Source organism: Camponotus floridanus, unplaced genomic scaffold (genome assembly GCF_003227725.1).
Source record: "Camponotus floridanus strain SB8 unplaced genomic scaffold, Cflo_v7.5 scaffold93, whole genome shotgun sequence".
Lineage (NCBI taxonomy): Eukaryota > Metazoa > Arthropoda > Insecta > Hymenoptera > Formicidae > Camponotus > Camponotus floridanus.
In genome coordinates, this window is record NW_020229864.1 from 461,394 (window position 1) to 533,482 (window position 72,089).

Consider the following 72,089-nt stretch of genomic DNA (forward strand, 5'->3'; position numbering starts at 1 on the left):
AGTCGGAATTAAAACCATTAAAATATGTATAAAGACGAAAAGAAATATATTTTTATTAATTGTTAGAAATTTGAGACCAATTTGAAACATTTTAAAGAGCTGTTCCAATACAGACACCATAAAAAAGAAATAAATGTATACAAATATGAAAAAAATAAGATTTCTAAAATTCCGTAAACATCTACTACGTTTTTGAAAACTCAATTGTTACATAGTCAAAGATCTTTCGCGATCGAGTGATTGATTGATCGCGGATAACTTATGTAACATAGAAGAAGAAAGTTTTACAATAAACAGGTAGTTCACAGTAAACAAGTAATTTGTTTATGAGAAAAAAATCTAGCCTGCGGAGAATTATACTTTGTTATACATATACATATAGAGTGATAATATTATATAATATATTATCATTTTATACGTATAACAAAGTTAACGTATTGTCAGATCAAATATCTAAATACACTCTGCAGTATGTCTATGCGTCATTAAATTTCAGGCAAGTTCCACGAGCGTCACTTCTTGCTCTCTCCGAAATTCTCTCTGAAATAATAATAATAATATGTTACCACATTGATAAATACTTGTTGATAAATTTTATTCTAACAGAGATATTCTGCTGGCGACTGGTAAACTAGCAACGGAATGTTCTTTCATCGTTAGGGCTGACTACAGAAGACTATGTATTAGAATTTGAGTTCTCCGGGAGAGACACAAACGGCTGTAGAGTAATGGGTTTATTAGACAAATCTAGAGGTTTGGCGATCACAGTGTTTCCGTGTGTTACAAAAAATTGTACATTTACATAAAATCCAAAAATTACACTTTTAATCTTGTAATTTCTCATCAAATATAAACGAATATTTACACAATAAAAAGTAAAAAAACTAATTTTTAAAAGTACATGAATTTATATATTTCCGTTAAAAAGCGTAATTGTTACACTGATTATATATGTGTAATTTTACATACTTTTTTACAGTGTAGACAAATGTTTGGGAGCCTGCTTAAAGCCGATATATACCTATAATGTAGACATTCGATGTCAGTCTGCAAATTCAAACCATTACTTTGTCGTTTAATAAAAAGCATTTCCGAAATCAAACGTTTATGAAACTTCGGTTCACTTTCCAGGATTCTGACATTCTCTCATTTAAAATCGTGACCGAAAACCTTATGATCAGTAATAACTGAGCGACTCGAAGAGTTTCTATTGATATGTTTACGGTGCTCTTCGATTCTAGTTTGAAACCGTTTACCCGTTTGGCCTACATAGGACGCATTGCAATCATTACAATCTATCTTATAAACGATATTCATTGACAACGCTTTAGGTAGAGGATCCTTATGACCTTTAATTAGCTTATCTAATTTATTCAAGCTGAAGTAAGACTTTCTGACATTATCAATATCTTTCATAATATGATAAAATTTTTCCGAGACCGAAGGTAGAAAAGGCACCGTAAAATATCTAACCGCTCTGTCACTCATGTTATCCTCGATCTTGTCTTTATTGTTTGACTTATGAATTAAAAACTTTAAATGTTCGCGTATGATCTGAAATATAAAATTTAAGGGATAGTTATTATTTATAAGAATCTGAACAATAAGCTTAAAATTTTTTTGATAGCAATTAGGATGAGACAGAGAAAAGATCCTATCCGTTAAATCAATTATCGTGCCTTTCTTTTGGCAAAGAGAATGCTGTGATAAAAAATTGAGATATCTACCAGAAAATGTTGGCTTGTGGCAGTCAAAAATTAACGAATTGTTCTGTAAAACCATAGTGACGTCTAAAAACTTGAGTCTTTTATTCTCACCCACTTCTAAGGTGAATTGGATTCTAAGGTGAAATGAGTTAAATATATTTAATGTATCTTCGACAGACGAAGACGGGATACATAAAGCCACATCATCAACATATCTAACGTAGAATGAAGGAGTAAATTGCAAGTTTGCTAGAGTTTTATCCTCCAAATCCTGAAAAACAATATTAGCAATAATAGGAGACAAAAGAGAACCCATAAGAGTGCCATAAGTTTGTTGATAAATGACACCATTAAAAACGAAAAACGTTGAATTCAATACGAATCTAATTGCTGAGATGAATTCAAGCTAAGGAATAGTACAATTATTAGTAATAAATGTCCATCTTTTTCTAACGCTGTCAATTGCTGCATCAGTTAATGATATTGTATTAGAAAATACTCATAAGGAAAGGGCTGGACTCCACCGATTTTGATGAGCTTCGGATATATTGTAGTTTAGACTAAAATAACAGACACGTATTTCTTTATACGTGCTATAAGCCCATTACGGCCATAAGGGAAACGTCCTTTTGAAAAAAATTAGTTTTTGTATTTCGCGAATACCATCCAAACGATAAAAGATACAAAAATGTTTCAAATAAAAGTTTTATAGTTTCGATTTATAACAGTGTAATCAAATTTCTCGAAAATGTCATTTTTCGAAGTCTTTCTCCCCCTCTCAATTTTAAATTTTTTATACCAAAACTTAAAGTATATCTAGTGCAAAACTCAGCTATAAAGTTGTATTCAGAAATACTTCTATATCGTTATATGCGCGCGTCATCCGTATTTGTTAATATAGTGCTCACTTCTCATGGCGGCACTATTTTCATCAGAATCTTGCAGAGATAGCCATGACTTATCAATAAATATATGTTAATGATAATTGTATATTATAATTTTTCATATCTATATATTATAACAATTTACAATTATATTATAACAATATTAACAATTATATTATCATATATTATGGCAATAATTAATTTACTCCTTTGATTGATGCAATTCTTTTTGTTTTGGCAGTGGATTTTTGTGAGTTGTACTTTTTGTTTTTCGGATCGCTTCGGATTACAAATCTGAAGACAAATTTCAAAAATTCATAATGATGGATCCAATATGATAGTCAGAATTAAAACCATCAAAATATGTATAAATATGAAAAAAAACATATTTTTCATTAGTTATTAGAAAGCTGATGCCAATTTGAAAAATTTCAAAGAGCTAAACCAATACAGACTTTATAAAAAAGTAAATTTATGGAAGTATAAAGATAAAAAGGATACAAATTATAAAATTAAATGTTGAAGAACGATAATTTATTGCAACTAACCAAAATTGTTATGCTTATACATAAAAAACATAACATTAATATAAAATTTTAGAAATATGTGTCCAACGGAACACATGCGCTACTATACTGAAAAATTTGTATTCTTAACTTAAAAATATACCACTTATCTTTATATTCTAAAAATAAGTAGCATATTCTTCTTAACTTAAGAATATACCACTTATTTGTAGTATATTCTAAAGTCCCCCTCCGATTTTGATGAGCTATGATATGGGATATATTGTCTAGAATGTCTAGATTAATAGACAAGAGAGATTACTTGAATATTTCATTACATATTTCTTATTAAAAATAAAAAAAATGTATAGTTATATATTTATAGTTATATTAGAAATAGTACATTTCATTTAAGTCCTTTTCTTAATAAGTTTTTAATAAACAATGAGCGACGACTGAAACTTTTTACATGTTTACATTCGAGGACATAAAATGGGAATAACTAAAGAAGTATAAAATAAATAAATATTTATTTTTACTTATACTAATTACTTTAATCTTGACATATATTATCAAGATCATATTTCTGAATAACATGCAAAAAATTTCAGCAACTAATTCCTCTCTCTTATTAAACAAATTATTAACAGAAGAAGGTAAATATTCATATAATGTTAAAGTTCCGCAAACGTTAATAATCTTGATATATATTATAGAATATATAATTGAGAAGGGAGAGAGAATATATATTATAGAGAATCATCCTTTTATAAATAACTTTCAGTATATCTTAATCATAGACATCTATGGTTTTAACCATCGATCACCGTTTATCAAAAATTTATCAACAAAAAATTTATCATATAAATAGTATATAGATTTTTTTGATATTATAGTTACTTAAATACGCAACCTTCTAAAAAACTCAATAATATTGTATTAGAAAATATTCATAAGGAAAGGGCTACTGGCATAAGAGAAAGCTGGATTACAAATTTGAAGATAAATTTCAAAAATTCAAAATGACGGATTTAATATGGCAGTCAGAATTAAAACCATCAAAATATATATAAATATGAAAAGAAACATATTTTTCATAAGTTATTAGAAATCTGGTGTCAATTCGAAAAATTTCAGAGCTAATTCAATACAGATCTCATAAAAAAGGAAATTTATGGAAATTTCCAGATATGAAAAATACAAATTATAAAATTAAATATTAATAGGCGACAATTTATTGCAATGAATAAAAATAGATGCGCTTAAAATAGATGCAAAAGCATGATATTAATATAAGATAATTTTACAAATGCATCTAACATACAGGTCCAACGGAACATATACGCATTATTATAAAAACATCTATCTTGAATCAAACTAAGAGTTTAGAACAATACATCAGCGATTTCGTTCTACTACTGAATAAAAATAAGTATGCATATATTACATTATTATCTTCCATATTAATTTAAAAATTTTTATTATTATTCATGCTTTTATATACTTATATTTTTTTTTTATTTAAGTGTCTTTTAAAAGTACTTTTAAAAATAAATAACTAATCCGTTATCGTTACTTCAAAAGTAATGATTCGTTACTTTTAATGCTAAAAACAGATAAAGCTAAATAAAAAAAATTTAATTTGGTAATATTTTTTATTAAAATATTAATAAAAGCAATAAATTTTTTATTTTAAATTTACAAAACCGTAAAAAATTTAAAGAGATATAAATTTTAAAGCGCTTAACATGTAACTTTATATGTAAATAAAAAAATTTTAATTTCCATTAAATTTATAAATTCAGTTTATAAATTCAGTTAAATTTATATTCTTTTTGTGCTCTCGCGCGATATTACGTCAAATTTAAGGGAGATAAATATTGCGATGGCCGAAAAAAATAGCTCTTTTTAGCGAATTTTTTGTGATGCCCATAAAGCAGATAGATCAATAAATGTTTTTATTGAATTAGAATTTTTGAATTTGAATTAGAACATTTTTAGAACTGTTAAAAAATATTTTTTTATTTGACGAAATACATTTTTATCTTAGTATAAAATGTGTCTCTGCACGCCACGCAAACTCCATCGGTCCTGCACCTGGAATCCTTAAAAGTCATCTGAAATTAAAAAACCCAAGATTTTCTTAAAGTATATGAGTTTCAGTTAAGCATACGGATTTTTTTTTACAATTAAAATTTCCCAAAAAAATGTCAAAAAAACGGTATTTTTTTTGGACAATTTCCGAACTTTTTTTTTGAACGTGCATTATTTTGCGAATAATTAAAATATTAAAATTTTCATACGCTTAACTACACTCATATACTTTAAGGAAATCTTGGGTTTTTTTATTTCAAATGACTTTTAAGGACTCCAGGTGCAGGGCCGATGGAACTTGCATGGCGTGCTGAGTCTACTATAGACACATTTTATACCAAGATAAAAATGTATTTCATCAAATAAAAAATATTTTTCAAGAGTTCTAAAGATGACTAATTCAATACAAAAACATTTATTGATCTACCTGCTTTATGGACATCACAAAAAAATCGCTAAAAAGAGCTATTTTTTCGGCCGTCACAGTGTTTATCCCCCTTAAAAGCTGACTAATCACATCCATTTCGAAAGAATGAAGTAACTGTGATTGACTAATGATGTCATTAATCTCTCTCAGAGCAATAAATTTCATCCGAAGTATTATCATTCATTATGTATGTCGCTCGATAACTAAAGATTATGACGGAAATACGATGTTATAAATATTTTCAAAAAAAAACGATAAGAGTAAAGTATCGATAAAAGTAACTGTTAAATTCGTTATCATTGCTAAAAAAATATAACTACATTATCGTTACAGTTACAGAAAAAAAATGTAACACCGCATAGTGGGGAAAAAAGCCTTTTGTGGATAAAATTCAGCCGACAATTGAATTCTTAACGGATTAAAATTTTTTTTTAATTTGTTGGAAATTGTATAGGCTTTAAATACTATATGCGTAAATTTTAATTACGGTCCAAATTAAAAATAGCGGATAATAAAGTGAGCATAAATCTCAAAACTATACGATTACGAATAAATTCGTAACAAAATGTGTATGTATTTATGCAAAAATATTATTATGTGTTTGTAGTCGATAATTATGAATTTGTAGTTAAAAAAATGGCGGATCCAAGATGACGGAAAACTTTAATTTGAAAATTGGTTCCCGCCCATCGAGGCGGGAAATAAAATTACCAATAAGATACTAGCAAAAGAGACAGACATAGGCCGGTATTCATAGTCCGATCTTATATTTAAGATCATCTTAAGTCTGCTTGGAGGTTGACTTAAGACCTCATTCAACCAATCAAATAGCTGCGTAGCATTTCAAGCTCGAACTTAAGACGATCTCAAATATAAGATCGGACTATGAATACCGGCCATAGGCCTCCCATGTAGTACTTTTCTCTCTACAGCGGGCACTCGCCTGTCTATCGTAATGCTCAATCCAGTATATGTCGATGATTTTACCCAATTAGCGAAGCGATATCAGCAGTGGCGTAGAAAATACCGCTTCGTTGATTGGTTGCTGCCATCGACATATACACTAGACTGAGCATTGCGCATGAACGTAAGAAATAACAGGATAGAGCATAAAGTACTTTTTAGACGAGGGGAGTAAAGCTTGAGGGGTAAGGGGTTTACAGTCGCGGCCATCTTAGATGGCTCAGATTTAGCGTTTATTTTCACGTCGCATGAACGTGAATCGAGTAATATATGAGAGATTCCGTGAAATCAACATCTATCATCTGAAATCGCTGTGTCAGAGCGAATCATTTCTAAATATATTCATAAAAAAATAACGCGTGTGATTAATAATAACGCGAGTGTGTGTTGTTAATAATAATGCCGGATTGTTGGGCAAAAGGCTGTAAAAGCCGAAATAATAATAGTCGGAAGAATAAAGCTCAACTGCAATGGGAACAATCTCATAACAAAAAAATTACATTTCATAAGTAAGTGCTTTATTGCAATCAAATTACATATGTTATAACTGTTTTATACGTTATAATTTTTAATATTAATTATTGTATAATTATAGAATACCTAAGAACCCAGAAAAACGAAAAAAATGGCTAGAAAGTATGAATTTAAATATCGATATACCAGAAAATGCAAAATTGTGCTCGCTACATTTTGAAGAAAGCGCTTTTGACAGAAGAGATGATTATTATATTAGAATCCGGCCTGGTGTCATCCCATTTGTATATAAAGTATAAAGGATTAATTTAAATTATAAATATAAGGTTAAATATGTAACATTTAAGAAAATATATATTTTTTACAGGGCAATGCAAATTTAAGTAACATAGAAGCTCCTCAAAAAAAAAACAAATTACTAAACACAACAAATCAAGAAAATATTGACACCAAGACATATGAAAAAATACTTAATGCAGAACAAAGTATGTTTATAAGACTCAATAATAAGAATAGATTGTTTATAAGACTCAATAATAAGAATAGATTGTTTATAAGACTCAATAATAAGAATAGATTGTTATAAAATTGATAACATAACAGAAAATAATTTAAATAATGATTCTTTACAGAAACTATAGAAGATAATTTTGATTTTTCTGGAACAGTGATTGATAGTACCATTAGTATTCCTAGCACTTCTAAAAGTAATTAATCTTTCTTATTAAAATAATTAGTCTATCTTCTTGAGCCTTGAAACAAATAATTATAGATATTTAATTAATTTCATTAAATTATTGTATATTTTTATACAGCGATTGATATAGACCAACTAAGGACACCACGCAAAGTTAAACACCAGGAAACGATTGTTTCACCGCGTTTGTTGAAAAATACACCAAGGAAACAAATACTTGAAACTGCATTGATTAATGTAAGAAAAAATTTTATCAAGAAGATAAGATCTTTGCAGCAAAAACAGAGAAGATCCGCGAAATGTATTGCAAATTTGAAAAATGTATTGACATCTTTGAAGAAGAAAAATTTTCGTGATTCGCAACAGTTGGATATTTTAAATAATATAGGTACGTTCAATAAACAATTATTACTGCGTCAAAATAATAAAATTAAGAAAACATTAATGCGTAAACAATACGAGCCCAAGTTAAGATCGTTTGCTCTAACGTTACATGTTTACTCGCCACGAGCGTACGCATTTGTTAGAAAAAAATTTGATACATATTTGCCTCATCCTAAGACAATTTGTAAATGGTACAAATCAGTTAACGATGAGCCGAGTTTTAATGCGGAAGCATTAAAGTCAATTAAATAACGCGAACTAATTAATTATCCGATGTTTTTATATGTGACGAAATGGCCATAAGACGACATGTCGAATATGATGGTCAAAAATTTATAGGATATGTCGATTTAGGACCTGATATTGATTGTGGTAACGCTATAATTAAAGAAGCATTAGTGTTTTTAGTAAATGTAATAAATCAGTCCTTGAAAATTCCCATAGGATATTTTTTGATAAACGGTTTGAATGCCGAACAGAAATCTAATTTAGTTATTAAAGCATTAAAAACTTTGTATGAGCATCATATAATAGCACTAACTTTTGATGGAGTCCTGTTAATTTAACAATGTGCAATATTTTAGGATGCAATTTAACGTCTACTACATCTTTTCAGACTTATTTCTTTCATCCAACAATACAACAAAAAGTAGTGGTATTTCTTGATCCTTGCCATGCTCTTAAATTATTACGTAATTATCTTGGAAATTATAAATCAATAATTGATGACGAGGGTAATATCATCCGATGGAAATATTTCATGAAGTTTCATGAAATCCAAATAAAGGATTACATTTAGCCAATAAGTTAAGAACACAGCATGTAAATTATCAAACACAAAAAATGAAAATAAAACTTGCAGCGCAAATCTTCAGTGCCTCTGTAGCTGATGCAATAGATTTTTGTAAAAATGATTTAAAATATTCCGAATTTGCAAATTCAACACCAACAACATAATTCATACGATTAATAAATGATTTTTTTGATATTTTTAATTCGATAAACATGAAACAAAGATGATTTAAACAACCATTGCGTAAAAATATTAGCTCCATTATTATTAACAAATTAAATGAAGGTTATAATTATCTTGCATAATTGCGAACAACAAAAAATAATTCATTGTTAATTCAGTTGAAAAGCAAATGTGGAGTGATTGATTTTATGATGTGTATCAAAAGTTTATTAGAAATTTACAATAACTTAGTTGTTAGTCAAGACATTTTACAGTACATACCATGCTACAAATTTAGTCAAGATCACATTGAATTATTTTTTGGTTGCATAAGAGCTAAAGGAGGTTGCAACAATAATCCAAGAGTTCGACAATTTAAAGCCGCTTACAAAAAACTTCTTATTCATACTGAGATTGCAGATATAAAAACCGGTAATTGCATCCCTTTGCAATTTTACATATTTCTTTGAATCCTGAAAATATTATTAATCAATCGATTTCAACATCACGTTTATTCGAGGATAGCAGTTGTGAAGATAATAACAATAATTTCCCAGGTAGCACACGGTCGTTTTAAATACATTTCTTAAACATATCCAATATTTTTTAACCGTAAAGCATTAATAAGAAACGTTCTTATAGAAACGCTTTTAAAATCATAGTTAAGGAAATGTATTTTTTACGTTTCTATAGACAAAATAAAAACTAATTTTTATTAATTTCAAATTAATTTTAACCTATATATACATATGTACATACATATACATATACATACATACATACATACATACATATATATACATACAATATATATATATATATATATATATATACACATATATAATTAGTATGAAAATATACTATATTAATTTCTATTTACAAATATATGGATAAGATCACTAATTGTAAGAATCATTATTTCATTGATCTCTAGTAGAAACATTTCTTTTTTGTTACTTTATCTTATATCTTATTAATTATAGTCAGTGGGAGTAAAATTTTACCGCAAAATCAGTAATCGCTAGTTCGTTTGTTTACCGCTATGGCGCGCTATTTTTCTCGTACTTACGTTTTAATCATGAGGATTATATAAAACTTGCAAAAGGCGACAGATAAAATTAAAAGTATCACTTCGATTTAATTTCTGATACAATATCAATAGAGGAATTTCAGATATTAAATCGATTTTATAAGTTGGACATGTCTGGCGAATAAACATAATCTGTTCATTATATATTAGAGATGTAAAATAAATCATCATCTATTTAACATTTATATTTTAATATGCATGTAAATATAAATAAAATTTTTAATTTTATACGAAGTAGATAGATTAATATTACTAAGTAAAACAGTCAATGTTACTAATTCTTTTACTGAAATATTATTGATTTACAGTGCTATAATAACTTATAACTGCATATCAACTGTATATCAGTAACAGTCTGTTTACTGTTTTCAGTACACTGATTCATTTTTAGAGTGTGTATAAATGTATTCTTTATTAATTCCATAAAAACCAAACGTTTTACGAATAAAAGAAAAAAAATATATTTTAAACATATTTTTAACATTTTTTAAACGTTTTTTTATTAGAAAAGAAACGTATCTTTTAACGTTCTTCAAGTGGACATTTTAACCAATCAGAAACGTTTTCAAGAGTTGGTTATAAAACGTTTTGAAGAAACATTTGTAAAACGTTTTTAAAACGAATATGTGCTACCTTTAGATTTAGGGTTAGATTTACCATTGCTGCCAGATACAGTTCAACTTTCTCAATATTCTACTCGAATAATTGTTTACCTTGCTGGTTTTGTTGTTGCAATTTGAAAAATGTGATACATTGTGATATTTGTGTCAGAGCTCTCTAAGGAAATGAAATACATCAGGAATACTCTTTTATTAATATTAAAAATCGTGGAGAATTGACACTCCCTTCGTATGATGTAATTGTTATTTGTAAAACAGCAGAAACTGTTATTCGTTTTGTTCTTCGCAAAAGTGGCGGCAAGCGTTTATTAAAACAAATGTCAGAAGCTTTTTTTTACATCATTGTTGCATCGTTTTATTGAGAACAATAATGTATTTCATAGTTTGGAACAGCATTCCTGCGATCAAATTCCGTTACAAAATCATGTGGTTCATTTAATAAGAGCAGTTGCTTTTAAATACATTTAAATTAGACTTTATTTTATAAGGCGCAATATAGAGTGAGGCCCAGTTGCGCACAGAATAAATCGGACACAGAACTCTTTCGGACTCTTTATTGGTCAACCGTGCTAAGCCTCTAAGCATCGGTCGATATGATTGGTTATGTCCGTTTCTTTCTGCGCGCAACTGGGATCCTCCCGCAATATAACTGATAACGAAAACAATATAAATATAAGGCAACAATTTAACAAAATAGTATTATTTAAAGAGCAATAATAGAAGATAAATATTTAACTTTTTAATTTTTTTATTTAATTTTTTTTTTTAACATGTTTGATTAATCACATATTATATGCGCAAATGCAGTTTTTACGAAGCCAAGCTGCATTTTGCATATGCGCGTAATTGATTAGACAATTAAAAAATTTATTTAAAGATATTAACAAAATTGTACAAAAGTTTATTATTATATTTTATCATATTTTAAATAAGTTAAGAGAGTATGTAATAAATTTTATTCAAAAAATGTAACAAATTTGATAACATTTTATTCTACTCAATTATAAATAAAAAATAGTGTATTAAAATATATATGTATATGATATATAAAATATATATATATATATATATATATATATATATATACAAACATATAATATGTATTTTATTCTTTTTCTTTTACATGAGAATTTCTTCGTTTTAAGGAATTCAAAAATATCACACTCCGTAAAATTAATACCCACAGGGCACAAAGACGACTAAAACTGGACATATTTTCGTCAAAGACGTCTTTTAGTTAGAAACAATAACCGACGAAAAGTCGACTAAAAATCGACTCATGATCCGAATTTAGTCACTAATCTGTCAAGCCAATAAATGACTAAAAGATGACTAAAAGACGACTAAATCATATCATAATTTTTAAACGAAACATATATATTTCAATCCCTAAATAATAATATAATTTATCTATTTCATATAAAATTTTACATAAAAATTTTGTATAAAAATTTTATTTATAATTTATACTTGCATATTGCACTTTACATCTTAAATAGATAATGGAAAATTATTTTCGTTTATTCGCCGGACATTTACTTGTCCGACTTATAAAATCAATTTAATATCTGAAACCCGTGCTTTAGATCAGAAATTAAATTGAACAATACATTTTTAATCTTATTTGTTATCTTTTGCAAACTTTATATAATTCTCATAACTGAAACTTAAATACGAGAAAGATAGCGCATCGCACGTCGCGTAGCGGTAAATGAACGAACTAATACATGCTTGCGTGCTTGCGAGAAACTTTGACCTCCGGATTGTCATCCAAATTGTGGACGTCCAAATATTGACTGTTAACGGATGTTTTAAATCGGATGTGACGATGGACGTTTATTTTATGTCCATGGACGTGCGGACGTAAAATGGACATAAAATGAATGTCCATAGAATGTCTTGTGTTGTCTGGGTTTGGACGTACAAATTCTAGACTTTAAAAAGTCTACGAAAGGACGTCTCGTTTTAGTCGTCTTTTCGACATGACGAAAATACATCTATAAGACGTCTTTTTCGCCATGTCCAAAAGTCGACTTAGAAAAGACATCTTTTCGTTGTCTTTTAGTATTTTGTGCCGTGTGGGTATCCATTGCTATCTTACATGCCTCATTCCGTTGTAATAGATATTTCTTTCCCCTCACCCTTTGAGCTTCACCCCCGCAGCAATACACTCTGCCCTGAGGTGTTTACGACAATTAATCGGATCTTTGATCGGATTGAGCAGTGGTACTCAGCGATAGACTTTCTAAATTTCCCTAGATTAATCCGAATCAATAATGTGTCTCTGAAGTAATCGAATTAGATTAACAATTTATTCTTATTTTATAGAAAACATTTTATTCTAGTAAAATACATTTGTTTATTAATATATATTTGATAAATAAAGATATATTAATTAAAAGAATAATAAAGTATCTTTTATAATTTCTTATAATGTTTTTCACAATTTTTTTGATCAGCTCGATCGCAATTTCTTTCGATAACTGTTAATCTAATTCGATTACTTCAAAGACACATCATTGATCCGGATTAGTCTAGGGAAATTTAGGAAGTCTATCGCTGAGTACCACTGCTCAGTCCGATCAGAGATCCGATTAATTGTCGTAAACACCCCTGTATTTCTTACGTCCATGGCATTGCGATAGACAGGCGAGCGCCCGCTGTAGAGAGAGAGATACTACATGGGAGGCCTCTGTCTATCTCTTTTGCTAGTATCTCATTGGTAATTTTGTTTCTCGCCTCGATGAGCGGGAACCAAAGTTACTAATGAGATACTAGCAAAAGAGATAGACATAGGCCTCCCATGTAGTACTTCTCTCTCTACAGCGGGCGCTCGCCTGTCTATCGCGATGTTCAGTCCAGTGTATGGGTGACGTCCCATGGGCGCGTATTACGGGCGTATCTCATGCGCGCGTATCGGGCGTATCGACCTCCGATCCGCCGTTTTTGGTACGCTGATGATCCGCTGAATTCATTATTCGAGCGGATCGCTGTGCGATACACTACACGTATTATACACGTGATTTGCTCAATTCAGTTATTGCAATATATAATATTTTAAAAGGACGGAGGACAAAGAAAATATAACACCTATAATAATGCGATGTGTAGTAATATAGGTCGACAAACGCGTTTTTTTATTTTGTTTTTAATTTTTCATATAAAATGTATATAATGCATACATTCGGAATATTTTGCATCGTAATTCTTTTTGATAAAAAATATTATAACTTCGTTTAAATCATTTTACCAAATAGAAAATGGCTAGTTTCGGAATTCATTTTTGATAGAAAAAAGCAATCTTATTTGAAAAAAAACTTTTGAAGAGATTTCACTTTATAGATGCATGCTTGTGTGGGTGTGTCAGTACGCCGGAGTTTGATCTTTTTATGTCCCATGGAGCGGATTACGTGAAAGCGAAATCACTGGATCACCAATCACGAGACTGTTTCAACATAATCTTTATCAGAATAATCCCGTGGATTGTCGATCCGCTGAATCCGCTACCGCATAATTCGCTCCATGAGACATAAGAAAATCAACTCCCGCATATCAAAAACGGCGGATCGTTTGTCATTGGTCGACTCGATACGTCCGATACGCGCGTATCGCAATAGGCCATGGACCTATTGCAGCTGAATCGCGACACGATTATTCATGTTTACAACATGGTATTCTCTATTTTAATCATGAGCGTACGCATATATGGACGCTACAGTAATTGTTTACTTGTAAATTGTTCGCCTTGAAATAAAAATGTACATTCAATATTGTTTATCTTGAACGTACCAGTATTCTTGACATATGTCAACTGTGCTTCGGACGTCCAATTCGAAAAAAGTTGTCACCATTAGAAGTTATTCACTACCGAAATTACACATATCTACTTCGACAGTTACAATGAACAGTAAGGTATATATCTGTTTTGATATAAAAAATGTTTTAATTATATATAAAGTGGAATATTTATGAAATCTAACTCGTTTTTTGCTACTAGGAAATATTAAAAGATGAATTTGCATTTCTAAATTTTTTTAATATAATATTAATTATAAATCTATTTTTACAAATATTTAATTTAATAATTAGTTTTATAAATTATTATTTTATAATAGTAAATATAATTAATATAAATATTTTTTTAATATTTAAATATTTTATATTTAAAATTATAATTTTTTAATTTTAATAATTTATGATTATTAATATTTATAGTAAATTGATTTAATATAAAATTTTTATTGATATTTAATAATTTTATATTAGATAATAATTATATTATGATATATTGTAAAAATAAATTTATTTATGTAATTTAATAATTTTATTTTAATAATATTAAAATTAAATTTTTTAAATAATTATTAAATAACTTATATGTAATTATATTTATTATATTAAAATATAAATTAACAATAAATAAAAATATGAAAATAATTCTGATGCTTTATCTATTTATGCTATATATTATTATATATTTAGGAACAGGAACATGGAGATTACAGACTAGAAAGAGATACATTTGGAGAATTAAAAGTTCCAAAGGACAAGTACTATGGCGCACAAACTCTTCGGGCATTAATGAATTTTCCAATTGGTGATACATTTGAACGTATGCCTGTAAGAGTAATACTGTAAATAATTCATCAAATTTATCTTTCAGTTTCCTTTTTATTAAATAAATTGCTTTTGTGCAGTATGGAGTAATAGTTGCTCTAGGTATATTAAAGAAAGCTGCTGCAGAAGTGAATAAAGAATGTGGTTTCTTGGATCCTAAAGTTGCTGATGCTATCAGTAAAGCTGCAGATGACGTAATAAGTGGAAAATTATATAATGATCATTTCCCATTAGTTATATGGCAAACTGGATCTGGAACACAAACCCACATGAATGTCAATGAGGTTAAATTACAAATATATATATATATATACAGGGTGGGGCATTTATCTTGAGACAAGATAATATCTCGATTGGAGTCGATTATTTTGAAAAAAGTTTTAGACAAAAGTTGTATGGTTTCAAGAGGGACATAAGATGGTGTTATTAGTTTGATCTTGAAGAGCCACCTGAAGGACACGCGAAGGTCAGCTCCAACTTTTTAAATGGGACACCCTATATGCTCTTGCATATTCTTGTAGCTCATCTCAAGAGCTTTCCAAAACACTATAATTAAGTTAGTTTTCATTAAGTACTTTCCAAGTTATGAGGCTTGAAATCATTTTTTAATTTTACATAAACCGTAAAATATCTTGTAAAATATTCATTTTTCGATTATTTTACCTTAATACTTTTATGTACAAAATAATGAGAGGAATCAATTGGTGTAAAGAAAAGACATAGTTATTTTTAAGAAAAAATATGTAATTGTTAATTGCAAATTACATTTTTTTTTTCGAAACAACTATGAGTTTTCTTTACACCAATTGATTTTTCTCATTATTTTGTACATAAAAGTATTAAGGTAAAATAATCGAAAAATGAATATTTTACAAGATATTTTACGGTTTATGTAAAATTAAAAAATGATTTCAAGCCTCATAACTTGGAAAGTACTTAATGAAAACTAACTTAATTATAGTGTTTTGGAAAGCTCTTGAGATGAGCTACAAGAATATGCAAAAGCATATAGGGTGTCCCATTTAAAAAGTTGGAGCTGACCTTCGCGTGTCCTTCAGGTGGCTCTTCAAGATCAAACTAATGACACCATTTTATGTCCCCCTTGAAACCATACAACTTTTATCTAAAACTTTTTTCAAAATAATCGACTCCAATCGAGATATTATCTTGTCTCAAGATAAATGCCCCATCCTGTATATATATATATATATATATATATATATATATATATATATAAAATAAAAAATGTGTGTGTGTGTGTACACACACATACACACACACACATACATATATACATACACAATAAGTTTCAACATTATATCAAATTATGTTTATGATATTTCTTTGATTAATAGAAATGATTGAAAATACTTAGGTTATTGCCAATCGTGCAATTGAAATACTTGGTGGAGAACTTGGTTCAAAAAAACCTGTGCATCCAAATGATCATGTTAATATGTCACAAAGTAGCAATGATACATTTCCATCAGCTATGCATGTAGCTGTCGCTTTAGAAATTCATAAAGTATTAATCCCTGGTTTGGAAAGATTGCACAAAGCATTAAATGAAAAGGCAGAAGAATGGAAAGATATTATAAAAATTGGTAGAACGCATACCCAAGATGCAGTTCCATTAACATTGGGCCAAGAATTTTCAGGCATATATCTTTTTTTAATTATTTATAAAATAGCTTATTACAAAAAAAAATATTAAAATATTTTATATTTGTTTCTCATACAGGATATACTACACAGATTAAATATGGTATTGAAAGAGTGAAGGATACACTTCCAAGATTATATCAATTGGCTCTTGGTGGTACAGCAGTCGGAACCGGTTTAAATGCGCGAAAAGGCGCTGTAGAAAAGATAATTGCAAAAGTCGCGCAACTCACTGGTTTACCATTTGTCCCTGCTCCAAATAAATTTGAAGCTCTGGCTGCACATGATGCGATTGTTGAAGTACATGGTGCTTTTAATACAGTGGCTGTTTCTCTGATGAAGGTATATACACGCACACACACACATTAATATTATAAAAATATGTTTCTTAATTTATATTCTATTAATATTTTTTTGTATGTAATTTGCATAGATTGCAAATGATATTAGATTTCTCGGAAGTGGGCCTAGATGTGGTTTAGGAGAATTATCTCTTCCAGAAAATGAACCTGGAAGTTCTATTATGCCTGGAAAAGTAAATCCTACACAGGCTGAATCAATGACTATGGTATGCAGTCAAGTAATGGGTAATCATGTGACAATAACTATCAGTGGTAGCAATGGTCATTTTGAACTTAATGTTTTTAAACCTATTATGGTTGCCAATGCTCTGAGATCTGCAAGACTATTAGGTGATGCCTGTTCATCATTTGCAAAGAACTGTATTGTAGGCATTACTCCCAATATTGAGAAATTACAAAAGAATGTAAATGAAAGTTTGATGCTTGTCACAGCATTGAATCCACATATTGGTTATGATAAGGTATCCATATATTTATATTCCTTGTAAAATAAAATGAAAAAATTTGTTTTAAATTCCAAGTTTATTGATATTTACTAGAAATTTTTATAACTTTTTTATAGGCTGCTGCAATTGCTAAGCATGCACACAAAGAAAAACTCACGCTAAAAGAATCTGCATTGAAACATGGAATAACGACGGAACAGTTTGATCAATGGGTCAAACCTGAACAAATGCTTGGCCCGAAATAATTTTCATGTTAAGAAATATTTAATAGAAATATGCACTTCAGTGCTTATGTTAATCAATATAACTTGATATAAGAAAGTGTTAATAAATATTTATTACATAACAAATTACAAAATATTTACATTTTTTAAATATAATAAATTTAAAAATATAACATTATCCATATTCAAAATGGATATTATCAATATATACGCATACGTTATTTATAATGTATAATATACATTATATTTACTTAAAATTAAATTTAATATAGATTATTATGATTTTAATTAATATTTATACAGTTCAAAAATTTCTATTTGATTATTATACATTTTTAAACTAATTTAATTAGTGTAATTAGTTTATGTACAAATTGTATATAATATGGAATTATATATGTATATATATACACACACACATACAGGGTATCTATATATTTATCACTACTATCACACTTATTATCTACATATATGATTGAGATAAGACATAGTTTTGTATGTCTTTTTTGTCTGTTATCAACAAATACATGTTTCAATGATATACTAAATCAAATCTGCAGGTCAAAGAGCACATAGTTCATTTCTTCTTATACACTTATAAGTGAAATAACTGTGTTCATTTCTTCTTATACACTTATAAGTTAAATGACTGTGTCACAAGGAAAGACGAAATGAATATATTAATTAAAGCATGCAAAATTTATAATAAATTAAGTATTCGTTATTATGGTGGAAAAGTTGGTATAATAGGAGTACCATTCGATAAAGGGCAGGTAAATAATAATAAAGAAATAGTATAAAACTTGCAGTCCTCATTTACTATATTATCTATATATATATATATATATATATATATATATATATATGTATATGTATGTATGTATGTATGTGTGTATTATATTCAGGGTTGAGTAAGTTTATATTTTTTTAAAACTAAATAAAGTTAAAGTTAATGGGTTAAAAAATTAATTTAGTTATGTTAAAAGTTATACAAATAAAAAATTAACTCAATAAAAGTTACGTTAAGATTAAATTAACGTTAGTTAAGATAAAAGTTAAAATTTTGAAAAGCATTATTTCACTTTATATTAAATTAGATTGTAATTTTAAAATTAGACTATTCTAAATAATAATAATATGAATCATCAAATAAATTTGGGGGGAAAGTTAATAAGTTTAAGTTTATGTGTTTTAAAAATAATTAGTTAAAGTTAAAAGTTAACTCTTTTTAAAATAACTAAGTTGAGTTAAAAATTATTAACTTTTTAACTTTTTTTTTTAACTTTTAACTAATCAACTAGTTATTACCCAACTCTAATTATATTATATACATACACACACAATATAAGTTATCTATATATCTAGATTATATATACATATATACATATATATATATATATATTCGTTCAATGTATATATATATATATATACATGTATATATATATATATATATATATATATATATATATATATATATACATTGAACGAAAATATCAATGAAAACTAGCATAAAACTAGCATAAAAAATTGATAAAATCAATTAAAATGAAGACAATAAGTCTAACAGGAAAAAGAAGGCGTAGCCCATGGACCAAATGCAATTAGAGCCGCAAATTTAATATATGAATTAAAAACATTAGGTATAAAAATCATCAATACATATTATTTATCCTTCATATACACACTTATATGTGTACAATATTATATAATTTATATTCATTTCTTAAAAGAGTTGGATGTACAAGACTATGGTGATATATTATATGATACAAATAATATAAGTGATGTAAATAATATGTCACATTTGGGTTGCATAGCAAGTTGTACAAGTCGTTTATCTGAACAAGTCCGACAAGTATTACGAGATGGTAGGCAAGCACTAACAATCGGTGGTGATCACAGTTTGAGTATTGGCACTATCGATGGACATGTGAAGGTATTTAATAGTAAATATGTTTGTATATAGGAAAAATTAATAAAACTATTAAATCTGGATATTTATATATTTTTTACAGGAAAAACAGGATATAGGAGTGTTATGGGTAGATGCTCATGCAGATTTAAATACTAACAAAACGAGTGAGAGTGGTAATGTACATGGAATGCCTGTAGCATTGTTAACTTCTGAATTAGCTGATTATTGGCCATATTTACCAAACATGGATTGGCAAATGCCAATGTAAGAATAATGTGTTTGAACATTTAGACTTTATTCTATTATTTAAATCGATGACTATTATTTATATCAATGAATTAAAGAGAATAAACTTAGTATATATAAAAAGTGTAGTCGACCAAACTAGCCAGAAATTTGTTTATTAATACGAAGTTTCGACCATATGGTTGTGGTGGTCCTTATCAAGTATATACTGGAAAAGATTTATAAATAAATTAATTAATTAATTAACGGTTTGAATAATATAACACGCATAACGAATTAAAGTGTAAACAATTTTACCGATGTAATAATAATCAGGGGGCAGGCATAGACGATAATCTTGCAAAACTGCACAAGTCACATTAACAAAATTGTTTCTTGACGAAGTCTCACACGGATGCATCAGTTTCTCTCAAATTCGAATCTAGTTAAATAACGCTTTTGTTCGACTATATGGTTGTGGTCCTTATCAAGTATATACTGGAAAAGATTTATAAATAAATAAATTAATTAATTAACGGTTTGAATAATATAACACGCATAACGAATTAAAGTGTAAACAATTTGGTCGACTACACTTTTTTTCAATGATCCTTTGATTATGATCGACTAGCGACATTAAGTTATTTTATAATTTTTAGTATATATAATTTTTTACAGGTTGTCCATCAGAAATGTAGCTTATATTGGTTTGAGATCGGTGGACCGCTATGAAAGATTAGTAATTGAAAAATTTGGTATTACTGCTTTTGGCATGGAAGATATAGAACGTTATGGTTTGTATATAAAATAATTATATGCATCAATTATGCTTAAAATACATATGCTCTAAGATTAACGTTTTCAGGTATTCACGATGTAATACATATGGCACTAAATAAGATAGATCCTCATAACTCAAGATCTTTACATGTTAGTTTTGATATAGATGCATTAGATCCTCTCGAAGCACCTAGTACTGGAACTCCAGGTAGTTGATTATATTAATGTATCATTTTTATTAACAAATTCTTATTCCAATTATTCTATCTATGAATGTTTACAAACTGCAGTCCGTGGAGGATTGTCTCTCAGAGAAGCAATCAATCTTATGGAAGAAATATACAGAACGCGCCGATTGAGTGCTATAGACTTAGTAGAAGTTAATCCACAAATTGGCAGTGCACAAGATGTAAAGATTACTATAGAAGCAGCCATACATATTATTCAAGCAGCTTTAGGATATACCAGACGTGGTTTGAGAGTGCCTAAGGGTGTAACTGATATACCACTACAAACATCTTAATGATATATATCTTGCTTCCATTTCATAATTCTTATGTGACTTTATATTTTAATTCAATTGTTCTCAAAAAAATTACTTAATATAATAATGAATATTAATTATAATTTTCACATCTATGTAATTAATTAAATAACTTATATTGTCTTACAATCATATTTTAACATACTTTATATATTTTATATATATTTTTAATAGAATTTTTTGTTATTACTCATTTATCTCACAATCTTTTATTACGAATGTTTTTCCAGGTATATTATCAAAAGTAATTTCAATTTTAGATATCTCATATTTATCTTCAATTTTATGTTCTAATAATATCTCATAATATAACTTTGCTTTAGTTTTACTGCCTTTAAGTGGAACTTCAAACCATTTATACTTTGTTTTTTGTCCAAGAATTTGTTGTCCATTGCCATAAGTGATGCGACCTGATGTTACTGGTTCTCCAAGATATGATATAGCTTTCTTATGCGCATGAAAGATATTCATTACATCTTTGTGAGATTCGCTCTTTCTAATATCATATTGTATACGATAATGAAAGGCATAACCCACACTTGCTGTTATAAATCCTCCCAAACTTGCTATTTTTACAAGTGTTCCATTTGATATCATCTATAACAAAAAAATTATATTTTGATTTTGAAAGAGTATCTCCTTTTTTTTAATATTTTTGTCTGTTATACTTTAAAATCTCCATATATTATTATATATAGTCTTCTTTTTCCTTCTGTTTCTTTATTCTCTTTGTTGGATTTCTATCTCATAAGGGGTCTATTCGTTTTAGCTGCACTGCTGCACTAGTGCAATAAGTTAGAAAGAGACAAACATACTTTCCTTCACTCTAAAGGTGCAATTTTATTGACGCTAAAAAGTAGCGTCAATGAAATTGCACCTTAACCAATTGCACTAATGCAGCAGTGCAGCTAAAACGAACAGACCCAAGGATGCAATATTGGGGGGTGCGTTTCCACCATAGACCTTATAAGTATGGATTGGCAATACGTATCAGACTGTGTCCGGAGGAGGTTAGAGAGAGAAACATACTTTTTGGTACTTCTCTTTCTACAAGTGCAATGCATACTTTCGGACACTTGTAGAAAGAGAAGTACTAAAAAGTATGTTTCTCTCTCTAACCTCCTCCGGACACTGCTTCTCTACAGAAACTATAGGCAATTGCCAGTCCATATCTGTAAGGTCTATGGTTTCCACCATCGACATATACACTGGACTGAGCATCGCGATAGATAGGCGAGCGCCCGCTGTAGAGAGAGAGGTACTACATGGGACGCCTATGTCTGTCTCTTTTGCTAGTATCTCATTGGTAATTTTGTTTCCCGCCTTGGGCGGGAACCAAAATTACCACAGCCATTGTCTTATTGCTCGACTATGATTGGTCGATTCGTTTAAGTCTTAAGTTTACTGTCTAAGTTTTTTTTATGTGCTCCAGGCTTTACACGTCGTCTACAATGGCAGTAGAATTAAGGCCCGGTTCCACAACTCGAGTTAATCCGAGTTTAATACGTTAAACTGGGTCCTAATTGGTCCATTCACTACTTAAACTCGGATTAACTGGATTGTGGAACTGGGCCTAATGGATTAAAGCTGTAACTTAAGGAATTGACCAATCATAGTCAAGCATTAAGAGAATACTTGACTGTGATTGGTCAATTTATTGAGTTACAGCTTTAATTCATTAATCCTACTGCCATTGTAGACGACGCTTTACTGACTACGTTTCGCTGCTTACATTTTTTCGTGTGTCCCACGGGCTTTACACCTTAAGATCATTCTATAATGGCCGTAGCATAAGATTGTAAGGCGTAAGGGCCTATCCAGACAAACTTGCATAGGTGCATATGCATAACATAAGACCACATGGACCAATGAGCATCGAGTATTATGTTATATAAGTCAATATGGCGACTTAATACTCGATGCTCATTGGTCCATATGATCTTATGTTATGCATATGCACTTATGCAAGTTTGTCTGGATAGGCCCTAAAGGCCGCAGCACACACTTTGGGATAAGCGCATAACCATAAGCATAAGGAAATTGATTGGTCCCCAAGTATATGCATAAGAAAATGAACCAATCAATTTTCTTATGCTTATGGTTATGCACTTATGCAAAAGTGTGTGCTGCGACCTTTAGACTCAAGAAATTGACCAATCACAGTCAAGTATTAAGAGAATACTCGACTGTGAATTTTTTGAGTCTTACGCCTTACAACCTTACACGTCATCTACAATGGCAATAGGATTAATGGATTAAAACTGTAACTTAAGGAATTGACCAATCACAGTCAAGTATTAAGAGAATACTCGACTATGATTGGTCAATTTATTGAGTTACAGCTTTAATGCATTAATCCCATCCTAGAAGACGATAGAAATGATGATAAAGTTAGCCGTAAGCAGAAATAACTAGGATTTTAACCAATTTACATCATTTCTATCGTCTTCTAGGATACATAAAGCAATATAATTTCTGATTGGTTCTTCAGCTTACGTTTACGTTTTATGTTTATGATTACGGCAATTCATGTGCGAAAGCCTTTACAACTTTAGGGCCTCCGCACAAGGTGTTCCGTATCGCATTAGGCCGGGTCTACAATAGGCAATTTAAGCTTTAAGCCTTAGGAGATTGACCAATCACAGTCAAGTTTACAATCTATACGGAACGTAATGCGATACGGAACACCTTGTGCGGAGGCCCTAAGCTAGCAGCACAGGCTTTTGCATTGGCATAAACATAAGCATGAGGAAATTGATTGTCCACAAGTGTATAAGAAAATAGGCCGCAGCACACACTTTTGCATAAGCGCATAACCATAAGCATAAGAAAATTGATTGATTGATTTTCTTATGAACATACTTGGGGACCAATTAATTTCCTTATACTTATGGTTACGCGCTTATGCAAAAGTCTATACTCCCCGCTTTATGAATCCATCAATTTTCTTATACACATGTTATACGCTATATAAATTTGTCTGGATATGTTTACTAAATATTTTATCTGCATATGATGAAATTTTACTTTGTTAAATCTTTATTATGGAAAAAAATTTTTCTAATTTAAAATATTTAAATAATTTAAATTTAAAATAATTAAATGTTATGTTTTTTTAAATAAGAGGGAAAAGGCGCGATAGTCGGCATTGATTTAAATCTATATATATATATATATATATATATATATATATATATATATATCAATGGAAATAATCATGTATTAATAATAATATTCGTAGAATTTAACGAAATTTAACAGGGATTTGGAGTTTTTATGTTAAGAATGTTCCTTCAGTCTTAATATATTATTCACAAGAAACAGTGATATTTATATCGTGATAAATAGTTACTGCGTTTGAAGGTAACGTACTGATTATAAATTATAAATTGAGATATCAATCAAGCTCAAACTGACACGTGTCGAGACTCCAGAACCGAATCGAGTCGAACCGAGCCGAATCAAACCGCCATTCCAGTGAATTACATACTGGCATGATTTTACATTATTGTAGAACACAAAAGTACAGGAAAAAATGATGAATAATATAATATTTCTTTAACACGTGAGAGAGATCAACATTTAAAGTCTAATCAGCGGTAAATATGAAAAATACTTTTAGCATTGACAACTTTCATTATAACGATGAATAAAGCGTCCAGCAAAAGGATTATACAGTAGAAAAATAGAAGATTGACCGATCGTATACATAACACACGTACACATACACACGTACACATACATACACATATACATGTATATATTTATTGAATTCCATGAATATATACCTATCACCTATGTCGGCGTTGCGGTAGTTCTTGATGTGTAAACAATTTGTCGAAATGCACGTTTCATTTGGGACAATGATTTATTATGTAAACCGCACATGAGGCGAAGGCTATGGTGAGAAAAAAGTGTATGAGATTTCCTCGAGTTTTTGCAACGGATGGTGGTTCTCGAAAATGACTGACTCTGCCTCCTCTACTTTTGTCAGGTAAAGACATCCGTCATTCGTATAAGTTATACACGATCTTTTGCGATTTTTGTTACATTTTCTCTCACAAATTACTAAATATTCATATATAACGCACATTGTAAGATGAAAACGTTCTCGTTTTCTAAGATAAATAACGCAGCAAAATACTTGTATATTTCATGAGAATAAACGTATGTCCAATCCTAACCTTATATCATGTGAACGAAGAAAATGAGCAAGAAAAGAGATAAATAAATCATATCCATACATACATTATATACATATATATGTATATAGATATATACAGATAGATATGTACAGAAAAGAAAAAATAATTAATAAATTATCAGTAATTGTTGTTACAATTAAATAATATAAAATGTAATTATTTCAAAAATTTTAACCAAATACTAAGAGAGTTTCAACTATACTAATATATACAAATATATACACATACATACCCATATACATATACACATTATATATATATATATATAATATAGTATAATTGTCTTTTTTAGCATTTGGTTAAAATTATATGAACAAGAATTTATTTTATTAAGAACATTTATATTAATTTTTTCATATGATTTATTAATTATTAACAAAATATAATTATTTACGCAATTTCAGTTTCTAAATTTGTTAATATACATGTGTTCTACATTTTCTTAAAACAACTATGTTATTAATGCTACTGTTTGAAATAATACAATTTGAATTCTACTGTACTGTGCTTGATTCTTTAATGCTGTAATTGCATACAGAGATTTACTCCTCCTTGAATGATTAAGTTTCAATGTAAAATTCTATTATAATAGAAAACATTTATATTAACAAGAAAATATTTTTTTTTTTGTTATTTTTAGATATATGTAATTATAATCTATATTTATTATATATATAAAAATTATTTAATTTTATTAATTATATAATAATTATATATAATTATAGTGCACTAATAATAATTAATAAGTTATAAAAAAATTTTAGAATAAATCAGAAAAATTTTTTTTTAGCTTTTATTTTTTACATACATTTATATTTTGTATATATTTATATCATGTTTATTTATTTTATATATGTATCATATATAATTCATATATATTAAATAAAAAAATCTGAACAATTGCAGTTAGTATTAATGGATTTATTCTTTATATTTAAATACGTATTTATATAAAACATTGTACAAAATACGCTTATATTCAAGATATAAAATAATATACATATATTTTTTATATTAATGAAGAATTGTTTGTTACAATTGCATATCTTCAAAACATTCATATTTTTTGTAATTTTAATCACATACATAACATAAGCTTTATTATAATATAAGTTTATTTGTATGTGTAAAATTATTCTAATATAAAATATTAATTTGCACATAATGTACATAATGTATATAACGTACGTAATGTATATAATGTATAAACATCCATTTATGTTTATAAATAAAGAGGTAAAAGGTAACAAAATGTTTCTATATAAAATAATTTCTTTTTTAATATTTGCTGTCTTCTCTATCTCTATTGAATCGTTTCTACTAAATTAAGCAATTATTAACTTGACTCTCTCATCTTAATAATTCTTAAACAATTCCAACTTTTCTAGCATAAGCTACTTATAAGGTATTTAATATTATTTTAAAATAAAAAATAATTTATATAATAATAATTTATATATAGTAATAAAAGATACTAAGGAATACATAAATTTGATTATAATCTATATAATCTATTTTTGTTAAAGTAAATCAATAATTGATTTGAAGATATTTAAACATATGATATAGAAATCTTAACTGGAATATATATCTTGCAGAATAATTAGCAACGTAGTGACTTTACTGAAATGTGTTGCTCGAACGGCATTTGTGATATTAAACAATGTCTATTGTATACCTACATATGTAGTATGGATGATGTTATTGTTTCCTGTGAAAGTATATCAACCTCAAGTATATTGGCGAATCGAAGGCCTATTTTTCCACTGGTTGTTGGCAATGGTATCAATGTGGACTTGGTCTGCAGGTTACGACAGTAAGTATTAATATTAATATACAAATTGAAGAAGTTGCTTAGACTTAGCTGTTTTAGACTTAAGGTGTGATTATCTTTTGTCCAACAGTAATAGAACAAGGTGATGACATACAGCAGATTATAAATGAAAAAACATTAGTTATAGCAAATCATCAGAGCACTGGTGATGTTCCTATATTAATGACAACATTTAATGCCAAACCAAATGTTTTACCCAATTTAATGTGGATAATGGATAGGGTGTTCAAATTTACTAATTTTGGGATAGTTTCTATATTACATCAAGATTTCTTTATTGTATCGGTAAGTATAAGCTTTTCTTAATTTCCTTGGAGTTCATTGCAGTCATATTGAGTCAATAAAATCATGAATGAGAAATATAGAAACGAGAAATCAAGTAAAATCAAGTAAATCTTTTTCTTGGAAAATATGAAAATTAATTTTTTTCATATGCCACCACTCGTATTTATAAAATATAAAACAATCAAATTATTATAGTTAAGAAAATTATATTTTATAGTAATTCATTATCGTTCTTTTTTTCTGAAAAATTATTATCGTATAATATATATTATATATATAAATATATATATAAATATAATATATATAATATACAGGGTGAGTCATTTTAATCAATACACTCGAATATCTCGAAAACAGCACTCTTCAGAAAGAAATGTTTCAAACAAAAATTGTAGAGTATGAAGGGGGACATAAGATGGTAGCATTGGTTTGACCTTGGAAAGTCATTTGAAGGTCACATAAAAGTCACCTTCAATTTCTTAAATTGAACCCACTATTTTTCATTACATATTCTTGTAGCTTATCTCGAGAGCTTTCCAAAACACTACAGACAAATGTTTTTTCATTAAGTACTTTTTGAGTTATAAGGCTTCAAAGTTTGCAGTACTTCGATATATGCAAAATATCTCGTAAAATATTTAGTTTTCGGTAGTCTTACCCTAATACTTTTATGCACAGGATAATGAGACAAAACTATTGGTGCAAAGAAAACGCATGATTGTTTATAACAAAAAGTGCATTGCAAATTACACATTTTTTATTATAAACAATCATACGTTTTCTTTGCACCAATAGTTTTGTCTCATTATCCTGTGCATAAAAGTATTAGGGTAAGACTACCGAAAACTAAATATTTTACGAGATATTTTGCATTTTATATCGAAGTACTGCAAACTTTGAAGCCTTATAACTCAAAAAGTACTTAATGAAAAAACATTTGTCTGTAGTGTTGTGGAAAGCTCTCGAGATAAGCTACAAGAATATGTAATGAAAAATAGTGGGTTCAATTTAAGAAATTGAAATTGACTTTTATGTGACCTTCAAATGACTTTCCAAGGTCAAACCAATGCTACCATCTTATGTCCCCCTTCACACCCTACAATTTTTGTTTGAAACATTTCTTTCTGAAGAGTGCTGTTTTCGAGATATTCGAGTGTATTGATTAAAATGACTCACCCTGTATATTAATAATAAAAATTATTAATTATTAATTTTGGAAAACAATTAGTCATTACTATTATTATTACTCACATTATTATTACTAAAAATGTAATGAATTATTACTTTCATTGCAACTTTCATTCACTATTTTTTGTAATGCTATTAGAAATTAAACATTTAAAATTTATATTTTTATATATTTTTTTTTGGTATTAATAAAATATAACAAAAACACTATATACATAGAATTATATTATATGTAACATTTAAAGTATTATAATTTGTTATTTTTGAAAGTAAGCATTAATTATAGCAGAAAATGTTTACACAAAAATTGCTTAGTTTGAAGCAGGGAAAAAGACAGTGATTAATTTAATCTTGATTATAGATGCCAACATCATATGAAGGTCAATCTATGTATTTTAAAATAATCATTCTAATTTTTTTAAATTCAATTTTATTTTTCAATTTCATTCATTTTTAATTTTTATAAATTCATTTCTTGCAATATTCATTGTAAAGTTATAAGTGTCATAAGTTACAAGATGAAAATTGAATAATTTGCGAGATATTTCATATTTTAATTTGATAATTTTATATAAATTATAAAAAATATCTCGTAAAATATTCATTTTTGATCTTATCTCAATAGTTTTGTGCATTACATAATAAGAGGAATCAATTGGTGTAAGGAAAACACATAACTATTTATAAAATATGTAGCTACTTATTGCAAATTCATATTTTTTGAAAAAACTTACTTTTCAAAAATTAAAATATAAAATATCTCGTAACTATTCAATTTTTAGCCATTTTATCCTAATTTTTATATATAACTTTCATATTGAATATTGTGAAGAGTTGATTTATATAAAACTAAGTTAGTTCTATTTAAAAAACTAAATTAATCTTTACATAATGTTGACATCTCTAAGATCAAATTAATATCTTTATTTTTTCAATCTAAAATATTTTTTGTTATAATTTCAGAAATAACAGATTGTAGTATTTTAAATGCTCTACTTTGTATAATATTTTGATATTAACATCACTAAAGTATATAATAATTTTGATTATAATTTTAAATCGTAATATAAAGAACATTTTTTAAAAAATTGCAAATTTTTGTCTGAAAAGTTTGTAAATGTAAATAAAAAAAATCCTTTCTTGATTTTCCTTTTTATATATTCACTTTATTAAAATTGTTTATTAATTTATAAAAATTTAATGTCGTTTATATGTATATCTGTATTTCTTTATTGGACCAATATAATGTTCTCTTTATGTTTTCTTGCACAGACATTATTAAAATTATGTTTATATAGGTTTGCAAAGTACAAAAATAATTATTAAATTTATGTCAAAAAAATTATCAAATTTACTTTTTCCATTACAATCACTTCATAACAATATATATACCCGGTAAAAAATTTTTCAGATATAACTAAACAAAACTGATTATATACATTATATCTAAGCGTATACAAAAACGTATGCTCTGATAAAATCATATGTGATATTATATATAATCGTATAAGACTGTATATAATTTTACTTTTTTTATATAAATAGACATGGCCTTTTTTTTCCTGGGGATCATTAAGCACAAAACAAAATGTTTCACTTATCCGTTGTTCATGAGTGCATTGAGGGAAAGATACATACAGGGTGACCCATTTTAATCTCCCCACCTAAATTTCTCGGAACCTAAGCAAAATAGAGAAAAATGTTTTAGACAAAAGTTAGTTTTCATTAATATATAATTAAGTTAGTTTTCATTAAGTACTTTCCAAGTTATGAGGCTTGAAATCATTTTTTAATTTTACATAAACCGTAAAATATCTTGTAAAATATTCATTTTTCGATTATTTTACCTTAATACTTTTATGTACAAAATAATGAGAAGAATCAATTGGTGTAAAGAAAACTCATAGCTGTTTCGAAAAAAAAAATGTAATTTGCAATTAACAATTACATATTTTTTCTTAAAAATAACTATGTCTTTTCTTTACACCAATTGATTCCTCTCATTATTTTGTACATAAAAGTATTAAGGTAAAATAATCGAAAAATGAATATTTTACAAGATATTTTACAGTTTATGTAAAATTAAAAAATGATTTCAAGCCTCATAACTTGGAAAGTACTTAATGAAAACTAACTTAATTATAGTGTTTTGGAAAGCTCTTGAGATGAGCTACAAGAATATGCAAAAGCATATAGAGTGTCCCATTTAAAAAGTTGGAGCTGACCTTCGCGTGTCCTTCAGGTGGCTCTTCAAGATCAAACTAATGACACTATCTTATGTCCCCCTTGAAACTATAAACTTTTGTCTAAAACATTTTTCTCTATCTTGCTTAGGTTCCGAGAAATTTAGGTGGGAAGATTAAAATGGGTCACCCTGTATACATTTTGATCAAAATTTCTCATTTATATAGAATCGAAATTATATAATACAATTATGTATGATTGTATCTGAACTATATTTGTTATTTATACATATTTATATATGACGCAAGGCTTACATATAATTATATATTTAACTAACAGAAATTCATGTATAATTATACATAAAACATTGTATACAATTTGTAAATACATTGTACACAACATTATATACAAGTATGCAAAATGCGCACTTATATTTAATTATATGTAAGAGTTATTGCACTTATACAGGGTGACCCATTTTAAATTAGGCAGCCAAATAACTCGAAAAATAAGCACACTACGAAAAAATGGTTACAATCAAAATTTCGTCATTTCGAGGGGGACGTACAATGACGTTAAAATCAGCCCCCCCACCCCTCCCCCTGGGCGGTGAGGGGGGGCAAGTTTGAAATCTTAAATGGGAACCCCTATTTTTCATTGCATATTCTTGTAGCTTATCTCGAGAGCTTTCCAAAACACTATAATTAAGTACCTTTTTATTAAGTACTTTTTGAGTTATAAGGCTTGAAATAATTTCTTAATTTTACATAAACCATAAAATATCTAGTAAACCATTCATTTTTCGATTATCTTACCTTCATACTTTTATGTACAAAATAATGAGAGGAATCAATTGGTGTAAAGAAAACACATAGTTGTTTCTAAGAAAAAATATGTAATTTGCAATTAACAATTCCATATTTTTTCTTAAAAACAACTGTATGTTTTCTTTACACCAATTGATTCCTCTCATTATTTTGTACATAAAAGTATGAAGGTAAGATAATCGAAAAATGAATGGTTTACTAGATATTTTATGGTTTATGTAAAATTAAGAAATTATTTCAAGCCTTATAACTCAAAAAGTACTTAATAAAAAGGTACTTAATTATAGTGTTTTGGAAAGCTCTCGAGATAAGCTACAAGAATATGCAATGAAAAATAGGGGTTCCCATTTAAGATTTCAAACTTGCCCCCCCTCACCGCCCAGGGGGAGGGGTGGGGGGGCTGATTTTAACGTCATTGTACGTCCCCCTCGAAATGACGAAATTTTAATTCTAACCATTTTTTCGTAGTGTGCTTATTTTTCGAGTTATTTGGCTGCCTAAGTTAAAATGGGTCACCCTGTATATAAATATTTATAATGTCCTGTATTCTATTATTTATAATTATACATATTTTTGCACTTATATATTTATTACTTATATATTATATTGTTGCAATTATATATGATTTTGTACAATTATTATTCAATTCTGCATGAATATACATGAAAAATTTTTTACCGGGTATACACACACACACACACACACACACACAGATAAATTATTTTAATAAAATCTACTTATTTTATTGTCCTGTATATATAAATGTGTATAAATAAATCAATACATATTTTATACTTCCAGTAAAAATAAATATAGCACACATGCAATTAAGATTTATTGCTTTTGATAAAACTATTCCAAAATAAAAATATTTGATATATTTATTTCTAATAATATATAATTTAATAAACTACATTGCTAGATCAAGAATCTCTTAAAAATTCACTGATTTCATTAAATATAGCTATTTCTGCTATTCTATAATTAAATATAGCTATTTTTGCTTTTCTGATTTGATGTGGAAAAGAATGCATTATCTTTCTCTTTCTCTCTATTATCTTCAACTATTATATATTAGATAACTACAGGGCCGTAAACGAAGAGAAGAAAGTTTAAAACAATTAGAAAAACATCTTAAAGAGTCTTACATACCACGGGATAGAAAATGGATGGTACTTTTCCCAGAAGGAGGTTTTCTATGCAAAAGACGGGAAACTTCACAAAAATACGCTAAGAAAAACAATTTACCTATTCTTGAAAATGTGACTTTGCCAAGGGTAGGAGCTATGCAAATGATATTTGATACTCTTGGACCAATATCAAGCAGGAACATGCAGGATCAACAGTTAAATTGTCGACCAAGTAAGATTGTATTTTGATGCATTAAACATTTTCTTGTATTTTATTAAAATTGATTTATTTATAGATTTGTAGAATTTATTTATATTCATGAAAACTTTACTCATTGTAAAAGTGTTATGATTATTAGTAATCTAATATTTTGTATCTACAGATATGACAGTAGCTAAACCAGAAATTAGTTGGATTCTTGACATAACAATAGCGTATCCACAAGGTAAGCCGCTTGACTTGCCTACTATTATAACTGGTTCAAGATCTCCATGTGAAACGGTATTATTTTATCGACTATTTCCTAGTTCAGTGGTAAGTGATTTAACTTGAAACATCGATTTTTGCTTAAATACGTGCAATGATATTTACATAATATAATGTAATATTGTTATAGGTTCCTCGTGAACCAGAACAATTATCTAAATGGTTGTACGACAGATGGGTAGAAAAAGAAGCACTCTTGGAGCATTTTTATAAATATGGAACGTTTCTTGGTACAAAAGGATCAGATGGAAGTGGTTCCAAAGTACATCAGGATCCACTAAGATTCCTAGTCCTTCATTTATTCTTCATAACATCTAGTTATATTCATTATAGTATGCTTGCGTACATGCTATCTTGCTTTTGGTAAGATATTTTATACATCATGTACAATGATCAATGTTTATAAAAGGAACTCACAGAGTAACGAAGTAAGATATCCTTGCCTTAAACGAACACTGATACCTATGAGAACAACTCTAATGAACATGTGCGAATTATCAAACTTAGCAAGCAAACCATTATAAAAATCGCTTGTGACCATTTATTTTTATTTAATATATAATACAATTGAGAAAACTATTTAAATATTTACAATCTTTGTTCTATAGATTAAAGCTCATAAAATTAGCATGTTTTGAATAAAATATCAATACATTTTAAAAATAAATATTAAAATAATATAAAAATAATGATAAAAATAAATATCAAATAATCGTCTCTATAATTTTTGTGATTATTACATATCTTCAAAATTATATTTTTATTATATCGTATACTCGTTCAACTGCACAAAATTATATACGAATTTTTATGTTAAAAAATTGCTTTTTCATAAATTACTATACTATTGTGTTTTCACAAACTTGATAACTTGAAATAGAACACTCTTAAAACAAAATTGTTGCTGACGTGCTAATTTGTAGATTTATAATCTTCGGATCATTTATGCGCGCGGGCGCGTGAGTTGTGAGTAATCAAAGTAAAAGTTTATAAATGTACAAATCAACATCATCAACGATTTTGATCATATGTAGGATTAAATTAGAAATATTGTAAATTTAGATAATACACACACACACACACACACACTTACACGTAAATAAATGCTTGTAATACGAAATGGTATGTACATAATCTCTTTTATGGAGATGTTAATAATACTTTTTGCTTACTTCATATTTTTTCTTTCAAATATATAAACATAATACTTATTTATCGATATCAGGCGATTATACGATTAATTCGCACATTTTGTATGCATAATAAATATAAGATTTTATAGACAGTCAAGTTTAGGTATATGTAATGATTCATATTAATTTTTACTATTTTCACTTATGATACACGTGGTCCGCGCATTTATTTCCACATATATCTGAAATCTGGCAGCATAATAAAAAGAAATTATTATATAGCGCCGCATGTGTGTGTTTTATAATGTAAGTTGATTACAAGTTAATTAGACATTCTATATAAAATGTGATTGCAATGTATAATAGCGAGAAAAATTTCTACTGTTGTCTACGAAATAGAATCTTTCAGAAAAAGTATCCATTCATTTGTGATATGATAGCAAAGAAAATATTTTTCAAGAAAAAAAAATGGTCCATCCTATAAATAAACATAACTTTTTAATATTATACTAGAAATTTTGTAATAAGTTCGTAATTCGTATTGAATATAAATTAGAATTAGAAAAGTAATATGTTTGAAAGTTAACAAAAATAAGGAAAATATTGTATTGATTATATGTGAAATATAGACAGGGAAGACATAATCTTCGGCATCAAATCCAAAAAATTATATTTTTTTGAGCATAAAGAAACAGTTTATTTGACAGTTGATACAGGCTTGCATAGTCTCACAAATCAAATAAATTATCAAATACGTCTTGAAATACGAATATCGTGTATATTTTGTAATTGATTTTATATGTATCATTCCTCTTATAGTAAAATCATATAACATTTTTAATTATAAGTCTACTTTAAGTATCTAGCTAAAAATAATTTATTAAGTGTAACTCTTAAAATTGCCTTTAATTATTATTCTGTTGTAAATTACAATGATGTTCTATTATATTTTTAAAAAATATTTAAGTGTAACTTGAAAAATATTTAATTTTTTTTAATATTCTTATATTTAATTTTTTAAAACATACTCTACATATTTTCATATGAGTATATATAATGTTTTTATCTTGTATCTTCTCGAATAAGTTTTACATTGAAACATACGAGTGTTTCGCGCGTCAAATTACGTGGAAGATAAAAATTGGTAGTGAATATTTTAGAGATTAATTAAAGAGTAAAAATAAACTTCTAAAAATATATTTCTAAAAAAGTAGTTAAACACGTGCTACATATGTACATAAATATTCAAATTTTTATATGTAACAATTAAAGTAAAAAAAATAAAAAAATCTTAAACACATGCATTTTAGTTAAAAATTTAGTTGTCCAAAAATACTTATTCTTTTTCCCTTAGCATAGAACAGGCAAAGTTCTTGCTCATATTGCTATCAATTAATCTTGTAGTTAGTAAAGTGAGTTGTGTATATATCAAGCAGACAAAATGTAGCATATTGTTATGTCCTTGAGTTCAGCCATCGTGGTATCAGATCAAGTCGGCGTTAAGTAACAATATGATCAGATGTAAAGATTGTATTTTTGGAGAGAAGAAGAAACAAAATAATCTAGGGAAGGCTTCTGTAAAAGTTTAAAAATGTATGTACAATAAAAGCTTTTCCAATTTTCTTCATAAGGACAAGAGAATTAATTGAGGGTAAGTAAATGATTTTATACTAACCAGAACTACAAAACATTGATGATATCCTAAGTAGAAAAATCACAGTTACAAAGTGCGAATTAACACGTTCCATGCTATGTGAGTCATATACACTCCACTTTAAATTGTCAATTCAATTTTTTATGTAGTACCTTTTAACTTCTATTTTTTTCTTCATAATTGTGATTTCTATGATTTTAATATTATAAGTATTGTAAGCTATATGCCATTAACAAAACTGTTAATCCTGATAACATGGGCAACGGAAAATAATCTAAATTCGATTCGGAACAGAAGTCATCTAAAATCAGCTCGACACGGGACGTGTTAATGTTACGATGAAACAAGTTGGATCTTAGATTATAATAATTATAATAATTTCCACAGTCAAGTTTACATTTCAAGAACTATGTTTGGGAGGGAAATATATAGTTAATATATATAAATATATAGTTTAGAAAATTGTTTTCTTTTGAATTTAGATTGAAAAAGCAAGATATCGCTTGATAGAATGAAGTCGTTTTCGAGATGTGATGTATAAATTAAAATATGACAATAAAATGTGCCATGTCTATGCATGCTGTTGCCGCGTACTGTAAGTATTTTCTTCTTAGACTTTAATGGCCTCTTCTGATCTGGTGTCGATCAAGAAATCCTGGCCAACAACGAGTTAATAGTAAAAGTATAATAGGAGAGGTCAATTAGAGGGTAGCATTCCAAGAGGAGGTATTTTTCAGAGATGCAAATCACAAGCTTTTAAAAAGGAAACTAGGGCATGAATAATCCCAGAGAGAGGATTAATTAAGAGTTCTGAAATCTTGTAGGGGCGTGATAATCCTTTGTATCTTGAGAGACGATTCAAGAGGGATGTCCTGTGAGCAGCGTATAACGGGCAATTCCAAAATATGTGATCCGCATCTTGAATGATGTAGCCGCACTGGCAGTGGGAGTCTGAAACGAGTTTGCAACGTTTAAGACTGTAATTTAAAGCGTAGTGATCGCTCCTAAGCCTGCAACAGGTTACGATACTTTCTCTGTTGATTTTAAGTTTATGGAACCAGGGTTTTAATGTGATTTCCTTGAAGGACGCAAAATATTTCGTTCCTTTAAATCTGCCTTGGATCTTGAGGAGGCGAGAGGAGCTTTCGACGTATTTTCTCCGAGGGATAGAGAAGAAGTCAGAATGAGGAAGTTGTTTTCCAGATAATTTCCCTGAGGAGATGGCTCTTTTCGCCAGTATGTCAGCTGTTTCATTTCCCAAAATACCGGTGTGTGCCGGAATCCAGACAATAGAGTTATCCAATCCTTTTAATTTTATATCGTAAAGTCTTTGTTTGATAGCAAAAATTACATAGTTGTAGGAATGCGCCAAATTGACAGAAAGCAGAGCTTCAGTAACAGATTTGGAATCGGTAAAAATGACGGAATTTTTGATAGAATGGAGTGAGATGTAATCGAGAGTATAGAGGATAGCAAGAGCTTCACCAGTAAAGATGGATGAATAAGACTGAGTTTTGTAGAGTAGTTGTAAATGAGGAGAAGGAGAGTAGGTTGCAAAACCGACATAGTCGTCGGATCTATTTTTAGAGGCATCGGTAAAAAAACAGGTGGAAGAGGATATTAACGTATTATAGATTTCCATAAAGGATATCTGGGGGATGGGTGCATTTTTGATTTTCTCTACTTCAGAAGGAGGTGTGATGATAACAGAAGGGAAAAATATAAGAGAATCATAACTTATGGAGTAAACTGCTGGGTAATCAGATTTTGAGACATAGATTTTGAGTCGAAGATAAACATTAAAGACTTTGAATAAAATAAATTTTTCGGAAGAATTACGTTTGCGGGATCTACGTGAATACCAAAGAAGAGCAAAAAGTTTGTCAATGAGCGGATGAGAATCAAGAGCAAATGTTTTTAAAATGTATTTAGAGGTGAGAAATTCGAAGCGAAATCTTATGGGACCCTCGCCAGCTTCCGCTAGAACGATGTTCGTAGGTGTGGTTTTGCGGAGGCCCAAGCAAGAACGCAGAGCGCGCAATTGGATACATTCAAGATGACGCATAAAGAGAGTGATTATTATAAGGGAAAGTAAGGCATCCGTATTTCATAGATCCCCTTATTAAAGCTTTATAGATATTTAAAAGAGATGAAGGTGCACCCCCCCACCAGGTACCTCTCAGCATATTGAGGATATTCAGAAGCTTGGAACACCGGGTAGAGAGAGAGAGAATGTGATTGCGGCCAAAAAGGCGAAAGTCAAGGGTAATACCGAGAAATTTATGGAAATCGGTTCCACCGTGTGATTACCGAGCTTAATGGAAAAAGCGAATGGATTTATATGTTTTTTGGTGAATATAACTAGAGAGGTTCTAGAAGGGGATACTGTGAGTCCTCTACCAGTGAGGTGTTTAATAGCTTTATTTGCAGAAGATTCGAGTTCAGTAAGAGCTTTATCTATCTGGGGAGAGCTAACGAAGATAGCAATATCGTCGGCGAATTGTACTAACTCACAATCTTCGCCTATGTGTTTACGTAATTTGGATATATAGATATTAAAGAGGATAGGGCTAAGGATAGAGCCTTGTGGAACTCCTTTGTAGGAGAAACGAGTATCTGAGAGCTCGCTGTTAATTACGAATTGTAATCTGCGAAAGTGGATAAGTGAGTAAATAAATTGGCATAGAGTCGGAGGCATACCAAGATCTACAAGGTCAGAGATGAGTATAGAAGGAATGACATCATCAAAAGCATTGGAAAGATCTAAGAAGAGGCATGCAGTGAAGGTGCCTCGGATAAAACTGGTATGTATTTCTGTAGTGAGTATAGAAAGGTTGTCTTGACAAGAACGAAATTTACGAAATCCAAATTGAGAGGAAGGTAATTTTTCGTATCTTTCCATCCACCAGTCGAGTCTGAGGAGGATAAGCTTTTCCATAATTTTAAGACAACAAGAGGTGAGTGATATAGGGCGAAATTTTCCTGGTGAAGATTTTGGAATTAGGAAAATCAGTGAATGGGTCCATGAATCGGGGAATTCACCCGCAAAAAAGAGGTTGTTTAGAATAGAAAGAAAAATTGAGAGGTAAGATGTGGGAAGGCAAGAAAGCGTAAAATAATCTATTTGATCTATTCCGGGGGAAGAGGATTTATTTTTGAGAGCGGAGATAACATGGTGGAGTTCCTCGAGCTGAAAGGGAGAGTCGAAAATGCGACAAGAGTAAGAATAGTTCGAAAAAAGGTGAGTAAGAGAAAGCTTATAAAGACATGAAGGAGGGGAGATAGAGTTAATGAGGTCAGAAATTTCAGGTGAGATATCATTTGAAAAAGGAGAGGGAGAGAGGGAATAGTATTAAGAAATCTGTTCTTAAATCTTCTAACAAATCGCCACAGTGTGGAGATACTGGTAGAGGTAGTAATAGACTCACAGAAGGCCCTCCAGCCCGTGCGTTTTGCTTGTCGAAGGATTTTTCTAATGGAAGCTTCCTGTTTTTTGAGGTTAAGGTAATTTGAGCTAGAGGGATTTCCACGAAAGGCACGGAGCGCCTTTTTTCTGAGTTCAACAGCTCGAGAACAGGTCGTTCCACCAAGGTGCAGGAGGGCGAGTAAGGTGTGACGAGTGAGATTTGGTAAGCAAGGAATTTTTTTGTTGAAGCTGAGGAGAAGTGAGATTGGAAGATTTGCATGCTGGAAGTAAAGAATTAATAGTATCAACTAAAAAGCTGCAAAAGATGTCATATTTTTCAGATGGAGAAGTGGCTTGATCAATACTTTCCGAAAGAGAGGAGAAAGAAAGCGAGAAGGCGGCAGAGAGAGTCTTACGACCAATCTTAGAAGAAGGGAGTTTATGGGAAAAGAAGGAGCGTGATTGAATAGGAAGACTGAAAGAAATTATGGTTGGTATATGATCGCTACCCATCGTGTCATCATAGGAGTTCCAGGTGCAGTAGGGAGTTAAACTCGAGGAGACAAAAGTTAAATCGATTACAGAGGAGGAATGGACAGAGTATGAGATGTAAGTAAGGGTGCCGTCATTGATAGGGAAGAGGGAAAATTCTTGGGAAGAGTTTAGCAGAGAGATGCCCACAGTATTATTGTGATTACAGCCCCAAGAGACACGATGAGCATTAAAATCGCCTGTGATGACGATATGACCAGGAGATGGAATAGAATCGAAAAGATTTTCCCAAGTAAAGGAAGGAGAATTAGAGGGGTGTCTATAGAGCGAGATGATAAATAAATCGACATGTAAAGAGGAAATTTTTGCTCCCACCGTCTCAAGGGAATCCTCTAGATAAAATATAGAGTTAAGCTTTGTGAAAGGAATCGTATTTTTGATGGCGAGGAGAACACCGCCAGATTTATTGGAAGGACCGTCCCTCCGAAGGATGTGAAAATCTTTAAGAGAAAAAATTTTATCTGAAGAGAGCCATGTTTCGGACAGCGCAAGGATGTCGAATTGTTTACAGATGTGGGAGAGGAAGTCAATTTTGTTAAGAATACCATGGCAATTCCATTATAGCAGGGTAAGATCATTATGAGAGATTATTCGACTCATATTATGTGGAAGGGGGAGAGGAAGGATTGTTAGAGCTAGCAGGGAGATTACGGATAAAATGGATGATAGAAGGAACAAATTCGGGTAGATTAGAAGAGGAGAGTAAGGGGGGCGAACCCATGCAGCGGAATGGCGTAACGCGGAACGAGAGCGGAACCAATCACAAGCGTTCAGTGGTTTTCATCGTTTTTGTCGATTTTCCGCTGTTTTCAACGGCTTTTAGCGGAATGGATTTTAGCGGAACGGTGCTAACTGTATGTACATTTAACCTCAAAGTGTGCAATCAATGCAATCAGTGCAATACATGTGATATAATATATATTAAGATAGAGAATAATATATTTACCATGAGTACGAATACGAAATTATCACAATTAGTAAGTAATTATCACAATTAGTAAAAAAATATTTAAGTTTAATTATTCTTGTATGCACGTACGTATTTGGATTTGTGTTACAATTTTTACATTACAACTTTTCTATCTTTTTCTATTTTAAAGCAATAATCTGTACTAAATGTATTTACAATTAATCTGTGCAGAGCAAGAAATGTGGATATTGTGGATGGATTTTAACAAATAACATGGATATACTTCAACCAATGCACCATGTTTTTCTGATTATGATATATGAAGCTATTAACACAATAATTATTGATGAAAATAACATTGTGACTATAGGTAAGTTAATTTTTATTTTTTTAATAAATTTTGAACATTATTTTCTTTTTTCTTTTTTTTTCATGTCTTGTTCTTATTTTTTCTCTTTTTTTATCCTTCTCGCATTATAGCCAGATCTATTTACAACTACTAACAATAAGTAGAGAATAATGCCTGTATTATTGCAACATATGTATATTTTTCAGGATATAAACCTGGTATTGAAGTCAATTGTTCTAATTCACAAGATACAGATGAAATGTTGATAGCATGTGTTTCTCAGAAACCTGCTTTATATCATCATCGATTACCAGTTTCTGAGCGAACAAATTTGAAAAAAAATGCCTTGTGGCAAGAAGTTTGCAATATGATGGGAGGTATGCATAACTATTATTTTTAATTTTTATTGATCAATGTTATTATTTTTTACACATAATTAACATAACACAATTAAAACAATTAACATATACAGATCAACTGTTTTAATATAATGTTAAGATCATTATTTTAAATCTTTAACTGACTACTTTAACTGACTCATGTATTATATATAAATAATATTGTATGTAAAAAAGTATTATCTCTTATAATATTTTTAATATGACAGACATCATGGACGTTACCGCTGCCAAAAAGAGATGGAAATATTTAAAGGACTGTTATGCAAAGGATAGAAAGAAAAGCAACGAGTACATACCAAGTGGATCAGCAGCTCCTAAAGCACGGAAAAATACTTTCCGTTTTTACGAGGCCATGAGCTTTTTAAACGATTGTATGGAAACAAGACAGTATGTATCACTCTCTTTAGGTTCTTGCACGTAAAATGATTTTATTGTAACATTTTATTTAGTTTAGTTTTTTCATTTCTTATTTATTGAGAATTTCTAACATTGAAATAGCAGTGAAGCTGCTCTTACCATATATTATTAACAATAAATTGTTAATTAATTTTTTGACTTTTATTTTTTTATTTTATTAGAACAGTAAGCACTCTGCCCAGAAATTCATCAGTCTCAAACAATCCATCTGTATCAATATCACAGGCATTGACACTACGGGCATCATCAATAGCATCGACTTTTAATATGTCGGAGAATGGGAACACTGCATCATCATCTGAGAATGCAGAAGAATGTGCTACATTAAGTTCTAATTCCTATTCATCGAAAAGTATGTACAATTATTAATATTATGTTTAATAATATAAAATTTGCTTTAAATGTTTATTACAACTTGTTTTTCTTATACACAAACGTAAATTCGTATCATTATGCAGTTTTAGATTTTATCCAGCTTAGACTTATACCAGCTTAGACTTTATCAAAATTTATTTAAAAAATAAAAATATAAAAGAAATAAAATGTATATTTCACAAATTCTTATAATTTTATGAAATATACATTTGGTTTATTTTATATTTTAATTTTTTAAATAATTTTTGAAATAATTTTAATTTTTTAATTTTTTAAATAATTTTTGAATAAAATAAATCTAAATCTAAATCTGCATAATGATACGAATTCGCATATTATGAATTATAAAAGAAAAAAAATATTTATTTTTAATTTTTAAATTTACAAAAAATTTGAATTTAAAATCAAATATTTCAAAAAAATTCCGTTTTTCTTGGATAAACACATTTATTTTTATTATTATAACTTTTTATCATAATTGTATACATTACTTGTTTCTTTTTTTTTAGAAAAAAAATCAAAAAGAGATTCTAACAGTTTAGATGAAGTTTTTTTAACAACATTAATGGCCGAACCAGCGGCACAAAATGATCCAATCTCTAACTATGCACTGAGTTTAGCTGATGGGCTTCGCCGACTTCCTTATAATGAAAGAGCAAAATTGCAGATAGAGTTTCTGAGCAGGGTAATGGAAGTTCAAAACAGATTAGGTAATTACACATACATAATAGTATATATGTATGTAATAATAAGCATAATAAGTATGCATGTATAGGACTTATATGTACATTTTTATTGTTTTACATTTATTCATTTACATTTATTCTATTTTTATGATATATATAATATTTTTATTTCAGATTCAGAAATGTGTCCACCCTAACGCTACGATATATTTGCTAATAAGTGATTAAGTGATATTACATTATAAAATATAGTATATAAGCGATAAAATATCAGATGTTTTATAATTTTATTAAGTTTAACAAAGTTTTATTTTATTCACTATAAAATATGTGTACAAATTCAAGAATAGAAAAAAATAACATTTATATTTAAAAATCATTGCTTAACACCTTATCCCACTGCCAATCGACTGCACCAGTGTTCATAAAAAAATCGGTATAATGCTCTCGCACTTGTACAGCATATTGACTTTGTGCATATTGACTGTTTTCTCTGAGTGACTCTGTTTCTGTAAATGCACTTGCATAAATCAAATTTGTATTTTCTTCTTGGTTATTTCTGCAGTAAGTTCTTTCTGCTAAAGGTAGTGACGCTTCAAATTGGATTATAAAATTATGCAAAGCTGTTGTAGCTTGCACAATTTTTATCGCTGTTGTTAAAGAGGTATTTATTGGTTTACGATAAATTCTCCAACGAGTTGCGAGCAATCCAAAAGCGCTTTCGACTACTCGTCTCGCTCTACTTAAGCGATAATTAAATACCTTCTTTCTTAGATCAAGATCAAGATCATGTGTATTTCGAGGAAAAGGTCGCATTATATATGGTGTTAAGGCAAAAGCCTCATCTGCCACTAATATATATGGAAGTTCCGGTTTATTCATTTCTAGTTGAGTTGGTTTGGGTAAATTCATATTTCCATTTTCAAAACGGATACCAATCTCACTCTTTCGAAATACACCTCCATCGCTTTGTCGACCTTCAGCACCAATGTCCAACAGCAAGAAAGAATATTTAGCGTCGCTAATCGTCATTAAATTTATACTGTGGTCTCCTTTATAATTGTAATACGTGGATCCACTATTCGGTGGGGCCTGCAAACCAATTAATTAATAGCGTTTTTCATTGGCAGAATTAGTGCGCACTGAGTGTCGTTCTAACTTTTTTTAATTCCAGTGAACAATAAAGATAGAACGACAACCAGTGCGCACTAATTCTGCCAATGAAAAACGCTATAAAATTCATATTCAAAAATTGCATTACATACAAACACACACACACACACACACACACACACACACACACACACACACACGCACACGCACACGCACACGCACACGCACACGCACACGCACACGCACACGCACACGCACACGCACACGCACACGCACACACACACACACACACACAATACGTATATAATATACAGGGTGAGTCATTTTAAGTGACGGACTAAAATTTCTCGAAAACTATAGGAGATACAGAAAAATGTTTCAGACAAAAGTTGTATGGTTTCAAGGGGACATAAGACGGTACCATTGGTTTGACCTTGAAGAGTTATTTGAAGGTCACATGAAGGTCACCTTCAATTTCTTAAGTGGAATCTACATTTTCTCTTTACATATTCTTGTAGCTTATCTCGAGAACTTTCCAAAACACTATAATTAAGTACCTTTTCGTTAAGTACTTTTTGAGTTATAAGGCTTGAAATCATTTCTTAATTTTACATAAATCATAAAATATCTTGTAAAATATTCATTTTTCGATTATCTTATATTACTACTTTTATGTACAAAATAATGAGAGGAATCAATTGGTGTAAAGAAAATATACAGTTGATTTTAAGAAAAAATATGTAATTGTTAATTGCAAATTACATATTTTTTCTTAGAAACAACTATGTGTTTTCTTTACACCAATTGATTCCTCTCATTATTTTGTACATAAAAGTAGTAATATAAGATAATCGAAAAATGAATATTTTACAAGATATTTTATGATTTATGTAAAATTAAGAAATGATTTCAAGCCTTATAACTCAAAAAGTACTTAACGAAAAGGTACTTAATTATAGTGTTTTGGAAAGCTCTCGAGATAAGCTACAAGAATATGTAAAGAGAAAATGTAGATTCCACTTAAGAAATTGAAGGTGACCTTCATGTGACCTTCAAATAACTCTTCAAGGTCAAACCAATGGTACCGTCTTATGTCCCCCTTGAAATCATACAACTTTTGTCTGAAACATTTTTCTGTATCTCCTATAGTTTTCGAGAAATTTTAGTCCGTCACTTAAAATGACTCACCCTGTATATTTTTATAATATGTACAAAAATAGTATATTTACCTCAACTTTAACATGTTTACCGTCAAGTGCTCCAATACAGTTAGGATAGTTCCATTGTTCTTCAAAGTCTTTAGCTACCATCTGCCAATTTTCTGCTGTTGGATTGAGAAAAACTTTTTCTTGTAATTCATCCCAAATACATTGACACGTTTCAGATATAATTTTTGATGTGGTATTATTTCCTACACGGAACGCATACGACACGGATGCCATGCTGTCTCCACTGCTTAAATACCTTAAAGTAAATCAATTCTCAAGGAAATCGGCTTTGGAGCCATCGCGGTTGTTCGTGGGAAATAATAATTTTTAATGTATTCTTCTCTACGCGGAGAAGAAAATATTTCAATGAATGTACACCGATCTCTTTTGGAGATACTTAGAAGTGTACATTGTTTTTAAATTGAGAAATAAAATGTACAGATCATACCTTAAAGTAAGTTCCAGTCGTGTACGTGGTGGAATTGGCTCTCGAACTGCATACTGTTTCTGAAATTTTGGTCCAACAATCTCCAATAGTTTTTCAAATAATATCGATGACAACCTCAAGAAATTACAATACTTTGGGTCATTGGAGTTTAACATTTCTACAATTAAATTATCACTGGCGCCTTGTAAAAATCTTCTTTCAGGCTTGAAAATAGGACGCACCCAAAACTTTCTTTTTTGTTTTTCTTTTATATTCTCACGTTCTTTTATTTTTTTATATATTACATATAACTTGAGTAGCTTTCTTTGGACCGCTTTTTGATCTACTGCAACTTGTAATCTTGATTTCTTCCAATATTGATATATGCAGAATAATGCAGTTTTAGAATTCATTGTAACCTATAGATCCTAGTCAACATATATAAATTAACATAAAATTACAATATTTATTTTAAGAGTATACAGAAGTCAGAAACGAGTGTAGTGAAATAGTCTAGTAGACAATCTACATTTTTACTTTTTATAAATGTTGTAGGGCAAAATTGCAAAATCTGACTTTGTAGTGACCTGTGAAACTATACAAGGAATAATATGAAAAAAAACCTGAAAAAATATTACTTTTTCGAGTCAGAAAATGGAATATATGGAAGTGCACTGTCTGATTTCCATTTTCTCAAAAGTTATATTTTCTCATAAATTTTTAAAAATATAGTTCTTGTATAGTTTTGCAGATCACTACAAAGCCGGATTTTGCAATTTCGTCCTATAAAATTTATAAAATAAAGAAATGCAGATTGTCTACTACACTTTACTACATTTATTTCTGATTTTTGTATATATCTATTTAATATTTTATTATAAAATATATATTGCCCCGGTTACAAAATTATATAATTATACATTTCTATTATCTTTAATTCTTTAACAATAATTTATTAATTTCTATTCTGTACTACCTTGTTTTCACACGCTGCACCGAATTTTAATTTAATGTATGTATATACGGTTCCGTTACTTCTGTTACGCAGATTCCAAATTCCTACATCCCCATGGAGCGGAATGAACGTAACCAAAAAAAGCAGAACGTCCTTAAAACGAGTTATAAATATTGCTTTTGCCATTTGTTTGTATTATTATGTGCATAAATATTGAATTAGATATATTTTTCATTAAATTGATTAACCAAAATGTTAAAATTTGTCAAATGAACTTCAACGTGTTTTTACTCTTTTTGAAATAATAACTCGTGATTGGCCTGCGATATTTTCATTCCGCTCCATGGGGATGTAGGGGATGTTGAAAACAGCGGAAAATCGACAAAAACGATGAAAACCACTGAACGCTTGTGATTGGTTCCGCTCTCGTTCCGCGTTACGCCATTCCGCTGCATGGGTTCGCACCCTAAGGGTAAAAGCTCCATAATAAGGCGGATAACGTGCTTGAGGGCATCTTGAGGAGGAGTAGGGGGATCTGAGGGAGGAGGGTTAAGAGGAGGGGAAAATTTGGATGAATGAATAAGAGGGGGGATTGTAGAAAAAAGAGGGGATACCGGAAATGAAACAGAGGGATTACAACGTGGAAGGTAATAAGGAGGGGAAGAATTCTGAGGATGCTTGTGTTTTACGTATTTATTTGAGTGAGGATGGGGGAGGAAGGAGGCAGAAGATTTAGGAACAGTGATATTATTACGGACTGGAGAGTAAAGAGAAGGAGAAGGAGGGTTAGTAAGGAAAGGGAGATTTGTAGCTCGAGCATAGGAAAGGTGAGGTGAAGTGAAATCAAGCGGAGAGGAATAGGCATGTGAAGTATGATTTGAGGGATGGATAGAAAAGCGGGGGGAGTTTAGTGAGGGAAAGTCTTCAGAGGAGGAGGAGAAGGAGGGGGGGGAGTTCTGTTACCTTTGAAGATCTCTTTGGCGTCGATAAGGGAAATATTCCTGTAGGCTGCGTACTTCCTTATTTCTTGTTGCAGAATGAATTCAGGACAGGATAGCGAGTCAGCACGATGTTCGCCCGAGCAGTTAACGCACTTGGGAAGATGACGTTTCTGAAGGCAGTCTTCTTCTGAGAAAGTGTGGCCTTTTTCGGCGCAATGCGAGGTACAGCGAGGCTGGCTTTTGCAGTTGATTCTGATATGTCCGAATCTAAAACAGTTGTTGCATCGTGAAACTCTGGCAACATAAGGAGACACCGGATAACTGACATGGAACATATATATGTGTTTGGGGATTTTTTGCCCTTCGAAGGAGAGCGCAACAGTGTATGATGGAGAATAGGAAACTCCTGAGTTTGAATCGTATGAGGAGTCAGATTGAGAAGGCGTAGAGATTCTACGATTCAGTCTGTTAACTGCAACCACTTTAAAAGGGCTGTTAATGTTATCTGTAATTTGCTGTTCTGTAAGCTCAAGTGGCACATGTCGAATGATGCCTTTCCTAGAGGTGCGAAATGGGGGAATAAAAGCTTCCAGATCTTTTGAGGATAGCTTTCTCTCATTAACAAGAGCATTTGCGGCTTCTCTTGACTTGAAAAAAATAGAAGCTTTGGAAAATCCCGTTTTTTTTATTTCAAGAATGTCGTCAATATTTAACTCACAAGCAGCTCTTCCCACTTGCACGGGATGAAGCTGTGCTTTGGATTAGATATCCGCTGCACGTGGACATCGAATGGTCCTACGTTATTAGTGGAATATCTATTGTTCCTAATAGTATCCGTTAGAGATGTAACGGATCCAGAAATCGATGGCTGGTGAGACGGAATGCTGCTCTCGGTGTTTGATCGCGATATTTTGTTAGAAGATGAGGAAGATTCCTGATCGTTAGGTCTCTTGCCTAAGATTTTCGTATGAGAAGTAACTGTAGATCCGGACTCTGAGATTAATGACGCAAGAGCAGCGGACATTTCAGGATCTTCTAAGTCCATTTTAGTAGACATTTTCAGTAGTAAATGCAAAACTAAGTGTACTTACAGGCAGTGAGAATACAGTAAAGATCTTCGAATGTTGCGTGGGTGAAATCCTCTCTCCAGGAGGAAGAGGTAAAGGATAGGAATTGCTGGGAGGCCAGCGGCACAATGGCCGAGGCTCGAGACAAAGGCGTGATGACGCCCAGAAGTGACGCGTGATAATATTTGCTCAAGATTTATAGGGCCGCCAAAAATTTTTCGTGTCCAGAGGAGGCACACAAGAATCAAAACGAATAAGATTAAAATTTAGGCACGAGGTAGCCCAGAAATGGGCTGATTAATGAAATTCTGCGGAAGCACTCGAATATACGTCGCACTAGTCACAGTACCAAGATTCTGTAAGTATTTTGAAATAACCGTTTATATAAGAGCTAGTAGTAATAGTAGTCGGAGCCGTTACGAGACAGTACACTGCGCGACAACGATTCGTTCCTATGTTCCTCTCGCGTGGCAAGGGGAGCGTAGCTTCTAACCAATCAGCCATTGCCACGCTGCCAGCTGATTGGTCACTTCTACGCTCCCCTTGCCCCGCGAGAGAGGGGCCACGGAACGAATCGTTGTCGCGCAGTGTACGCAGCATACGCTCCAGCGTAGGGCGCAAGTTTTGGAGGGGCGCAAAATTTGGAAGAACGCAAATTTTTTTTTCGCGGGGCGCACGAACGCCTTCTGGAGATTTTTAACACTGCAAATGATAATACTGTTGTAACGGCAAGGCCGTTACTAAGCAAACGCTCGCTTGCGCCAATTTGGCGCTAAGCGCCGCCGATTGAGCACCTCAACCGAGCTGCGGACTAAGAGCCACGGAATGAGGATCGCCGCCTACCCCATTACAACACGCATGACCGTGTGGGAATATCGCGTGGGGGAAACCAACCGGGTATATAAGGCGGCAGATTGAGAACTATTCCTGTCCAAAGCTGCCAGATCTCCGCCGCAAGCAACATGCAACACGGCGTGGAGGGGGTAATGAGGATGTATGCGTAAGCGTACGTGTGAGCTCGGCTAGCTTCGGATAGTAAAAAAGGACAGAATACAGTCTTCTGTCTCCTTCCTACCGAAAGACGGGCAACACACGACGCATCACGCGTGGCAAAAATTTCGCAAAGGCACGGTCAGTACTCCTTTTTATCATGTCCATCCAGGACCCTGCTAACAGCCGTACTAATATTTCTAATGCTTCTTTTAATGACAAAGACAATAATTTATTAATGTCGAATTCTAACGCTGTCGTTTTTTCAGACGAAGATAAACTTAACGCTATTGCTCTCTCTCTTCCCCCCTTTCCCCATCCTCGGATTCCGTATCAGATTCTATAAATAATCCTAATTTTAATTCTAATGTATTTGTAACTGCTTCACAGCCACTTCTTGAAGCCATGGACTGCTCTACCTCAGTGGTTGAACCTACTGTAGATATTGGAGACAGATTACTCTCCAGTGCGTTGGATAAGGAGCCTGCTGCTGCTAAATACAAAAATAAAAGGAAAAAGGACTGTAACTTGGATTCATTCGTGAGTAAGCGTCAGATATTGGGTGAGGGAGATAGTCGTCTGTGCCAGGGTAAGGCTGATTCCATTTCCTCTTTTTCTTCTGATAAAAACATAAATTCAGAGAATTCTCAGAATTCTTCCTCTGTTAAAATAAACTGTTACGATTCGAGATCCTTGGGCCCCTTCGACGTTATCATCCAGAAAAATAATTTTGATAATTCTAACAGCGACAATGATAGTACTTCGAAGCCTTCTGCTATTGACCCTCTGGCGATTGGTCGCCTTCTTTACTTCGACAATAAAAACGATATCATTGAGCTAAAAAAGATTGGTTTTTCTAAAATTAATATCCGCTTTAAAACTTGGGAGGCGGCTAATGGTTTAATTTCAAATCGGATTTTGAAAGATAAAGGATATTCTATCTATATTCCATCATATCGAACGACTCGCATTATCCGAGGTGTCTCTCTGGACCTCTCGGAAAAAGAAATCTTAAATGGCCTCGAATCTAGCATTGACGTTGTTTCTGTACAAAGACTTAATAAACGAAAAGGAACCCCCTTCTCTCGTTCCTCTTTGACTCAAACTCAAACAAACAAAGAGAATAATAACCTTCTGACTCCTTCACGCACAATTTTGATAACTTTTAAAGGTCAGACTTTGCCGAATCATGTTTTGTCTATATATGATCAGACATTCTGTGGTTCCTTTCATAACAAAAACATCTTTGTGTTTCAAATGTTTTCGTTTTGGGCATATAGACGCTCAATGTAAGGGCCGGGCTAGATGTATCGATTGTGGGGATGCGAGGCATGGAGGTGAGGAGGCTTGTTCTAGGAGAGGGTGCACCCCGATCTGTATTAATTGCGGCGGACCACACAGAGCGGTAGACATTTCTTGCCCGGAATATTCTATTCAGAGAAGGATTAGGGAGTTCTCGGCATATGAGAACATCCCCCTTGCGGAGGCGGCCTCTCGCGTCCGGGGTCAGACGTCTTCTTCGGGGGGGGGGGGCAGTTTCGGCAACCTGGGGAGGAGTTTCCCCAACTTCCGGGTTCTCTTCCCCGTGGGAGCTTGACTCCCTTGCCCCCTCGGCTTCCCCACTCGTATGCGGGGGTTTTATCCTCTTCTTCATCGGGATCGGGTGCTTCGTTGGGGGATCTCACGGATCCTCCTTTGTCTTCCCCTTACCCCGTTCACTCTGGGGATCTTCCTGGTTCTCTCCCTGGACTCCCTAGATCCTTAGGATCCTTTGGGGGGCTCGGACGGGGCGCGGGGGGCGGGGCTCCCCGATAGGAATAATAATACTACTAGTAATAATAATCAGAATTCCAATTCTAACAACAAGACACATAGTTATTCGCCGTCGCCTGCCCATCCTCTTGCTGAGGGATTTTCTCCCTCGGAGACTACTCTGACTTCTCGCCCCTCTCCTCCCGTGTTCTTTCCTAGCAGCAGAGTCCCCCCCGTCTCTGGGGACGGGGTGGTCTTGAGGGCGGCTCCTGATCTATCGTCCTTTCTCCTATTGTTGGGAAACTTTTTGGGATTGAACTCCGTTCAATTGGAAGTTGTTGTACAAGTGATATACACATTGTTAGAGAGACTTGATCCAATCCTTAAGCTGTGTGGCGTTCAAGATATAGTGAGCGATTTTGTTAACAGATTTTTACATGTGCCGCTGGCGGAGTCGTCTGAGGGCGGATTTTTGCGTGATGTCTAATCTGGCTCATTCTGATCGCTCGTCCTCGAGATCCCTTGCTATTTTACAATGGAATTGCCGCTCTATCTTAAATAAACTTGACGTTTCCTCATTCCTATTCGAGGAATATGATATTTTAGCACTCTCTGAGACTTGGCTGACTGTTAATTCACGTTTTAAATTACATAATTTTGACATCTTTCGTAAAGACTCGGATACTCGGCAGGGAGGTGATCTGGCTTTGGCGATTCGCCCACCTTGCCTTATTCCTATATAGATGACTCCATTACTTTTGAAGGCAGGTTAACATCTCAAACCATCTCTATTCATTTCGCCAATTTTGATTTGACTATAATTTCAGTTTATAGATACCCCCTGGGCTCTCTTTCCATGGAGGAATATGATGCTTTGTTTTCCTACTGCCGATCCTTTTCACACGTTATTTTATTGGGCGATTTCAACGCACACCACAGCGAATGGAGTATGGGATCCTCAGATAGTGAGGGCGAATTATTGTTTTCTTCGGCAGTAGAGGCTTCTTTCACTTGCCTGAACGACGGCTCGCCCACCTTTATGATGCGACCAGGACAAAGATCAACTCTTGATTTAACCTTTATTTTCATCCTTTTGTAACGGTACGGCCTATCCCGTTCGCCACGGACTGGCTCGCCGGTGCCAAGATTCGGGAGTAGGTAGGAGAGTCAAGCTTACGAGTCCACTTTCAGTAATAAACAAGCCTTTATTGGTAAATATCTTATACTAGATCTTATCCTACGTGGAGCGCAACACTCTTAGCCTACGGAAACGACTTATCCTACGCGGTGATTATAACTGACTTAATATTACGCGAGCTTAGCCTACGATGGTGCGCAAGTACTTATCCTTCTAGCTTAACCTACGGACAATTACGGTAAACTTAGCCTAGACGGTCGGTCGCTGTTTCGGTCGGCGGGCGCGTCGCGATTGCGGAGGTCACCGTACAGCGGTGCGCGGAGGCCGAGTGCCGGGCAAACCCAGGCTGCGGAGAGGTCAGACCCGTCTCCGTCGGCGTGCGCGGTCAGGAAGCCGAGTGCCGGGCAAACCCAGGCGGCGGAGAGGTCAAACCCGTCTCCGTCGGCGTGCACGGACAGGAAGCCGAATGCCGGGCAAACCCAGGCGGCGGAGAGGTCACACCCGTCTCCGTCGGCGGGAACGGTCAGGAAGCCGAATGCCGGGCAAACCCAGGCGGCGGAGAGGTCACGCCCGTCTCCGTCGGCGGGAACGGTCAGGAAGCCGAATGCCGGGCAAACCCAGGCGGCGGAGAGGTCACGCCCGTCTCCGTCAGCAGGAACGGTCAGGATTCAAGATGTCTCGGTTATTCCCTGAGGTTCAGAACAGGTCGGAAGCTGGAAAGGAATAAGGTACCGGTCTGTTGCGCGAGCCGGCTTTTATATGGCTCGAGGGCCCCCCACGCTCGCGTGCGTCGAGGAGGGAGTGAGACTAGGTGGGGAAGCCCATAGGCGGGATCACAGGTGGGTGCCAGAGGCGTTGAGTAAGGAATTTACTCGCGAAAAACGGTTATAGTTAACGTCTTTATTTTCTAGATTTAGGAACAATATAAACAAATGAACACATGAATTAATATATAATTAATTCATGTGTTCATTTGTTTATATTGTTCCTATATAATGTTGGTATATTGTTCCTATATAGTCCCGATATAAATGGTGTAACCGGATGAACAACGAACTAAAGAACAATTTAACATTACTATTTACAAGACTATTTACAGTGACGATGCGAGAGCGTCGTCACCCCGCGCTTAGGGGGGTCCGTCGAGGCGCCGGGCTGCTCGGGGGCGGCCGTCCGGGTGAAACCTGATCACCCATCAGCCTGACGAGGTGCGGACCTTATATCTCCGCCCGACGATGGCTGATCCGGCGGGGACCTCGACCACGGTGCCGTCGCCTAGGCGGACGGGAATGGTCCCGGCGATAGGTGGCCTGGCGGTCTGTGGTAGGGTGGTTGCCGGTCGGGTGGCGGGTGGTCCGACGGTCGTGAGTGGTCCGGTGGTTGCAGGCCGGGCGGTAGGCGGTCCGACGGTCGCAGGTCGGGCAGTCGCTGGGCCGGCGGTCGTGGGCCGGGTAGTCGGCGGACCGATGTTCGCAGGCCGGGCGGTAGGTGGTCCGACGGTTGCAGGTCGGGCAGTCACTGGGCCGGCGGTCGTGGGCCGGGTAGTCGGCGGACCGATGTTCGCAGGCCGGGCGGTAGGTGGTCCGACGGTCGCAGGTCGGGCAGTATACGGCCCGGTGTTCGTTGGTCGGGTCATAGGGGCTTCGGCGGAGGTGTGCGGTCCGGTGGTCGGTGGCCTGGATGTCGAGGCCTTGCTGGTCCTGGCAGCTGGTGGACGGCTGGTAGCCGACCGGGGGTCGGCTAGGGCGGCGATTCTTCCGCGGTGGCGTGGTTTTACCTCCGGTGGTGTGGCAGGAGTACGGCCTTCCGCTGGTTGGTCTGGTCGGACCGTTGGACCGATGTTCCCGGGTGCGGCGGACGTCGCGGCAGTCCCGGACTCGCGGTTGCAGGCGGTGGCGATGTGGCGGGCGAGAGCTTCGGCGGCGTTGTGGGGGTCGGCGTGGGTCTGCCAGCGTCAGACTCGGAGCTGGAGCTAATGTCTCCAAAGATGTCGAATACCTCGCGTTGGTCCATCGTGACTGTTAATCCACACGGGGTTGCTCGGCCTTATATACCCGCTGCACTGCTCCTGGAGGGGATTTGTTCGCGGAATTTCCGGTGGCTCGGTGCGTCCCGTGGTTCCAAGGGAAGTAGTGGAGTCCGGTCGCAGGTCGGGTAGTCGCTGGGCCGGCGGTCGTAGGCCGGGCAGTATGCGGTCCGGTGTTCGTAGGCCGGGCAGTAGCTGGACCGGTGGCCGCAGGCCGGGCAATATGCGGTCCGGCATCCGCAGGTCGGGCAGTAGGTGGCCCGTGGTTCTAAGGGAAATTCCCTAGTAACGGAGTCCGTCCGAATGCTCCAAGGTGGCGGTACTTCGGCGTGGTCGGTAACTTTCTGCTGGATTATGCGTCATCCTCGTCCACCCGAGGGCTTTCTGGTATGTTCGGTTGCGGTTTCAGGTCCTGTACGTGGATATGCCGATGCCATTTCCCGTGTCCGTCGCGTAGATCCACGATGACTGGTGATATTATCCTGCGCACTTCCATGGGCCCCGAAAATCGAGGGGCGAGTTTGGCGTCGACTGAACAGGGGGCGTTCTCGCTTCCAAACCTTGTCGCCCACCCGGGGGCGCCAGTCGCGTCGTCTCATGTTATAATGGCGCTCCTGTTTTTGGAAGGCTCGGGCTAGGTGCACCCTGGCGACTTCATAGGCCTCTTCCAGGCGTTGTCGATGCGACTCCGGGGAAGTCGGGTTCGGCGTGGGTTGTCGCTCGGCAGGATGGGGAGGTGCCAGTTCGCGGCCGTGGAGCAGAAAGGCCGGGGTGTATCCGGTTGCCTCGTGTCGGGCGGTGTTCACCGCGAACTGCAACGCGTCAATGTGCTCGTCCCAATCCCGGTGCCGGTCGCCCACGTATTGACTAATCATGGTCTTGATGGTCCGATTCGCCCTCTCCACCGGGTTGCAATGCGGCGCGTAGACAGGTGACGTGCGGTGCTGGATCCCGAATGATGCCAGCAAGGTGCGGAACTGGCGAGAGGTGAACTGGGTCCCGTTGTCCGAGATGAGTTGGTCCGGGCATCCATGCCGATAGATGATGCGGCGGGTCACTTCTTTCGCTAGTGCCGTGACGGTGGCGTGTCACAGGGGAACCATCTCGATCCATTTGCTGAACCGGTCCTGGGCGGTCAGGAGCCAGACGTGTCCACGGACCGAGCGTGGCAGAGGACCGACTAGATCCACTGAGACTTGCTGCCACGGGGCGGTCACTGGGGTAGCGTGTAGATTCCCTGCTGGTCGTTGTTGCGGTACCTTGTGGGCTAGGCAGCTCGGACAGCTCCGAACGTACCGGGCTGTCTCCCGGAACATTCCCGGCCAGTGGTACAACCGGGCGAGTCGGGTGATGGTCTTAGCCACTCCTAGATGCCCTGCGGTTGGGTCGTCGTGTAGCCGGCGTAGGATGTCGAGCCGCTGTTCCCGAGGGACGCACTGTTTCCATTGCTCGGTGGAGGGTACCTCGCTAAAATCCAGGTCGTGTAGCACATGTCGAAATAGTTGGCCGTCACGTATTTCGTAATCGGGGTACTCGTCTGGTCGGCTCTTTACCTCTCTGAGGAGGCGTTGGTACACGCTATTCGGTGTTGCATTGCGTTGAGCTGCGGCTCCCGGGACAGGGCATCGGCTACTTGATTTTGTCCTCCTCTCCTATAGTGTATGGTGAAGTCGAACTGTTGCAGTTCGAAGAGCCACCGCCCCAGGCGTCCGGACGGGTTCTCCAGATGTTGCAACCACTTGAGGGACTGGTGGTCTGTTACAACGGTGAATCGATACCCCTCCAAGTAGTCTCGCATTCGCCGGATTCCCCATACCACGGCGAGACATTCCAACTCGGTCGCGCTGTAGTTCCGTTCGGCACCGTTGAGCGTTCGGCTGGCGTATGCGATTACTCGCTCTCCCTCTGTCTGGTGCTGCGTTAGCACGGTTCCTAGTCCATGTGAACTGGCATCGGTTTGTAGCAGGAACGATTTCTGAAAGTCCGGGCAGGCCAGAACCGGTGTGGAGGTCAGTGCTTCCTTTAGTTGTTGAAAGGCTGCGTCTTCGGGGGTTCCCCATGTCCAGCCAGCTCGTTTTTTGGTCAGCGCTGTAAGCGGCGCCGCTAGTGTCGAAAAATTCGGGATGAACCTCCGATACCACGAGGCCATTCCTAAAAATTGCCGGACCTTGCGCACGGTGGTGGGAGTTGGCCAACTGGTGATGGCGCTGACTTTGTCAGGGTCCGTGTGTATCCCTTGTCGATCAATTACATGTCCTAGGTAACGGAGGAGGCTCGGACGGCAGAAGTGGCACTTATCCGGGTTTAAGCGTAGCTTTGCTTCGCGTAGTCGCCGGAATACCTCTCTCAAGTGTTGCAGGTGTTCGCTGAACGTCTTGCTGGCGATTATTATATCGTCCAAGTATACGAGGACGTTAGGTTCGAGGTCGGGGCCGATCACTGTGTCTAGCAACCGCTGGAAGGTCGCCGGGGCCGAGTGCAACCCGAAAGGCATGACCGTGAATTGCTACAAACCCTTCCCTGGTACGGTGAAGGCGGTTGCAGATCGACTCCCTTGGTTCAGTGGTATCTGCCAGTAACCACTCTTTAGATCTAACGTTGTCAGGTATTTCGCCCCGCATAACTTGTCTAGCGTAGCCGTGATGTGCGGCAAGGGATAGGCGTCTTTATCTGACATCGCATTCAGCCTGCGGAAATCGATGCAGAATCTATACTGCCCATCTTTCTTTCGAACTATGACTACCGGTGAGCTCCAAGCGCTGTTCGAGGACTCGATGACGCCTTCGGCGAACATTCTGTCGACCTCCTCATTGATGACGGCCTGCATGGCCGGGTTTCGAGGCCGGTACCGCTGTTTGATGGGCGGTCCAGGCTTTAGCCGGATGCGATGTTCGGCTCGGTCGGTTCGTCCCGTGATTACTTCAAACAATGATAACTCAGCAGCTAAAAAGTCCCGGAGTTGCGCTTCTTCGTTTGCTTCGTTGCTGGGGCCGACGGTGATCGTGTTGGTTCGGGAAACTGTCTCGGTCTGGTTCAACGGAGGTGGCGGCAAAGTGAATCCCATCTTAGCCCACAGGTCGGTACCAATCAGCACAGCGCTAGCTAGACCAGGGAGTATGCAGAAGTCGTGCCAATAGGTTCTGCCATGCCATCGGAGAGGCAGGCGCAACACCCCAGTGACCCCTACCCGTGTGTTATCGGCCAGGAGGACGTAGTCTCTTCGGTTCTGGGCTAGTCGGGGTATTCCGGGGAATAGTCGTGCAGTCTCTTCCTGTATGCACGAGACTTCAGATCCGGGGTCTATGAGAGCCGCGAACGGTTGTCGCCGGATGTGTACTTGGAGGTGCGAGCGCGGGCGGTATTCTATTCGAGGCTGGGCTGAGAGACGGCCGCTACGTCCCCGGTCCGTTGGGCGTTTCCCGTCGGCGGGTGGCAGTCGCGAGTCAGGACACCATCTTTGCCGCATCGCGAACAGAATTTTCTTGGCGGCCGCTTACAATCCACTCGAGTGTGGCCTCGCTGCTTACATCTCCAGCAGCATTCCTCCCGGTTGTAGGTGACGGCGGCGACTGATGGTTTGGCAGTCGCTGGAGTTCGATCCTGTCGACGGTGGTTGATTTCCTCAATCTTAGATATCCGGGTCCGGAGTTCGCTCATGGTGAGCTGATCGGTGAGCGGAACATAGAGCTAGTGCTCGGGATTCTCGGGTTTTCGTAGATTTGCTCCAGCTGTTCTCGCTCGGAGTATCCCCCAGCTCGGCGCATCATGGTGAGAAGCGTATTGGAGTATTCGCGAAACGACTCCCCCGGCTTTTGGGAGCGTCCGTTGACTTCTCGTTTTAGTCGCCTCAGGTATCTCGGCGGTAGGTAGTAATCCCGGAACTGTTCGCAGAAACTGGCCCAAGTTCCCCAGGTATCGTGGTGGTTTCGATACCACAAGAGGACATCCCCTTTTAGTAATTCCGGTAGGCCCAAGAGTAAGCGGTCTTCTTCGAGGCCATAACTGACTCTTAGCTCTTCAACTCTCTCTAGGAATGAGAGTGGATCCATTCCTTCGAAATGGTGGCCCCATTTCCGGATCTGGTTGATGATCTCGATGCGTTCCGTTGGACTCAAGGTGGGCATGGTCGCGGTTTCTCCTGGTACGTCACCGTTGTTGTTCCTCGGGTTGTTGGACGGGTGGGCAGCGAAGTACAGGCGCAATCGGCGTCTCAGCAGATCCATCTGGCCTGTGGTATCCACTTCGTACCGATGGAGATATTCTACAAGCTGTTCTTTGGAAAGGTTATTAATCCATCCAGAAAAAATATGTAATTTGCAATTAACAATTCCATATTTTTTCTTAGAAACAACTATGTGTTTTCTTTACACCAATTGATTCCTCTCATTATTTTGTACATAAAAGTATGAAGGTAAGATAATCGAAAAATGAATGGTTTACTAGATATTTTATGGTTTATATAAAATTAAGAAATTATTTCAAGCCTTATAACTCAAAAAGTACTTAATAAAAAGGTACTTAATTATAGTGTTTTGGAAAGCTCTCGAGATAAGCTACAAGAATATGCAATGAAAAATAGGGGTTCCCATTTAAAAAATTCAAGTCGACCTTGACATGACCTTCACGACGCCACCCAAGGTCAATCAAATTTACCCATGTAATGCATTACTTTATCTTCAACAATTTTTGTCTGAAACATTTTTCAAAATAACCACTTCCTTTGCTTTAAAATGGGGTGTACGGGTGGTCTGAAACACCCGGTATATATATATATATATACTATATATATATATATATATATATAATAAATATATTATACAAATATATTATAATTAATTATTTAAATATTAATAATAAATATTAATAAATATTAATAATAATTATTTAATATAATAATTTAATCTGTTTTTTTCATACATATACATTAAAATAATAAAATAAAAAAATGTAATAAGTGTGGCGATTTTTCACACCACCCACAAGATATCACCAATGGCACGTTAGGTTTTCTTATGTGGATCTTCGCCTGGAGCCTTATTATACCACATTGTATTCATATATAGGAGAAAAAAATATCTGGGAATAAAGGATGAAAGGAAAGGATAAAATATTGGATATATAAATATTCTATGAATTATTAATTATATTTTTTATTGGTTACTAATAATAGTAATAATACTATAATAATAATAATAGTAATAGTAATTTTTATAATATTTAATAATAATAATAAATTTTTATTATTCTTTCGCCCCATCCGCCTCTTCGGCCTCCTCGGGTTCGGCCGCCTCCTCGGCCGCGGTCACTTCCTCGACCGCCCCAGCCGCTCCTGTTGCCTCTGCTCCGTTGAGCGTACCAACGGGCTCGGGCCCGGCCGCCTCCTCTTTTGTTTTGTTTATTTTCTGAAAAATAAAATAAATAATGAATAAATTATAATAATGCATATATACAGTGTTAAAAAATAACATGAGTTTTTAAACCTGTATATAAAAAACTTAACAATATGAAAAAGTTAGCGTACAGGCCATCAAAATAATCCTAAGACATTGACTTTTAATAAATTATATGTTCGATGTGACTTCCATTTGAGTTTAAGCAGAACTCGAATCGTCTTTGAAAGGCTGTAAATACCCTGCCAAGCATCTCGCTATCAATGGTTTTAATTTCGTTTTTTATGACGGTTTGGAGCTTTGTTGGTCTCTTAGATTTTTTTTTAATGGGGCTTTCTCTAAAGGACCGAATTATATTACCTAGAGCCATTTTCATAAAAGGATTTGATAAGGCACACCTTTTGATCGTTTGTGAGGTCAGTCATCATAAAAATAAAAATATTCAGCATAAACACTAATAACACACGTTTTAGAGATGCAAGGGCGTTGGCAATAAAGCAGTAAGAGGAGAACCTGCTAGCTAAAAACGTTTGAGAGCTACACGCATGCAAAGTACCTCAGGGTTTTTTTAACACCCTGTATATATATATATATATATATATATATATGTATATATATTATATATATATATATATATATATATATATATATATGCTGCTGCAGCTGCTGCTGCCGCTGCCGCATTAATATTTGCAACTGATTATTAAATAATTGTTGCTGATACAACACTTGCTGCATCAGCTGCTCCATAATTGGATCTTGAACCACCAACACGTCCATCTCTTCATTAATTTCTTCTATAAAATTATGAAGAAAAAAATTAAAATAGAAACATTAAAGATTAAATTTTTTCTTAATATCTTTGTATAAATAATGATTTACTTACGAGACATTATGTTCGATCTGTCGCCGTGCTTTGATGGACAGACACTGAGGCACACTCGGCATTTGTTCATTTGTTTCATTTGTTTCATGTTTAATTTGTTTTACACCGTTCATTTGTATCGCGGCATTTATTTTCATCAGATAATCTTGTCGCCTTGTACTGTCAAGTAAATGTATTTTTTTATACGTGCTCTGAAATCTTGGTGTTCAAGAACTGTCACAATCCCGATTTGTGTGAGTTCTGATTATTTCAAATATATATATATATATATATATATATATATATATATATATATATATATATAATTTTTCATCTTTAGCTTCTTTTATTCACTCTTCTTTAATTCTTTGTTTCTATTTTTTGTTTCACAAAAATGAGTGATGAATTGAGAAAAAAATCTAAGCGAAGCTTTTCAGATGCTTGGCTGATCAAATTAAATGTTGGATACGTAGAGTAGCTTTTGATGAGAGCTTGTATCATTGCATTATATGCAATAAAAATTTTTCGTGCAATACACATGTTTTAAGACATGCAGATTCTGCGTGTCATAAAAATAATATTAAAGAAAATAATTCATTTTTAAATACTGATAATGAAAATAATAATAAAAATTCAGATAAAAAAATATCCGAAAAATATAAATTTCAAGAACAATGGCTAGAAATTGAATTATTTAAGCCATGATTACGCAAAGTATCACATGATGTAAATTTATTTTTTTCATTTTGCGATAAATCAATGAAAGGTGATTTATCGAAAATTTATCGTTACGCAGAATCCAAAGCGCATATAGAAATGTGTAAAATTAAAACAGAAACAAAGACTATAAACGAAAATATAAACATAACAGATGATTCACTTTTGTCGTTTGAAGAGTGAAAAAAAATAGCAGAAATTCGATATGCTGCATTAATTGCTGATAAAAATATTTCGCATCAAACTGCAAAAGAAATCCTCAACTTTTTTCAACATGTTGGAAAAGACCCTAATGTGTTAAAAAGCATGAGCATGGGCTGAACAAGATGTAGAAACATTATTACAAATGTTTTATGCCCAGTTGAAACAGATCGTGTCGTCAATAAAATTCAGAATACAAAATTTTCAATTTTTATTGACGAAGCATTTGATATAACTAATGATAAATGGATGACTTTTCTTGTTCGATATCGACTTTTCTTATTCGCTCGTTGATTTAGAGACATTAGAATTAGTTAAATTAATTGATATTGATGCCAAAGATTCAAGTGCAGAAAAGTTGTTCGAGGCATTTAAATGTGAAATGTGGAAATTACAGATACCATTTTTAAATATCGTAGCTTTATCACGTGACAATGCACCTGTTATGACAGGAAAACATTTATCGTTTAAAAAAAATTAGAAGAAATATGTCCACATTTATTAACATTTTCATGCCCATATCATTCCTCCGCATTAACAGCGCATGCTGCATGTTCTAAAATGCCTGCATATTGCGAGGAATTTCTAAAAAAAATTACTACTTATCTCAATAGCAGTCCAAAATGCACGGCAATTTTTCGTGAATTTTGTGAATGTTTCCAAGAAACAAATCGCAAAATATTGAAATTATGTGATACGCGCTGGCTTTCGCATTATTTATGTATCGAAAGACTTCTTGAATTTAGAATACAATTAAATACTTTCTTACTGAAATAGTTGTGAGCGAAAAAACAAATTCTGGAGAATATCTATTGTCTATGATGGACAACGTAGAGATAAAAGCTTATTTTCTATTTTAAAATACGTTTTGAATTTTTTTAATGCATTTTTTCAAGCATTAGAAACAAGGATTCATTTGTTATATCCAAAATCTTTAAACTTTCTTTTCCAAATCTGTCGAAATTTTATAAAAGAAGAATATTTAAAACCATTTTCTTTAAATATTATATTTTCATTAAAAGAAAATCAAAAACCTATTAACGAAATTATTTTGGGATCAGAATGTGAGGAATATCTAAACGAATTAACGCTGGAAGGTCACATAAACATAGTTACAATTGTTCGAGAGAATTGTTTATTATTTTATGTGACTGCTGCAGAAGAAATTCGTAAAAGATTACCTCTAAATAATATATTTTTATCAAAGTTACAAGTTTTTCGACCATATATAAATTTATTTGATAACAATAGAAAAACATCATTCATTGATGTTTCTTTTATAGCTAAAACTATCGGCGATTTTGATGAAAATGATTTAAAGGAGGAATGGATGGCCTTATCATCAGATTTTACAATAGAAGAAAAACAAAACTTTTCTAAATTAAATTTCGACAGCATGTGGAAAAAAATTTTACAAAGTCGACACAACAATCTTGCTAAATATCCCAATTTAACAAATGTTATAAGTACTATTCGATCTCTTCCACATTTAAATGTCGATTCGGAGAGAATGTTTTCTCTTTTAAATAATTTAAAAACAAAAAAACGTAACAGTTTTTCGTCAGCTGTTAATGCTATTTGTGTATTTAAATTTGCATTTAATGTATTAAAAATGAGAGGCGAGACGGCTATCAAAATGAAAATTGATGAAAAGCATTTGTCTCTTATGTCAGCGGATAAATTATATGTTACTGTTTCTAAAAAAAATAAAAGTATTTTAAGATTACATGCTGCAGATACCATTGACATAGCTGACCTCTCATCTCATAAATAATAAATTTATTACAAACATTACGCTTGTAAAAGATAAATACGTAAAAAACATATTGTCTGTGTTACAGACATCATACTTGTAAAAAGTAGGAGTATTAAGAATATTCTTGTCTGTATAACAGACATATTTGTGGAAAGCAAAAGTATTAAAAACATCTTGTCTGTGTAACAGACATCATATTTGTGGAAAGTAAAAATATTAAAAACATCTTGTCTGTATAACAGACATCATGTAGACACTTGTAAATGACAAAATAATGCAATGTGGTATAATAGAGCTCTAGGCGAAGATCCACATAAAAAAAAAAAAAAAAAATCTACCCATTGGTGATACGCCGTGGGTAGTGTGGAAAATTGCAACACTCATTAAAAATTTTTTTTTTATTTTATTATTTTAAATATATATATATATATAGAGAGAGAGAGAAAAAAAAGTTTAATTATTATAAAAAACTAAATAGTTTTATAATATATTTTTGTAATATAATTAGTACATGTAGGGGGGGGGGGGTCGCCATCTTGGTGTTTTAGCAGTTACACGTATCTTCGAGTGCCTCCTCAAGATTTTGCAAATCAGCCCATTTCTGGGCTACTTCGCGCGTCAAATACCAGTTGTATTTGATTCATTTACTGTGTGCCTCCTCTGGACATATAAATTTTCGGCGGCTTCACAAGTGGAAGACTAATAACAGAGCGCATTCAGCAACGTTCTCGCGCCTTTGTTCCCGGCTTCGGCCATTACGACGCACTTTCCCGCGCATTCCTATCCCTCCTCCCCTTCCTCCCCGGAGAAAGGAATCTATCGGATTCACACATCAGTGCAGGATATTGCACCGTCTTACTATCTGTAAGTACAATCTCACTTATTTATATAGTCGAGAATATCCTTAATTATGGATTTGGAAGATCCCGACATGTCTGCCGCACTTGAGTCATTAATTACTGAGTCAGGCTCTTCGCCTGTGACTCGCACCAAGATTTTAGGCAAGCGGCCTATAGAAAAAAAATTTCTACCAGCCTCTTCTAAAATCTCACGCTCTAGCACAGAGACTAGTCTAACATCCCATCAAGAACCGAACTCTGGATCGGTGATATCGCTCACAGACACTATTCGAAATAATAGATACTCTGATAATAATGCTGGATCGTTCGACGTCCACGTCCAACGCATTTCCAACCCGAAAGCTCAGCTGCATCCCATTTACGTAGGAAGAGCCGTGTGCGAACTTAGCATAAACGGCATTTTAGAAACCAAAAAAGCAGGTTTCTCCAAGACATCTATTTACTTCAAGTCCAAAGAAGCAGCAAATGCTTTAGTCAGCGATAGGAAATTAGCTGAGAAGGACTTAGAGGCCTTCATCCCTCCCTTTCGCACCTCTAGAAAGGGAATTATCAGAGACGTTCCTCCTGAATTCACAGACCAGCAAATTTTAGACAGCATCGTCAGCCCTTTTAAGATCATCACAGTGAGCAGACTTAATCGTAGAGTCACGTCACCTTCTTACTTGGATTCTCAGTCTGATTCTCCATCAGTGGTCTCTTACTCTCCGTCTCTCTCAGTCTCGATCACCTTTGAGGGGCAGAAAATTCCTAAACACATATATTTATTTCACGTCAGCTACCCTGTTTCGCCCTATGTCGCAAGAGTCTCAAGGTGCAATAAATGTTATAGATTTGGACACATCAAGATCAACTGCAAAAGCAAGCCTCGCTGCTCTCACTGCGGAGAGAAAGGCCACTCCTTCTCAGAGGAACATTGTCATCAGGGTCACCGATCACCCAAGTGCGCAAACTGCAAAGGCGAGCATCGAGCAGACTCACTCACCTGTCCAGAATTTCTTACTCAGAAGGAAATAAGAAAATACGCAGCTTACAGGAATATTTCCTTGCTGAACGCAAGAGAAATCTTTAAAGGTAACAGAATCCCTCCCTCCTTCTCCTCGTCCTCTGAAGAGTTTCCGAAACTAAAAGTTCCCGTCTCACACCTCGTCCCCCGGTCCCCAATTTACACGCTTCATCCCCCTCGCTTGACTACACTTCACCGCATCTCTCTTTCGCTCAAGCCTCCAAGACGCTCTTCTCCTCTCCTAGCCTCCAATCCCCCCCTCTTTGCTTTCCTGTCTGCGACAAAGCTTCTTTGAAATCCTCTGCCTCTCTCCCTGCCCTTACACGCCCCAATAAAAATCCCCGCCTTCCCCCCCCTCCCACAAGCCTCCATACCCCAACGTATCATTTCTTGCATTCCCCTCTACTTCCTCAGCTGTTCCTGCAAACCTCTCTGACAATCCTCCTACTCTATCTAACTCTTCCCCTTCAATTCCCCCAGTCACTCCTTAGAATGCTCTCAATCACATTGTACGGCTCATTATTGAGCTTTTACCTCTGCTTACTTTTTCTGATTTTTCCGAATTTGTCCCCACCATTGTCCATTTTATTCGTAATTTTCCCGTTAACTCGGACAACTCCCCCCCTCCTCCACCTATCTAGTATGGCTAACAAGACAACTTACAACAACCTTACGCTTTTCCAATGGAATTGTCACGGCATATCCAACAAAGGGGACTCCCTCGTTCAAATTAGTGATCAATTTGACATTTTCACGTTATCTGAAACATGGCTCTCCCCAGATAAGGATTTCTTTCTAAATAATTTTCATATACGGAAGGATGGTCCTTCTAACAAATCTGGTGGTGTCCTGCTGGCAATCAATAAATCTATTCCTTTCACAAAACTCGATTCTATTTTTTCCCCGGACGGGATCCTCGAGGCGGTCGCAGTCAGAATCTCTTCTCTTCACACCGACATCTTTATTGTCTCCATTTATAGACATCCATCCAGTTCCTCTACCTTTGCCTGGGAAGACCTCTTCAATTCAATTCCAACCTCTGGACAGATTATTATTACAGGAGACTTTAATGCACATCACACCTCTTGGGGCTGCAATCGCTCTGATTCCATAAGTGTCTCCTTATTTGACGCTTCCCATGACTTTTTCCTCTCTTCTATCAATGACGGAACCCCCACATACATCTCTTATTCCACCCACTCATCTTCAGTTATCGATCTTACTTTCGTCTCTTCTGGCTTGACTCCCTATTGTACCTGGAGCTCTTTTGACGACTCATTAGACAGCGATCACATCCCATCTCTGATCACCGTTAATCAACCTGTGCAATCTCGTTCCTTCTTCTCGCACAAACTTCAAACCTCCAAGATTAACAGGAAACTCCTCTTCACTACTTTTTCGCTCACTTTCTCCTCTCTCTCCAACCGCGTTGACTCAGCTTCCTCCCCAACAGAAAAATACGACATCTTCTGCAACTTTCTCAGAGACACTATTACTACCTTGCTTTCCACGCACAAACCTCCTACTAACGACTCTCCCTCTCTAAGTCGTGGAAAAGTTAAATCAAACAACAGAGCTAAACCTTCTCACTCGTCCTCCTGCTCCCTGGTGGAACGAGCAATGCTCTGAAGCCGTAGGGCTTAGGAAACAAGCACTCAATGCGTTCCGCAGACATCCTTCCAGCCTCAGTTACCTCAATCTGAAGAAACAGGAAGCACTTACCAAAAAAATCCGTCACGCGAAACGCACAGGCTCGAAATCTTTTTGTGAGTCCATCACTTCCTCCACCAGTATTTCCGCCTTGTGGCGTATTGTAAAAAGGTTCAAAAATAGATTCCTCAGCTCAACTTCTTCTCTTCCTCCTCTCAACAGCGACATGCCGCCCGCAATCCTAGACCTAATCAATTCTATTTCCCCCCCCATGTCTTCACAAACTCCCCTCGACCTGTTTTCTACTGACTCGTCCCCACTCCTGCCACATTTTCGATCCTTTTCAACCTGAAGAGCTTCAACACGTAATTTTCTCCCTTAAGAACAAGAAGTCCTCTCCTGGATTTGATCAAATAGACTATTTCACTCTCTCTAACCTTCCCACCGTATATTTTTCTCTTTTGCTGTCAATTCTTAATGACCTTTTCTTTTCCGGAGAGTTCCCTGAGTTGTGGAGCCACTCGCTGGTCTACCTCATTCCCAAATCAACCCCAGGTAAATACCGTCCTATTTCACTCACCTCTTGCTGCCTCAAAATTCTCGAAAAGCTCATTCTCCTTAGAATAGATTGGTGGATGGAAAGATATGAAAAACTCCCCTCCACACAATTTGGCTTCCGCAAGTTTCGGTCATGTCAGGACAACCTGTCTATCCTCACCACGGAGATTCACACTAGCTTCACCCGTGGTATCTCCACTGCATGCCTTTTTCTAGACCTTTCTAATGCTTTCGACGACGTCATTCCCGCCATCCTTATCTCAGACCTCGTCGATCTAGGCTTGCCTCTCATCCTGTGCCAGTTCATCTACTCACTCATCCATGCACGTAAGCTTCAGTTCGTAATTAACGGAGACATCTCTGACGTACGTTATTACAAAGGAGTCCCTTAAGACTCCATACTTAGCCCCCTCCTATTCAACATATACGTATCGAAACTAAATAAATTCATAGGGGAGGACTGTGAAATAATTCAGTTCGCGGACGACATCGCCATTTTTGTCAGCTCTCGTCACATCGACAAAGCGCTCGCGGAGTTAGAGCTCTCGGCAAACAAAGCCGCCAAATATCTTACATCCAAAGGCCTTACCATTTCTCCTTCGAAAACCTCTCTAATGATCTTCACCAAGAAACATATAAACCCTTTTGCTTTCTCTATTAACCTCGCAAACTCCACCGTCCATTCAACCGACTCTTGCAAATTCCTCGGAATCTCTCTGGACTATCGTCTTGCTGGTAATAGTTACATTCGCACTCTGACCACCCGCTGCTTAAAGCTTCTCAATATCCTCAATATGTTGAGGGGCATCTGGTGGAGAGGAGCGCCCTCCTCACTCTTGAATATCTACAGATCCTTAATAAGAGGCTCTATGGAGTATGGCTGCCTTACCTTTCCTTTCAATAACCACTCTTCCAAGCGCCACCTTGAGAATATCCAATTAAAAGCTCTCCGCACCTGCTTAGGCCTACGCAAAACTATTCCTACGAATGTTGTTCTCGCGGAAACCGGGGAAGGCCCCCTGAGATTTAGATTCGAACTTGTTACCTCTAAATATATTCTAAAAATTTTTGCTCTGGACTCCCATCCGCTTATAGACAAACTTTTTGCACTTCTCTGGTATTCACGCAGATCTCGAAAGGCTAATCCTTCCGAAAAATTTCTCCTGTTCAAAACCTTCAGCTCTCATCTTCGTCTAAAATACTACATCATGAAATTCGACTACCCGGCTGTTTACTCTATAGATTACAAAGCTCTTATCTTCATCCCTTCAATTATTATTACGCCTTCAATCGAAGCAGAGAGAGTTAAGAACGCTCCTATTCCTCAAATCATTTTCATGGATATGTATGAGTCTCTGATTACTTCCTGCACATGCTTCTATACAGATGCGTCCAAGAATAGTTCCGATGATTATGTTGGATTTGCCATATACTCCCCCTCCCCACACTTACAGTTGCAGATTCCTCCTGCCAATGCGGTTTCCTCATTCAAGACGCAGACCATATTTTCTGGAACTGTCCCTTATTCGACGCACAGAGGACAACGCTCTTAAAACACCTATCAAGATTCAAGGAGATAACACGACTTTATCGGATTCAAGAAATTCTAGCTAAGCCCTTCTCCGGGGTTATCCATGTATTACTTTCCTTCTTGAAATCCTGCAATCTCCAGCTCTGAACGTAACAATTACTTAATACATCATTCTTCATTCCTCTAAATTACCCACTCTTCAAACCCGTTGTTGGCCCGAATATCACTGCTAGATCGGAGGTGGCCATTCAAATCCAAAGAAGAAGAAGAAGAAGGGAACCGCAGGGAATGATAGGTTCGTTACTCAATAACCACACGGTAGCAACGATAAAAATAACATTTATTTAATAATCGTACACGAACTTATGCTTGTGATGATGTTTATAGGGGGAATCACGCCTGGCGTATGCGTGTCGCTCCGAAGATCGGGTCTGTGTCTCGGCGTTCCGGACCCGGTAGCGGACGGACTCCTCTCGGTTTGCGTCTGTCTGAGTAAACACGTCCTTCGTGTTTGCCGTAGTCCGCGTAGTTGTGGACTTAGTGGTTGCTGGAGTCTGAGCGTTGGATACTCGTGGGTCCCGTAGAGATGGTGGTTCTGGTGAAATACGTGGCGGAGTATACCAGGATATCGCAGGGACTTGAACTGACCCTGATGAGACCGGAGGCGGTAGCTGCGTGGTTTGCCTCGGTCGGAGGACTGCCTTGGGCCTTTCACAGGTCCTTTTCACGCCCCGTGGATGGAAGGCGATTATACGGCTCGTCTTGGTTCGCTCTCCTGGATGCTTTATTTTCGTTAGAGAAGGGTCGTAAATGACCTTTCTCCTTTCCTCGTTAAGAGAGGCCGGGATGCGAACCCCGAGGATGACCTTTCGGGAGCGAGGTCTAAATTCCAGGGAGGCCTCTCCCGAGTGGGGGCTCCTGCTGGCCGAGGTTCCTCGTAGCGGCGAGAGTGCCACGGGTGGTCCTGCCGTCGCCTCGTTGCTCCGCCGGCCTGATAGCACCGGAGCTGGACGCGTCCTCTTCCGGACGGTGATCTCCTCTGGGAGAGGAGGAAGGAGGAATTCTCCGATGTCGCCGTGTTGTCGTCGAGGTTGCTGCTTCTTCTCGAAATTCTTCGTTCTTCTCGTTGCGCTTTAAAAGCGATAAACGTGAGAGAGGTGATTTGGCTCTGCGAAGGTCCTCCTTATATTTGCCGCAAGCTGTTTCTGATTTGCGGGAAGAGCACTGTTGGCGTGCGACGCCTGGCGGAGGTGCCCGGTACTAGGCGCGCAGCTTATAAGTAGCCGCCGCGTGCCTGCGCGCTTGCAAGAAAGCAGAGTCGCTGCGTGCTCGCGCGCTTGCGAGAAAGCAAAGTCGCCGCGCGCTGAGTCAATGCGCTATCGCGAAACGTCTTGTGTGGCGTGTACCGCCACAGTACATATTTATATTTGTACATATATTTGTATAATATATTTATAATGTATATATATATATATACAGGGTCTACCAAAAGTGTGGAAACCCCTAAATATCTCGGAAAATATACGTTTTACAGAAAAGTGTTTCCAACAAAAGTTGTAGGGTTTAAGAAGATCTATATACTGATTCTATCAGTTTGACCTTGGATGGCGTCGTCAAGGTCAGGTCAAGGTCACATTGACTTTTTTAAATGACACCCCCTACATTTGATTGCATATTCTTATAGCTTAATTCAAGAGCTTTCCAAAACACTATAATAATGTTCATTTTTATTAAGTACTTTGCGAGTTATGAGGGTTGAATGATAGAGTAGCGCCGGTATTAACATTATCCAAGGTGTACTACATGGAGGTTACTCGCTCGGATTTGCATCTGTTGTGTGTGTGATCCAGCTAACTAAGGCAAGATCGGTCGTGGATCCAGTCAGCAAAAGCAAAGACCCAACCAAATTACAATCGAGCATTTAAAGACCTGGAAAGCAATCGACATAGTAAACAGTAAATAAATTTGTGGATGCTCATTTATCATAATAATTGTTCGAAATGTGTGCGTGTGCGTGCGTGCGGTGCGTGTATACAGAGATCAGGTTAGGTTGCACCAAACGATTGCAAATGTGTTTCAATGTGTTAAAGTAAATGCTGAGAGTGGCTGCCATTTACTTCCTGACAATATGCTAATCTTTGGTAGAATGTAGAAATGACTTTACGATTCGTTTCAAAAGGTATCAAAGCCATTTCATCCCTTATTCGCTGTATCAATTCGTGAATGGTTTTAGGTTTTGTTCTGTAAACCTTACTCTTCAGATATCCCCATAGATAATAATCAAGAGGAGTTAGATCTGGTGACCGAGGTGGCCAATCCTCTCCTCCCTCATTTCCGTTCCTT

General features: G+C 34.6%; 6 protein-coding genes across 10 annotated transcripts; 5 read left to right on the top strand and 1 right to left on the bottom strand.

Moving 5' to 3' along the window:
* Window positions 1-6,787: 6,787 nt before the first annotated feature.
* On the top strand, window positions 6,788-9,049 carry LOC105256516 (THAP domain-containing protein 2-like). 2 transcript variants are annotated; one of them, XM_025415019.1, is made up of 6 exons: window positions 6,788-7,089; window positions 7,176-7,347; window positions 7,422-7,539; window positions 7,687-7,761; window positions 7,870-8,139; window positions 8,752-9,049. In XM_025415019.1, exons 1-6 carry the CDS (start codon window positions 6,980-6,982, stop codon window positions 8,799-8,801), a joined length of 795 nt encoding a protein of 264 aa, XP_025270804.1. In that variant the 5' UTR covers window positions 6,788-6,979; the 3' UTR covers window positions 8,802-9,049. The 2 variants fall into 2 exon arrangements, with proteins under 2 accessions (XP_025270804.1, XP_025270805.1); XM_025415020.1 differs by lacking the exon at window positions 7,687-7,761.
* A 5,555-nt stretch (window positions 9,050-14,604) lies between these two features.
* Window positions 14,605-18,239, top strand: LOC105256515 (fumarate hydratase, mitochondrial). Its single transcript, XM_011266470.3, has 7 exons — window positions 14,605-14,712; window positions 15,283-15,420; window positions 15,498-15,701; window positions 16,793-17,075; window positions 17,159-17,421; window positions 17,513-17,902; window positions 18,004-18,239. The coding sequence occupies exons 1-7, from the start codon at window positions 14,605-14,607 to the stop codon at window positions 18,130-18,132; spliced, it is 1,515 nt and encodes a 504-aa protein (XP_011264772.2). The 3' UTR covers window positions 18,133-18,239.
* Window positions 18,240-18,534: 295 nt separating this feature from the next.
* LOC105256513 (arginase-1) lies at window positions 18,535-21,641 on the top strand. The gene is made up of 7 exons (XM_011266469.3): window positions 18,535-18,884; window positions 19,679-19,751; window positions 19,842-20,047; window positions 20,127-20,290; window positions 20,930-21,045; window positions 21,117-21,239; window positions 21,322-21,641. The coding sequence occupies exons 1-7, from the start codon at window positions 18,783-18,785 to the stop codon at window positions 21,552-21,554; spliced, it is 1,017 nt and encodes a 338-aa protein (XP_011264771.1). The 5' UTR covers window positions 18,535-18,782; the 3' UTR covers window positions 21,555-21,641.
* Window positions 21,642-24,829: 3,188 nt separating this feature from the next.
* Window positions 24,830-34,353, top strand: LOC105256512 (acyl-CoA:lysophosphatidylglycerol acyltransferase 1). Of its 2 annotated transcripts, XM_020029148.1 has the most exons (7): window positions 24,830-25,174; window positions 25,391-25,569; window positions 27,379-27,596; window positions 27,685-27,899; window positions 33,187-33,460; window positions 33,612-33,763; window positions 33,846-34,353. In XM_020029148.1, exons 2-7 carry the CDS (start codon window positions 25,538-25,540, stop codon window positions 34,080-34,082), a joined length of 1,128 nt encoding a protein of 375 aa, XP_019884707.1. In that variant the 5' UTR covers window positions 24,830-25,174; window positions 25,391-25,537; the 3' UTR covers window positions 34,083-34,353. The 2 variants fall into 2 exon arrangements, with proteins under 2 accessions (XP_019884707.1, XP_025270783.1); XM_025414998.1 differs by having other exon boundaries at window positions 24,830-25,569.
* A 6,053-nt stretch (window positions 34,354-40,406) lies between these two features.
* Window positions 40,407-43,862, top strand: LOC105257598. 3 transcript variants are annotated; one of them, XM_025415016.1, is made up of 9 exons: window positions 40,407-40,517; window positions 40,609-41,028; window positions 41,149-41,437; window positions 41,602-41,740; window positions 41,926-42,096; window positions 42,327-42,507; window positions 42,699-42,889; window positions 43,422-43,622; window positions 43,773-43,862. In XM_025415016.1, exons 3-9 carry the CDS (start codon window positions 41,180-41,182, stop codon window positions 43,793-43,795), a joined length of 1,164 nt encoding a protein of 387 aa, XP_025270801.1. In that variant the 5' UTR covers window positions 40,407-40,517; window positions 40,609-41,028; window positions 41,149-41,179; the 3' UTR covers window positions 43,796-43,862. The 3 variants fall into 3 exon arrangements, with proteins under 3 accessions (XP_025270801.1, XP_025270800.1, XP_025270802.1); XM_025415015.1 differs by having other exon boundaries at window positions 40,609-41,437; XM_025415017.1 differs by having other exon boundaries at window positions 40,609-41,314.
* Window positions 43,863-43,967: 105 nt separating this feature from the next.
* Window positions 43,968-46,607, bottom strand: LOC112639848 (putative nuclease HARBI1). The gene is made up of 3 exons (XM_025415009.1): window positions 46,368-46,607; window positions 45,941-46,175; window positions 43,968-44,690 (listed from the first exon to the last, which is right to left on the bottom strand). Exons 1-3 carry the CDS (start codon window positions 46,520-46,522, stop codon window positions 43,968-43,970), a joined length of 1,113 nt encoding a protein of 370 aa, XP_025270794.1. The 5' UTR covers window positions 46,523-46,607.
* Window positions 46,608-72,089: the final 25,482 nt, after the last annotated feature.

Excerpts from the sequence above, each read along its gene's own strand:
- LOC105256516 (XM_025415019.1), top strand. The coding sequence starts at position 6,980 with ATGCCGGATTGTTGGGCAAAAGGCTGTAAAAGCCGAAATAATAATAGT. Across the intron at positions 7,540-7,686 it reads AATACTTAATGCAGAACAAA|AAACTATAGAAGATAATTTT; the intron begins GTATGTTTATAA and ends GATTCTTTACAG. Across the intron at positions 8,140-8,751 it reads GGATATTTTAAATAATATAG|ACTTATTTCTTTCATCCAAC; the intron begins GTACGTTCAATA and ends ACATCTTTTCAG.
- LOC105256515 (XM_011266470.3), top strand. The coding sequence starts at position 14,605 with ATGTCAACTGTGCTTCGGACGTCCAATTCGAAAAAAGTTGTCACCATT. Across the intron at positions 14,713-15,282 it reads CAGTTACAATGAACAGTAAG|GAACAGGAACATGGAGATTA; the intron begins GTATATATCTGT and ends TTATATATTTAG. Across the intron at positions 17,422-17,512 it reads TGGCTGTTTCTCTGATGAAG|ATTGCAAATGATATTAGATT; the intron begins GTATATACACGC and ends TAATTTGCATAG.
- LOC105256513 (XM_011266469.3), top strand. The coding sequence starts at position 18,783 with ATGAATATATTAATTAAAGCATGCAAAATTTATAATAAATTAAGTATT. Across the intron at positions 19,752-19,841 it reads ATATGAATTAAAAACATTAG|AGTTGGATGTACAAGACTAT; the intron begins GTATAAAAATCA and ends ATTTCTTAAAAG. Across the intron at positions 20,048-20,126 it reads CTATCGATGGACATGTGAAG|GAAAAACAGGATATAGGAGT; the intron begins GTATTTAATAGT and ends TATTTTTTACAG.
- LOC105256512 (XM_025414998.1), top strand. The coding sequence starts at position 25,538 with ATGACTGACTCTGCCTCCTCTACTTTTGTCAG. Across the intron at positions 27,900-33,186 it reads AAGATTTCTTTATTGTATCG|GGCCGTAAACGAAGAGAAGA; the intron begins GTAAGTATAAGC and ends AGATAACTACAG. Across the intron at positions 33,461-33,611 it reads ACAGTTAAATTGTCGACCAA|ATATGACAGTAGCTAAACCA; the intron begins GTAAGATTGTAT and ends TTGTATCTACAG.
- LOC105257598 (XM_025415015.1), top strand. The coding sequence starts at position 41,123 with ATGATAGAAGGAACAAATTCGGGTAGATTAGAAGAGGAGAGTAAGGGG. Across the intron at positions 42,097-42,326 it reads AGTTTGCAATATGATGGGAG|ACATCATGGACGTTACCGCT; the intron begins GTATGCATAACT and ends TTAATATGACAG. Across the intron at positions 43,623-43,772 it reads GGAAGTTCAAAACAGATTAG|ATTCAGAAATGTGTCCACCC; the intron begins GTAATTACACAT and ends TTTTTATTTCAG.
- LOC112639848 (XM_025415009.1), bottom strand. The coding sequence starts at position 46,522 with ATGTTAAACTCCAATGACCCAAAGTATTGTAATTTCTTGAGGTTGTCA. Across the intron at positions 46,176-46,367 it reads CGACTGGAACTTACTTTAAG|GTATTTAAGCAGTGGAGACA; the intron begins GTATGATCTGTA and ends ATTTACTTTAAG. Across the intron at positions 44,691-45,940 it reads GTAAACATGTTAAAGTTGAG|GCCCCACCGAATAGTGGATC; the intron begins GTAAATATACTA and ends ATTGGTTTGCAG.